At 37.2% G+C, this 60,948-nt stretch overlaps 3 protein-coding genes across 4 annotated transcripts; 2 read left to right on the forward strand and 1 right to left on the reverse strand.

Moving 5' to 3' along the window:
• Positions 1-40,323: 40,323 nt before the first annotated feature.
• LOC111990162 (disease resistance protein RUN1) lies at positions 40,324-44,602 on the forward strand. 2 transcript variants are annotated; one of them, XM_065775688.1, is made up of 5 exons: positions 40,324-41,081; positions 41,797-41,862; positions 42,308-43,397; positions 43,522-43,797; positions 43,892-44,602. In XM_065775688.1, exons 1-5 carry the CDS (start codon positions 40,582-40,584, stop codon positions 44,471-44,473), a joined length of 2,514 nt encoding a protein of 837 aa, XP_065631760.1. In that variant the 5' UTR covers positions 40,324-40,581; the 3' UTR covers positions 44,474-44,602. The 2 variants fall into 2 exon arrangements, with proteins under 2 accessions (XP_065631760.1, XP_023877725.1); XM_024021957.2 differs by lacking the exon at positions 41,797-41,862.
• Positions 44,603-46,014: 1,412 nt separating this feature from the next.
• On the forward strand, positions 46,015-47,399 carry LOC111990161 (AT-hook motif nuclear-localized protein 16). The gene has a single exon (XM_024021956.2). The coding sequence runs from the start codon at positions 46,336-46,338 to the stop codon at positions 47,137-47,139; it is 804 nt and encodes a 267-aa protein (XP_023877724.1). The 5' UTR covers positions 46,015-46,335; the 3' UTR covers positions 47,140-47,399.
• Positions 47,400-47,644: 245 nt separating this feature from the next.
• Positions 47,645-49,333, reverse strand: LOC111990124 (pentatricopeptide repeat-containing protein At2g42920, chloroplastic). Its single transcript, XM_024021915.2, has one exon. It carries the CDS (start codon positions 49,262-49,264, stop codon positions 47,645-47,647), a length of 1,620 nt encoding a protein of 539 aa, XP_023877683.1. The 5' UTR covers positions 49,265-49,333.
• Between the last annotated feature and the right edge of the window lie 11,615 nt (positions 49,334-60,948).

Here is a 60,948-nt window from a genome sequence, read left to right on the forward strand (position 1 = left end):
GCACTGTTTACGGACCCACAAATTTCATTTTTTATCAACTTTTTCATTAAAAATAGATCCCACGGTACTATTTACACGTTTAAAAATTATTTTGCTACAGTGTTTTCAGTTTTCAATTTTCAGTTTCAGCAACAATAAGTTCAATCCAAACGGACCCTCTGCCTGTGTTTGGATTCCACGGTAAGTTGCGGCACGTTTTGCATTTCACGTTTTCTCCAAAAAAAAAAAAAAAAAAAAAAGGCCGGTTTTTTTGACTTTGGGGGGGACAAAATTCACTGTGCATATACTGTGCATGTACTGTTCACGCACTGTTCATGCACTGTTCACTCAATATTTAATATTAAAAGTGGGTCCCACAACACTATTCACACATTTAAAAATTATTTTGCTACAGTGTTTTCAGCAACAATCAGTTTTTAGCAACTTTCAGCAACAATAAGTGCTATCCAAACGGACCCTCTATCTTCTTCTATATACAGTTATATCTTTGCAAATTATTTTCTAAGCCCAGCAAACTAATGAAAATAATCTGGACCAAGGAACTTGGACACGATGCCCTTTAATTGCTTTGACTACATCTGCTGCATTGCCTTTAAAAAATCACAAAATCAAGCGTTAGAAAGATAGCAGAATTTACTGCATGCCAACAAAGCTGGAATTGTTTTGCCCCCACAAAGAATCACCTAGGATGTCGCTTTTGGTTCAAACATGAGTCAAATTATCCGTATCATTACAGAAGAATGCAGTATCCATAAGGACCATATATAACACACTGGGATTTTATTGCAACATCAATTAAGGTAAGGTTTGGATAGCACTTCTTTCTACTTAAAGTTAAGTTGCGTTTTCTGCTTTTTTTTTTTTTTTTTTTGGCCGGCTTTTTTGACTTTGGAGACAAAATTTACTGTGCGTGTACTGTTTATATACTGTTCACGCAACATTTAATATTAAAAGTGGATCCCACGGTACTATTCACACATTTAAAAATTATTTTGCTACAGTATTTTCAGCAACAATCAATTTTTATCAACTTTCAGCAACAATAAGTGCTATCCAAACGGACCCTAAAATTGTTTCCAACGGGGAATAGGTGCGACCAACTCTACCAAGGATCGATCCCCAAACATTAATGTGAAGAAGGTAGGTTCTAGTTTCCTCTTTTGCTATCATTTTAAAGGACTTGGAGTTCTCTCGCGAATGCTAATATGTTCTGACGTTGCCACAACTTGTCGCACATGATAGCAAAGAATAGGGTGCAATTCTTTTCATCTTCCTTATCCAGACCAAGATATTGGATCGGCTACATAAACATTTTCACCTGGTTTTCCATAGGTTGAGTAAAAAAACTTTGCTGAAAGTCAGGTTGATAACCACCGTGGGGTGAAAGAGCGAAAGGTGCTCAGGATTTCAACATGGAAGTCACAATAGCGTGTGATAGGTCATTAAGATTTAATCTTCTAATAAAAAAACACTCTCCATTTGGCAACAGTTTCTGGGCAACCTTACACAAAATTTATTTCAACCTATTGAAGAGGGGGCCACCATGATAGAATCATTGTTGTTGATCAAGCAGGTATACTTTACACCGTGATTAAAGTTACAAATAATCACTGTAACATTAGGTTGAGTAAAAATCATTCCTAGAACGTTTTTTTTGATAACCGTATCTTCTTAGAACTTGCTTAGTCTTGCATCAATGTCAATACCTCGTTCCTTTTGGCCGGAATGTGCGACTTGGGTCCATTATTTCCAAGAACGCTATTGGCTTTACTCTCTCGCACTCTCTCCGCGTAAGATTCCATTGATGTTCTTCCTAGAACTTGCTAAGTCTTTGCTCACAGTCATTGCATCTATATCTCAAATCTGTAATTTCCGACTTTCATGCTTCTCTTTTATTTTTCCAGTTTTTAGTTCCCTATATCTATTTCAAGATAAAAGATCACTTCTCTCAATCTCAGCAACCCTACATCAACTTTTTTCTTTTTTACCTGTTTCTTTTTGTGACCCAACTCTAATTATAAGTGTATTCTCAATATCAATACCTGTTTTGTTCATTCAAGATTGGGAAGAGAACATCGTAGCAACTTTGCTAGTATACATGCCCGATGGCTCTTACAAACGACGGAAGCACCTTTTCCTTTCGTATTGGTAAATGGATTTTTGATGTCTTCCTTAATTTTAGAGGAGAGGACACCCGCCACAATTTTTTGCACCTTCTATATGCTGCTTTGGTTCAGAAAGGAATTTCCACGTTCAAGGATGATAAAGTACTCGAAAGAGGAAAACCCATTCCTTCAGAACTCTATAACGCAATTGAAAGATCAAGGTTTTCAGTTGTTATTTTTTCAAAAAACTATGCATCCTCTAGTTGGTGCTTAGATGAACTTACAAAGATTGTCGAATGCCGCCAGAAAATGAAGGGGCATACAATATTTCCAGTTTTCTTTGATGTTGAACCAACTGAGGTACGGAAGCAGGAAGGGAGTTTTGGAGAAGCATTCGCGAAGCATGAAGAAGCTTTTAAGGAGAATCTGGAGAAGGTGAAAATATGGAGGGATGCTTTAAAAGAAGTCGCCAATATCAGTGGTTGGGTTATACCCAAGGGGTAAGCCTTTTTAGATACCAACTTTAATTTTATAGGGCATAGCTTCTAAAGCTCAACCCACATATACCTAGTATTTTCTTTTTTAGAGGATAAAAAAAAAAAAGAGCAGGGGTCATGGCCTCCTAACCAATGTACAGCTCCGTCCTATGCGCTATTGCTGAATAATCTACATGCATCTCATCTATGAAATACATATCCATAACCACATACATACTAGAATTTGAAATTTTAATTAGAAAGAATTCAAATAAAACACCTTGGTGCAACAAACTTGATTCCAAATAAATTTTTAGTAAATTATCTTCTTGAAACTTACTTGATCTTCACCTCAATGACTAATATCTTATCCTAAATGATGGTTTATTTCTTGTTGAGACAAAAGCCCAAGAAGTATTGAAGAAAAATTTATTTCACCTTCTCTCAAACGGAAAAGACAGTTGCTCTGTTCTTATATACTGAAACAGAGTCTAACAGAGTTCGTTAGATAATTACTGTTCACTGGCCGTTGGGGGCCAGTTCCAACAACCTTATGATTGTTATTGTTAACGTATATAGTGTTGTGGGCTTTAGGCCCAAATTATGTTACTTGTATAACACACATATTTATTTGTACTACACACATATGCCTCCTATGTAAAGGCACCTATGTATATTCTTTTATCATGAAATACAATACAATACGACGATTTAGTATTTCTAACATGGTATCAGAGCCACATTCTTGTGGCCGTGGCCATGGTTTTCTGTCCTTGCGGTATATTTAAGAGCAATCTTTGTCTTTCTCAGTGTTTTTTTTTTTTTTTTTGGCTGCGTTCATCTTCTTTGGCTTCTTACTGCTGCCGTCAAAACTCTCCGATATAGTCAAGCCACTGTTAGAAGTCGCATCAACACTACAAGACCATTGCCTTACCGTCACAAAGCCAAATTTCATTCAAGGGACCTTCTCAATTTTATCAAATCTCAAGATTTCATCAAACTTCCATCTTGAGTTTGAGAGGGGGTGTTAGAGATATATTAGCCCATTAGCATAGGCCCAAGCCTAATTCTACTTTGTGTGCAAGCTAAGTCTCCTACTTGTACTAGAAGTCTATTAGTCTAGGGTTTAATCTACTATATATACACATGTTATGATTCATTGTAATACAGGATTTGTACTACACTATAATATATTATTGATGTAGCTTCCTCCGTGGATGTAGGCCGTTAGACTGAACCACGTAACCCTCGTGTTATTGTGTTCTATACTTTATACTTTCGCTTCCACGTCCATACTAGCACATTCAATATCGTATATCAATGCTAATATTTAACATGGTAGTGGTGCTGCTCACAACAACGGCTGCAGATGACACCCAAGAAGACAAGACTGCTTAAGAGCGACACACCATCGCTTTCGCCTCTCCGATCAGACCACAGATAGTACCATCGGAAAGCAATATCTCCGATCTACTTTTTTGTGAAATTTCATCTTCATCGGACTAAACACGCGCCCCCACGCGCCACTAGAATTCTCGGCATCACAGCCACGCGCCGCCTATATCCTTCATGCGCCACCACGCGCCTCTGCGCTCATACACGCGCCAGACACGCGTCGGACAGACGCCTCACGCTCCAGACATGGTTTGCTGACGTCATCATCTTGCCACGTCAGCCCTAGTGACGTCATCATTGCTTACGTCAGCAACATGTCAGCCTACTTACGTCAGCACTCAGCGTGATTACGTCATCATTCCAAACCGTTGACCGCGTTGACTTTGACCGGTCGTTGACTTTGACCGTTGACTCTTTGCTCGGGTTGACTTTTTCAATCCAGGGTCTCCTTACCCAGTTTTTCGCGTAGATTTCATTTTTGTAGTCCATTTTTGCAAATTTTGCTTCTAAATGAAGAATAAGGGCAGGTCTTCTTCTTATTGCAACAATCATCGCTGCCAATCCATCAAACGTTTTTGCAAACGTTTTGGCCACAATATTGAGACTTGTTATCATCGCAACAAATCAGCTGTTTCAATTTCTACTGCTACTGTTGCTAACATGAGAGTGTCCAACTAATGGCTCCTGTCTTTGTACAGTCTAAGTCTTTGGGATCCACTTTCTCCATTTTCAGAGATGACCTTATAAATATCATCGCCAATGTCATTCGTATGGTTAGTAATGCATCTTATTCCTCTTCTCTCTCAGCTTTATCTGGTATGTCTCCTACCTCTTGGCTTATGGATTCTGCTTGTTGCAATCACATGACACCTCACTTGTCCTTATTTTCTGACCTTAAACCTGCACTGCACCCTCTTAATATTCGCACAGCAAATGGTTCCACAATGTCTGGTCATAATATAGGTTTAATTTCAACTTCCAACCTCTCGGTTCCTGGAGTTTTTAATGTTCCTGACCTTTCTTATAATTTATTTTCTGTGGGACAATTAGTTGAGTTGGGTTATCGCATTACCTTTGATTATTCTGGGTGTATTATGCAGGATCCTAGGACGGGACAGGAGCTTGGGACCGGTCTCAAAGTTGGGCGTATGTTTCCTGTGGACAACTTTCGTCTTCCACTTGTTGCTACTGTTTCTATTGCTGCAGCTGCTGTAATTTCTTCCACTCCTTCCCTTGCACTTTGGCATGCTTGCCTTGGTCATGCATCTTCCTCTCGAGTACAACAATTGGCTTCTAGAGGTTTGTTAGGTTCAGTGTCTATAGAAAATTTTGATTGTGTTTTATGTCAGTTAGGAAAACAACCAGCTTTGCCTTTCAATACTAGTGAATCCATATCCACTGATATCTTTAACCTTATTCATTCCGATGTTTGGGGGCCTTCCTCTGTCTCTAGCATTGGTGGGTCTAGATATTTTGTTGTCTTTGTTGATGATTACTCTCGCTATAACTGGATTTTTAATATGAAACATCGTTCTGAATTATTGGAAGTATATTCTAATTTTGCAAAAATGGTTGAAACTCAGTTTTCCAGACGCATCAAATTTTTTCGATCTGATAATGCTCTTGAATATACTCAATATGCTTTCCAAGCTATTTTGCATTCCTATGGCACTGTTCATCAACTAACTTGTTCAGGTACCTCTCAGCAAAATGGTAGAGCCGAACGAAAACTTCGTCATATTCTTGACACTGTTCGTCCTCTACTTCTCTCTGCTAAAGTTCCTGCTCCTTTTTGGGGTGAAGCTGCTCTTCATGCTGTTCATACTATTAATCGCATTTCAAATCCTGTTATCCAAAATCAAACTCCATATGAGCGCCTTTTTGGGTCACCTCCAGACTATCACCACCTTTGCTCCTTCGGTTCTATTTGTTTCGTTCTTCTTCAGCCACATGAGCATAACAAACTTGAGCCTCGGTCTAGACTTTGTTGTTTTCTTGGCTATGGCGAAACTCAAAAGGGGTATAAGTGTTATGATCTTGTCTCTCATTGTCTTCGTATCTCCCGTAATGTTGTTTTTTGGGAACATCTCCTCTTTGTCGAGCTCTTCATTTCAGTGCTTCCTTGTCTTCCTCCTTTGTCTTAGATCTTTTTTCAGATGAGACACATATTCCTTCTGTAGCTACTCCTGATCCTCCTGTAGTTGCTCCTGATTCTGTTGCTGTAGACTTCTCTGTCCAACCACCAGAAATCACTGATCCCTTTCCTAGTTCACCCTTTAATGAACAGGTGAAAGATGAACAGGTTGAAGACGAGCTACCCAACCCCAGTCCTGAGCTTGGGTCTCCTGCTCCTGCTCCGCCTGAAGATCTTGCACAAGACATTCCACCTTGTCACTCAACTAGGGTAAGATCTATTCCTGCACATTTACTTGACTATCATTGTTACACTGCTCTTACTACATTACACAAGCCTCACACCTATCGTGAGGCTTCCACTGACCCTTTATGGCAGATTGCAATGAAAGAGGAACTTGATGCATTATCTAAAAACCATACTTGGGATTTGGTGACACTTCCTCCTGGAAAATCTGTAGTTGGTTGTAAGTGGATCTACAAGATTAAGACTCGCTCTGATAGGTCCATTGAGCGCTACAAAGCTCGTCTTGTTGCAAAAGGTTTTACACAAGAGTATGGAATTGATTATGAAGAGACCTTTGCTCCGGTTGCTCGTATCTCATCTGTTCGTGCCCTCTTAGCTGTTGCTGCTGCCAGTAAATGGGACATTTTTTAGATGGATGTCAAAAATACATTCCTTAATGGGGATTTAAGTGAAGAAGTGTATATGCAACCTCCTCCTGGTCTCTCTGTTGACTCCAACAAAGTTTGTCACATTCGACGTGCACTTTATGGCCTTAAACAAACTTCACGAGCTTGGTTTGCCAAATTCAGCTCTACCATCTCTCACTTGGGTTACATGGCCAGTCACTATGATTCTACCTTATTTCTTCGTCGCACTGACAAAGGCACTATTTTACTTCTCTTATATGTGGATGATATGATTATAACTGGTGATGACCTCAGTGGCATTCAAGAACTCAAGGCTTTTCTTAGTCAGCAGTTTGAGATGAAAGATCTTGGACATCTCAGCTACTTTTTGGGTCTTGAAATCACTCATTCTACAGATGGACTTTATATTACTCAAGCCAAGTATGCCTCTGAACTCTTGTCTCGTGCTGGACTCACTGATAGCAAGACTGTTGACACTCCAGTTGAGCTTAATGCGCATCTGACTCCCTCAGGGGGGAAACCATTGTCTAATCCCTTTCTTTATAGACGCTTGGTTGGCAGCTTAGTTTATCTCACTGTCACTCGTCCAGACATTTCTTATGCTGTTCACCAGGTAAGCCAGTATCTGTCTGCTCCACGATCGACTCACTATGCTGCTGTTCTGCGCATTCTTCGATACCTATAGGGCACTTTCTTCCATGGTCTTTTCTACTATGCTCAGTCTCCTCTTACTCTCCGTGCATTTTCTGATGCTGATTGGGCAGGAGACCACACTGATCGTAGGTCCACCACTGGTTATTGCTTTCTTCTTGGTTCTTCTCTGATTTCTTGGCGAAGCAAGAAACAAACTCAGGTGGCCTGCTCCAGTATTGAAGCAGAATATCGTGCCCTTGTTGATACCACATCTGAGCTTTTTTGGCTACGATGGCTTCTCAAAGACTTAGGTGTGTCTACATCCTCTGTTACTCCTCTTTATTGTGATAACTGGAGTGCTATTCATATTACCCACAACGATGTCTTCCATGAACGGACTAAACACATCAAGATCGATTGTCATTTTATCCGTTTTCATCTTGTTCATGGTGCTCTCAAGCTGATCTCAACCTCCTCTAAAGATCAACTTGCAGATATCTTCACCAAGTCACATCCTAAGGGACACCTTCGTACTTTGGTTGACAACCTCAAGTTGGTCTCACATCCACCTTGAGTTTGAGGGGGGCTGTTAACGTATATAGTGTTGTGGGCTTTAAGCCCAAATTAAGTTACTTGTATAGCACATATATTTACTTGTACTGCACACATATGCCTCCTATATAAAGGCACCTATGCACATTCTTTTATCGTAAAATACAATACAATACAATGATTTAGTATTTCTAACAGTTATAACTATCCCACTAAAATCTCAAGACTATCAAACTAACGATCCTGCTGATTGGAAAAAAAAATTAGAAAAAAAAAAAAAAAAAAAACACTAACAAAGCAAAATCAACTCAAACCAATTTCCCACCCAAACCCGACCTAAACCCTCCCAATTATTAGTTGGGTTAAATGGGTATTAATCTAATTAAACCCAATTAACATTAATATTTATTGGGTTTTAATTGGGTACCCAATTAGATCCAAGTATGATCCAAGTACCATTTCTACAAATCACCCAATCCCAAAACTTCTAAATTACCAAAATGCCCCCTCAACCTAAAAAATGACTAAAATAACCCTAAAACTTACAAAATGACCAAAATACCTCAAAACCTAAAAAATGATAAAAATACCTCTAAAACATAAAAAATGACAAAAATATCCTTGAAACAAAAAAAAAAAAAAAAAAAAAAAAAAAAAAAAAGAGACTAAAATACCTCCAAAACCTAAACATTACCAACTTACCCCAAAACCCAAAAAATAACCAAAACACCCCACACCCCAAAAATGACCAAAATACCATCGAAACCTAAAAAATGACCAAAAACCCCTGAAATCCAAAAATAACCAAAATACCCCTAAAACCTAAAAATTACCAAAATACCCATAAAAAATCCAAAATACCTCTAAAACCCAAAAATGCCCAAAATACCCCTAAAATCCAAAAAAAAGACCAAAATACCCCTAAAACCCAAAAATGAACAAAATACCCCCGAAACCTAAAAATGACCAAATTACCCCTGAAATTCAAAAAATAACCAAAATACCCCGAAACCTAAAAATGACCAAAATACCTCTAAAACCCAAAAAATGACCAAAATACCTATAAAACCCAAAAATGACTAAAATAGTCACGAAACCTAAAAATTACCAAAATACCTCAGAAACCTAAAAAATGGCCAAAGTAATCCCGAACCCTAAAAAATAACCAAAATAATTCTGAAACCTAAAAAATGACCAAAATATCCGTGAAGCCTACAAATTGATCAAAATAACCCTAGAACCTAAAAATGACCAAAATAACCCCGAAGTCTAAAATTGACAAAAATAACCCCAAAACCTAAAAATGAGCAAACCCCCCCCCCCTAAAACTATAAAATGATCAAAATACCCCATAAATCTAAAAAGTGACCAAAATACCCTTGAAACCTAAAAAATGACTAAAATACCCTCAAACCTTTAAAGTGACGAAAATACCCCAAAACCTTTGAAATGACCCAAATGAACCCAAAACCTCTAAAATGGCCACACACAAAAAAAATGTGAAACCTCTAAAATTACCAAAAATACCCTGAAACATCTAAAACGACCAAAATACCTCTAAACCTATAAAACGACCAAAATACCCCTCAAAATATCTAAAATGACCTACGTACAACTAATCCTGTAAGATGAAAAAAATACATCCGAAGCCTCTAAAATTACCAAAATAGGGGTTTGGGGTATCTTAGTCATTTTTTAGGTTTAGGGGGTATGTTGGTCATTTTTTTATGTTTAGGGAGTATTTTGGTCATTTTTTAGTTTTACGGGGGATTTTGGTAACTTTTTAGTTTTACGGGGAACTTATAGGTTTAAGGGGATTTTTTGTCATTTTATAGGTTTCAGGGTATTTTGGTCATTTATTAGGTTTTGAGGATATTTTGGTCATTTTAAGGTTTAGTGGTTATTTTGGTCATATTTAGGTTTCAGGAGTATTTTGATCATTTTTTAGGTTTCGGGGGGTATTTCAGTTTATTTTTAGGTTTCGAAGGTATATCGATAATTTTTTAGGTTTAGGGGGCATTTTGGTCATTTTTAGATTTAGGGGCTATTTTGGTCAATTTTAGGTTTCTGGGCTATTTTGGTCAATTTTTAGGCTTCGTGGTTATTTTGGCCATTTTAAAGGTTTTGTGGTTATTTTGGTCAATTTTTAGGCTTCGTGGTTATTTTGGTCATTTTTAAGATTTCGAGGGTATTTTGGTCATTTTCAGTTTTCGGGGTTATTTTGGTCATTTTATGGGTTTTGGGGTATTTTGGTAATTTTTAGGTTTCAGGTGTATTTTGGTCTTTTTGGGTTCCAAGGGTATTTTGGTCATTTTGTAGGTTCGAGATTATTTTGGTAATTTTTAAGTTTCGTGGGTATTTGGTCATTTTTTTTTAATGTTTCATGGTATTTTGGTAATTTTTAGGTTTCGGGATATTTTGGTCATTTTTTGGTTTTAGGGATATTTTGGTCATTTTTTGGGTTTTGGGGGTATTTTGGTAATTTTTAGGTTTCAGGGGTATTTTGCTCATTTTGTAGGTTTCAATATTATTTTGGTAATTTTTAGGTTTCAGGGGTATTTTGGTTATATTTTAGGTTTCAAGGGGTATTTTGGTCATTTTTTGGGTTTCAATGGTATTTTGGTCTTTTTTATTTGGGGTTTTGGGGGGGTATTTTGGTCATTTTATATGTTTCGGGGGTATTTTGGTAATTTTATATGTTTCGAGGGTATTTTGGTCATTTATTTGGGTTTCGAGGGTATTTTGGTCATTTTCTAAGTTTCGTGGTTATTTTGGTAATTTTGAGATTTTGGGGTATTTTGGTCATTTTTAAGATTATGGGGGTATTTTAGTCATTTTTGAAGATTTTAGAGTACTTTGGTCATTTACACTTTAGGGGCATTTTGGTAATTTTGATAATTGGGTAATTGGGTGGGTTGGAGTTTACCCATAATAATTGGGTTGGATTGGGTTTGAGTTAAAAGCAATTAGTTAAATGGGTTTTAATGGGTAAATGAGTTTTATATACCTAATCCAATTATACCCACCCCAAACCCACCCATTTGACACCCCTACTCAATAGTAACACCTAATGACCAAAGCATAATATTTCACAACGTGTAGATTAATATAAACGGCTCATAACAGGAAGAACTACACTTCGTTTGTGAGTGAAAGTTGAGAAGACGACTTGTCGTTTGGATCATACATCTCGTTTTGATTAGTAATGTTTACAGAATATTTGAAATGTATTGAGACATTGTTATTTTGTATCTTTTATTTAGTTTATATTTTGTTATTAGATGTTAATTTTATTTTCTATTTTAACCTACTCTTGAATTTTAGACCATTTTTAATTATTGAAATCCAAAAAATAAATTTGTTTATACTGGTCCCAAAAAATACATTCCTGTTGTTCACTCTTTTTGCAGGCAGGAGTCAGAATATATCGAACCAATTGTTGAGAAGATATTCAAAACACTGAGTTCCATAAAACTAAACGAGGGCTTGGTCGGAATAGATTCTCGTGTATTGAAAGTATATTCAGACTTAAAAATAGGTTTGACTGATGTTCGCATGATTGGGATACATGGGACAGGTGGTATCGGTAAGACAACCATTGCACGAGTGGTTTATGATAGCTTCTCTAATCAATTCGAAGCTAGTAGCTTTCTCCAAGATGTTAGAGAAACATATAAAAGACAGGGTTTATTTTATTTGCAGAAAAAACTTCTTTCTGACATCTGGATGGAAAGAAATATAAGATTTGAAAGTGAGTACGAAGGAGTCCACTTGATCAAGCACAGGCTATGTAATAAAAAGGTACTTCTCGTTTTTGATGACGTTGATGATTATTATTACTTACGGTCTTTGGTTGGCGAGCGTAGTTGGTATGGTCCAGGCAGTAGAATTATCATTGCATCGAGAGATAAACATTTGCTAATGAAACAAAGAGTTGATGAAATATATAGCCCTGCGGAAATGAGTAATGAAGAGGCTCTTCGTCTTTTCAGCTTGACATGTTTCGGCAGTAAACACACTCCTGAAGGTTATGAGGAGATGTCCAATCATGTTGTCAGTTATGCTCGCGGCCTTCCTTTAGCAATTAAGTTTTTGGGTTCTCATCTAGTCGACAGAAGCATCCCTGAATGGAAAAGCTGTTTAGATGGGCTCGAAAATAATATTCCAACAGAACTTTTACAAGTATTTCAAATAAGTTATGATGGTCTAATTGAATTCGAGAAAGAAATATTTCTACATATGGCATGTTTCTTCAATGGGGAGGACAAAACACGCACAGTAGATATACTACAAACTCTTGAACTTTTCCCAAAAATTGGATTAAGTAGTCTTATGAAAAGATCTCTCTTAAATTTATCTTTAGACAAGAACGGCTTGTGGATGCATCCTCTACTTCAACAAATGGGCCGGGAAATGGTTTGTAGAGAATGTCCTAAATGGCCTTCTAGACGAAGTAGATTATGGTTGCCAGAGGACATTGACGCTGTGCTTACAGAAAATATAGTAAGCAATTACGTAGAAATCTTCAACTTAAACATGGATCCCTTCTATTATTAAAGAAAGCAAACATTTATGTAATCTTGTATTCTTATTATACAATTCATTAATCCCTTTTTCATGATTGTTAGGGAACAGATGCTATTAAATGCATAGTTCTCAACTTGCCTGTACAAAAAAAGGTACAGTGGCATCCAGAAGCCTTTTCAAAGATTCCTAATCTTCAATTGCTCAAAATTCACAATGTGCAACTTCAACATGAACTCACTCATTTTCCTAACGGGTTAAGATTTGTTGAATGGAGTGGGTATTCTTTAAAATCTTTGCCACCAAATTTCAAGCCTAAGGAGCTTATTGAACTTACAATGTGTCATAGCAACATTGAACAACTTTGGAAGGGAGTAATGGTAACGTTGTTTCCTCAACTTCTCTATATTATTTATTTTATTAAAAATAAATTCTAATGAGCAATCATTCTACACTTTTTTATTTTGTTTTTTGAACAGCAATTGAAGAATTTAAAGTTTATCAAACTCAGTCACTCCCGAAATCTTATTAGGACCCCAAACTTCTCGGGAGCTCCATGTCTTAAGACAATAGATTTTGAAGGCTGTACAAATTTAGTTGAGGTTCACCCATCTGTTGGTGTACTTGGAACTTCTTACTTTGTTGAATCTAAAAGATTGCACAAGTCTTGAAAGTCTCCCGCGCAAGCTTGAAATGGAATATCTAGAAATTCTTATTCTTTCTGGTTGCTCCAAAGTCAAGGAGATTCCAGAATTTGCAAAAGACATGGAACGGTTACTGGAGCTTCATTTAAATGGTACTGCAATTAAATATCTACCTTTGTCAATTGAAAATTTAACTGGTCTAACTTTATTGAATTTAAGCCATTGCGAAAATCTGGTGGTTCTTCCACGTGCCGTTTTTAGAATGGAGTCCCTGAAAGAATTCTATGTATTTGGATGCTCAAAATTAGGTGAGGATGGTCAAAAAAGACTGGTATGGGTATGGGTAGAAAATATTTTCAGAGGTTTATTTTTTTTCAAGTTTTTCTTTTCATGAGAAGGAATTTTTCAAAGGTTCAAGATGATGGATCAAGGTTGTCCCCCTGATCAGTCAAACGGGCCATGCAAGATTTTTTTTAAGGATTATTTTATTAAAAATTTGTAATCTTTGAACTATATCATGGTTTTCACTTTATTGAGATTGAATAAATATTGCATTATTCAGGGAAAAAAAAAAATTTAATATTGCATTAAGCTTAGAAAAGAATTTTACAGCTCTGTTCATAATATAAAGTAACAGAGTTAGTGGAAAGAAAAGTAACAAACTAACTACTGCTACAACAGAACAGCTGACAATGACATGGCATAACAAACTCCAAGTCAGCTTCCGCGTGGACTAATCTATAACTAACTAACTCCACTATAAATACTTCTGAGCTACCTGCCGTTTGTATCTTCTATTTACAAAACTACATGTCGCACTAGCTTTCTTAACACACTTTTATTCCTCTAAATTTATTAATTTTAGATTCCTTCACATGTCGCTGCTTTCGCTAGTCACTACACCTTTGATTTTTCACATCTTACATTCTCTCCGTTATACGTTGAAATAGTAATGTTGGAATTCATATAAATGGGACTCTGGAATTAATACACGAGGAAGCCCATGTAATAAAAACATAACATTGTTTAATGTGGGAAAAAAAATATTAACGATAAGAAACCTTTTGGTTGCGTAACCAAAATGATTTGGAAATTGGATTGTATTGAATTAGCTTATCTGAAGGAGAGTTACAAGAGAATAATTCAGGCTTACAGTTACAGGGCCCCTCAAGCTAATTGAGGGAGAACTTAACCTGAGCTTGTCCGGTTGTCCCGAAGTGAAGTAAAGCAAATATAAAGAGGTGGTCTTTATTGCGTGCGTCTTCCTCTGAATAAGGACAAAAATATTTTGTTTATATATTTCTAAAAGGGTGTGATTGTTTGTTTAGGTAAAATAAGTTATTTAGGCTTAATTTTTTTAATTTTACTTTTGGCAATTTTTGTTGTTGCCTTAAAAAAAAATTTTTTCTGTGCTTGTATATTTTGTTTTATATTTTAGATTTATAAATTTATTGGTAAACTATGTACTTGGTCTCTATCTTTTACAACATATTTCAATTTGGTCCCAAAACTTTCAATTGTGTCAATTTTATCCTAACATTTCAGTGTGATGTCAATTTAGTCCATGTAATTATCTTTTGGATGAAAATTGTTGACGTGACAAATAGTCAAAATAAAAAATTAGTTTATTGCCACATCAACAAAAAACAAAAAAAAAAAAAAAAAAAGCCATTAGTCACGTCATTAATTTTTCATCCAAAAGATAATTGGAGGGACTAAATTGACACAATATTAAAAATTTATGGACCAAATTAATATAATTGAAAAGTTAATGATCAAATTAAAATATGGTGTAAATGATAGAGACCAAATACGTAGTTTACTCTAAATTTTTTATAGCCTTTAAATGGAAGAAAATGCTATATCTACAATTTTTTTTACAAACTACTGATGTGGCGAGTAATTATTGGTAAGTAAAAAAATGATGTAGTCAGTAGACTTAAATGCAAACCAATAAAAATTTGCTAACTCAACAATTTGAAAAAAAAAAATGTTGTAGAAAAATTTGTGGCTATAAGATTACTCTTAAAAAAAATCAATGTTATTGTTGAGGGAGGCAAAGTATAATTTTATAAAACAAAATTGCAAAATTAGTACCTATATATATATATATATATATCAATATTTTAAAAAAAATTCCATGTCCACACTTGTGGGTTTCATCCCATGTGAGAGGAGTGTGATTTATTGCGATTACACAAAATAAAAATTCAGAGAAAAGAGAGGCCCTTAGTAAAGATTTTAGCAACTTGAGCAATATTCTTCCAAACTACCTTTTTTGGAACAAAATTATAGATTAAGGAGTTGTTTGATTGGAGTGATTTGGGAAATAGTGAAAAAGGGGAGGAGAAGATAGGATCACCCATTTGATGGTGTACTTAAAAGGGTTTTTTTTTTTTTTTGGGGGGTGGGGGGGACTCTTAAAAGCCTTATTTTGTTGAACATAAAAGATTGCGCAAAGTTTTACAAGTCTTCCCAGCAAGCTTGAAATTCTATCTCTAGATATTGTTAATTTTTTTGGTTGCTCAAAAGTCAAGAAGATACACTTACATATTACATAACATAAATTGAAGAGCTACCTTATAAGCCATTGCAAAAGTCTGGCACGTCTTCTGTGCGCCGTTCTGGAGTCCCTAACAAATGTTTTTTTGTACTTAGATGCTCAAAATTAGCTAACTCCATGAGATTTTACCCGCTGGAAAGAGACCAAAGAATTTTTTATATGGTTCAAGACGAATCTAGCCCATAACGAGTGGCATTAGAGTCAAAATCTAAAGATGGCAGAAAATGACAACAGGCAACACATTTAGAAGTTTTTGGAACAAGAAATGGAAGGGTGGAGGATGCCCCAGGGTACCTCCTATGCTAGCTATCCAAGGATCTATCCAGTTATGAGTTTTAAATCTAAGTTTGGGGTCAAAATATAGTTTTTCAAAAAGTATAGGGGCTAAAATGTAGATTTGGTAAAGTTTCGGTGATATTTCTGTAATTTTGTATGGAGTGTTGGCTGGTGGGATTTGTTCAAGACGTCCAAGTATAGATTTGTTGGGCTTTTCTATTTCTTTATTTAGACGTGGGTTTTGATTTTATGTTGGGTTTGGATTGATGGTTTCTCTTGTTTGGAGATTTTAGCCATTGGAAAAAGACCTGTCCTTTTCCCTTTATTTATTTATTTATATATATTTTTTATAAGACTCTTATCATTTCTTAACATAAAAGGTTTATCTCAAAATAGGTTTGGAGGAAATTTCTTTCAATTCATTATGTGGAAGTCAAAAAAATCACGTGTACTTTTAGGTTATGTTTGGCTCAATGGAAAATATTTTCCAAAAATAATTTATAGGTGAAAATAATTTTTGGAAAATAAAATTTTTTCATGTGTTTCAAGTAATTATTTTTCAAATTTGAAGGTTTTTTTTTTTTTTTTTTTTTTTAACTATCACTCTATCAGATTTGCATTGTACCATAACACCGGGGGTATTTTGACAAATTTGACACTTGACAAGTGGGAAGGATTTTATTTTTATTTTTAAAGAAACGCTACTTAATATTTTGCCAATGCTGTTAATGAAATTTCAAAAACCTTATTTTTTATTTTTATAATTATTTTTGCACACACTGAGTTATACATTGCCGTACACACTCAATTTGAAATCATATCTTGAAAATACTACTTCAATTATAATTGTAAAATAATGAAATTTTAACAAAAATTATGGTTTTAAAACACGGTTTTAATTGTCTCGTATACACAATGTGTAACTATTACTATTTTTCTCCCTTATTGTTTAAAGAAATTTATTGAGAAAGAGAACATTTTTTTCCCTCTTGTTTAAAGAAATTTACTGAGACGAAAGATAACAAAAGCCACAAGATGGGCCAGGCTCATCTCTTGGCTCTTGGACCAAAATACAAGGAGGGAGAACAGATATGGGTATAGGCCCATTAGCATTATAATTAACAGCCCATCCAGCTGGGTCTGAAAATTCTCACTTCAACTTAAGAAAGAGAAGTCTCAAGCTGCAAACTTTTTTCATCAGCAACTTGATGTCATGTTTGTCATAAGTTACTGGTTAATGTACAATTTTTTAAATTCTATCTTTTTCCAGATACAGTTATATCATTGAACAAATTATTTTCTAAGCCCAGCAAGCTAATGAAAATAAGCTAGACCAAGGAACTTGGACACGATGCCCTTTAATTGCTTTGACTACATCTGCTGCATTGCCTTTAAAAAATCACAAAATTAAGCGTTAGAATGAGAGGAGAATTTACCGCATGCCAACAAAGCTGGAATTGTTTTTCCCCCCACAAAGAATCACCTAGGATGTCGCTTTTGGTTCAAACATGAGTCAAATTATCCGTATCATTACAGAAGAATGCAGTATCCGTAAGGACCATATATAACACATTAGGATTTTATTGCAACATCAATTAAAATTGTTTCCAACGAGGAATAGGTGTGACCAACTCTACCAAGGATCGATCCCCAAGCATTAATGTGAAGAAGGCAGGTTCTAGTTTCCTCTTTTGCTATCATTTTAAAGGACTTGGAGTTCTCTCGCAAATGCTACTATGTTCTGACATTGCCACAACTTGTCGCACATGATAACAAAGAATAGGGTGCAATTCTACTCATCTTCCTTATCCAAACCAAGAGACTGGATCGGCTGAAGTAGAGAAGTCAGGTTGATAACCACCGTAGGGTGAGAGCAGAAAGTGCTCAGTATTTCAACATGGAAGTCACAATATAGCGTGTGATAGGTCATTAAAAATTAAGGTCTATTTGGATCTACTTATATTTTGTTGAAAGTACTGTAGATAAATGTTAAAATTAGCTGAAATAGTACAATAAAATCTATTAATAGTACCAAAAAGTGCAATGAGACCTATAAATAGTAGGGAAAAAAAAAAAAAACCTAAATAGTAAATGTGGGGGTAAAAGCCCAACATTATGTATTGAGCCTAAAGCCCTATTTGAAGATTACGGTATGTCCTAAGAGAAGAAAATGATTGAGAAGGATTCTATGTGGGAGAGATATACCTAGAAATGATCGAAGAATATAGTCCGAAGAGATTATCAGTAGTCCGAAGAGTGTATTATCCTCGAATATAAAGAGTGTCGATTAAGCCAATACCTGGGAGGTTCGAGCGATCTTCCTAGCGATTCCAATGATAAAGATAAGCTTCAGGCATGTAAGGAGATGATAAGAATGAAGAAATATCTAAAAGAAAAGTTGCTACCATCGCATTAAATGCACTGCAGCAACTTCTCTGGCTGCATTAATGTGGAAAAGACCCCTGAACAGTATAATCTCAGCTACCACCACTAATGGAGAGCTAAAGAAAATACCTGACGTGACATGTACTCAAGTGGATGCTTAGATGAAGAACAAGTGGACGATGAAGATGATGGAGGAGGAACTATATAAGAGAAGAGACGCTTCATGAAGAGGGGGGGGGGGGGATCAAGAGGAAAAAAGAAAAAGAAGGAGAAAGTCTACTGTAGCTCCAAAAGCAACCTTAGTCACTCTATGTACAGTTTGCCTCCTCGGACTTAAATAAATTCAAGTTCGGAGTGTTTTCATACTTATTCTTTTGACAAAACATGGATTAACTGTTGTAGACTTCACAAACAGCCAAGCTCTTTTACTCACTCTCTACAAATTTTATTGTATTGGACTTATTGAATCCACCTCCCATCTCTTTTGGGTTTGGGCCGCAAATCTTGACCCTACAGTAAAATAAGCTGGAATTTTAATTTAGAGCCAAACGCACACTTCTTCTAGTATGTATTTGGCAAAAATTATTTTTGCCAACTTATTTTACTATTCAGCTTATTTTTGTTACTATTCATGAGTCTCACTACATTTTTTGGTGCTATTAATAAGTCCCATTGTACTATTTCAGTTAACTTTTACCTTTATTTACGGTAATTTCAATCAAAAAATTTCAATTTTAACAAAATAAACGGATTCCAAAAAGATACCCGTAAAGGAAAAAAAAAAAATCTCTCCAAGTTGGAACAATTTTTGGGCAACTTTACCCAAAATGTATTTCAACCTATTGAAGAGGGGGCCACCATGATAGAATCATTGTTGTTGATCAAGCAGGTATACTTTACAGCATTATTAAAGTTACAAATAATCAACATTCCTAGAACTTTTTTTTTTTTTTTTAATAACAGTATCTTCCTAGAACTTGCTTAGTCTTTCCTATGTTATTGCATTGATGTCAATATTTAGTTCCTTTTGCATCGAAGGCTATTGGTTTTACTCTCTTTGTCATGCCTGAACCTAAAAGGGTCCAAAGTATAAGAAAAACATCTCAAAGGTACCTGTAGATTTTGTTCATTTTGACAATTCAATCCAAGTAAAATCATATTAAGTACCAACATAAAAAATTATCATAATAATTCCATTAAATATACTCCCAAAGTAAGTTAGAGCTTTATGCAATAAATATAATGACTATTGGTCACAAAAGAATGAAAGTCTCAATAAATAATTACATATTATTAACTTGTCTCATTAGTGGAAATAAAAGCACAACCACTATTAGATATAAAAGAATTGAGTCATGCCTACTCTAAGTTATACATCATCAATTATCTCCATTACAAAAGTCAGTCTCCATCAGCAGTTAGTTTAACTACTGCTAGCTACCAAAAAGCTATCTCAAAACGATAGTTGCCTATTCTGAAAAAGTTTGTAAAATAATGGAAAGAGACAGAACCAGTAAGGAACATAATTAATGAGAGTGAGGGAAATACAAGTTTCATGATGATAACAATTTACAAATCATGTTTTAATTTGGGAATTTCCAAATAATTTCTACAAAACTATTTCAAAATTATAATATGACAAAATGAATAAAACGACATGGCACAAAGCTTCTCAAAATGCTCTCATAAAACTACATACTATAATTTGTGAGCAATAACAATACAATTCCAAACCCAAGGCCACATGATAATGCTACCACCAAGATGGAACTAATCTGCCGTCACAAATACGGAATTCATTACTGACACACAGTTGGAACTAAATATGCTGTCATAAAGACAGAACTCATCGTCGTCACAAAGACAGAACTCAGTAACCATCACAAAGACGATTGCTAAGATACCAATGTCACACAGACTATAGTATCTAGCTAGGTAATCACTGGGTAATCACATGTCACAGCACATGGATAGAACATAAAGAGCTCACAAATTACCTTTAATTCAAAATACATAATTCACTTCCAAGTAGTTTCATAAAACATTTGAATGCCCAAGATATTCACAAGGTTCTCAAAGCACTTAACTCATTTCTTGTCAAAATGATTTTGTATTAACTTCCCAAATAACATAGGTCAAGATAAAGCATCTTTATATTTTGCAAATAATGCAATAAATCCATAAAATTCATTCTCAAGAATTTAATCAAGATGCTAGTCTTTTTCATGCTAACAAATCATGCAATTTCCCATATGCAATAAGAATATGCACTTTCATATATAATCATAAATAGTAGGGTCACAACACAATACTTTTTAGAAAAACATAGTTCCACCATTAATTTTCAAAATGTATTTGACCCAAAAATAATGTTTATGCATATGGTTATTTTTCAAAAATCTCATTAAAAAGCTACATATCTCGCAACCCGCAAAAACCTAATTTCCAAGTTCCAAATGAAATTAGCTAGAACCTAAACAATATCAAGCAAACTATCACAATAAGCATAAATCCTGAAATTGTATCAAGCTACATATTAGAAATTGCTAACTAAGAAATTAATTAGGCAAGCCTAGCATTTAACCTCATAAATAATGTAGTCCACTTCCAAAGTTTCTCAACAATTTCATTACAAGGCATAGATTCCAACTTATCATCATGTCATTCCAACCTTCACCTTTACCATAAAAGATCCTAACACTTTATGAATTTCTTTCTCNTGTTTTTCTTTTCATGAAGGAAAATTTTCAAGGTTCAAGATGATGGATCAAGGTTGTCCCTGATTGTCAAACGGCCATGCAAGATTTTTTTAAGAATTTTTATAAAAAATTGTAAACTTTGAACTATATCATGGTTTTCACTTTATTGAGATTGAATAAATATTGCATTATTCAGAGAAAAAAAAATTAATATTGCATTAAGCTTAGAAAAGAATTTTACAGCTCTGTTCATAATATAAAGTACAGAGTTAGGGAAAGAAAAGTAACAAACTAACTACTGCTAAACAGAACAGCTGACAATTACATGGCATACAAACTCCAAGTCAGCTTCCCGTGGACTAATCTATAACTAACTAACTCCACTATAAAAAACTTCTAGCTACCTGCCGTTTGTATCTTCTATTACAAAACTACATGTCCACTAGCTTTCTCAACACACTTTTATTCCTCTAAATTTATTTATTTTAGATCCTTCACATGTCGCGCTTCGCTAGTCACTACACTTTGATTTTTCACATCTTACATTCTCTCCGTTATACGTTGAAATAGTAATGTGGAATTCATAAAATGGATCTGGAATTAATACACGAGAAGCCCATGTAATAAAAACTAACATTGTTTAATGTGGGAAAAAAATTTAACGATAAGAAACCTTTTGGTTGCGTAACCAAAATGATTTGGAAATTGGATTGTATTGAATTAGCTTATCTGAAGGAGAGTTACAAGAGAATAATTCAGGCTATAGTTACAGGCCCTCAAGCTAATGAGGGAGAACTTAACCTGAGCTTGTCCGGTTGTCCCGAAGTGAAGTAAAGCAAATATAAAGAGGTGGTCTTCATTTAAATGGAACGGTTATGGGAGCTTAATTTAAATGGTACTACAATTTAATATCTACCTTCGTCAATTGAACATTTAACTGGTCTGACTATATTGAATATAAGCCATTGCAAAAATCTGGCGGGTCTTCCCTTTGCCGTTTTATAGAATGGAGTCCCTAAAAGAATATTGTATTTGGAATGCTCAAGATTAGCTAACGATGAATCGTTCTGCAAAAAATCTAACGATGATCGAAGAAGACCGATATGGGTATGGGTAGAAAATATTTTCAGAGGTTTATTTTTTTTGTTTATTTATTTTCATGTGAAGGAATTTTTCAATGGTTCAAGATGATGGATCAAGGTTGTCCTCTTGATTGGTCAAACAGGCCATGCAAGAATTTTTATTTTTTTTTTTAAAGAATTCTTTCATTAAGAAATTGTAAACTTTGAATTGATATCTAGTTTTCACTTTATTAAGATTGAATGAATATTGCATTATTCAGAAATTTTTTTTGAATATTACATTAAGCTTAGAAAAGAATTATAAAGTTTTGTTCATATATATAGTACAAAGTTAGAGGAAACAAAAGTAACAAACTAACTACTGCTACAGTGGGTTCTAGTTAAGTTAAACTGGTAAAGTGGTTTAATATTTGTATAAGAGATTTGGGGTTCAATCCCCGCCTACACAAAAACTGATTGGTGTCTTGGTCTGATAATAAAGAGCTATTATCAGGAGCGAACGCCATAGGTTGAAACTCTCTCTAAAAAAAAACTACTGCTATAACAGAACAGCTGACAGTGACATGGCATAACAAACTCCAAGTCAGCTTCCACGTGGACTAATTTATAACTAACTAACTCCATTATAAATACTTTTAAGCTACCTGCCGTTTGTATCTTCTATTTACAAAACTCCATATCGCACTAGCTCTCTTAAGTCTTAACACACTTTTATTCCTTTAAATTTATTATGGAAAATTACAACTTACCCACTTGTAATTTGGGGTCAAAATAGGATAAATTGCAAAGTACACCCCTGAAATATGAGATTGTTTGGATTTTACATCTCAAGTCAAGAAGGTACCAAAATTTACATATTACATGTATCAGTGTATCACTTACGGGAGCTTCATTTAAATGGGACATAAATTGAAGAGTTGCCTTCGTCAATTGAACATGTTTGCTTATCTTACTTTATTAATACAAGCCATTGCAAATATTTGCCATGTCTTCCTTACACCGTTTTGTAGTCCCTAACAAATTTTTTTTTGGATGCTCAAAATTAGCTAACTCTAATGATGACCATGAGAATTTACCCACTAGAAAACAGACCGAAGAATTTTTTATATGGTTCAAGATGAATCTAGCCCATAGCAAGGGCAATGGAGTCAAAATCTAAAGATGGCAAAGAATGCCAACGGGCAACACATTTAGAAAATTTTGGAGCAAGAAATGGAAAGGGTGGATGCCTTAGGGTACCTCCTATGCCAGCTATCCAAGGATCTATCCAGTTATGAGTTTTAAATCTAAGTTTGGGTCAAAATAGAATAAATTGCAAGTACACCCATGAAATTTGAGATTATTTGGATTTTACATCTCAAAGTTTCAGAAAGTTGATTTTACACCTTAAAGTTTGGTTTCGTTAGCAATTCTCCCTGCTATTAGTTTTTGCCGTTAAGTGACATATTATTGTGCTAACGAGTTTTCTCTCTCTCTCTCTCTCTCTCTCTCGCCAAATCAACCCTAAATGATGCCATTTCAGTGAGTACAAAGAGAATTGCCTACAGAGTACATCCACCTAAAATCACAGAGCCCATCCACATGAAAACCATCGGCTCATAACGAACCCATTAGCCTGACCAAATTAGGTCTAAGCCAATGGCCCAACTACATGGAGTTATCTTTTTCTTCTTTGCAACTCTCTTTCTCTTTCACATTTGGCTTTTAAATTCATAGGTTTCATGGGTTAATTTTGTTGGGTTTTGGTTCCAATTTGGGTTAGGGTGGTGGTGGTTAATGGTTCCAATCTAGCTTTGGCTTATGGTTTGTACTTTGGTTCGTGATTTGTAAGTGGGTTTGGTCACAATGTTTGTCACTAGTTCATGGCTTGCTTTAGGTGTGGTGGTTGATAGGTTTGGTGTATTAGGATTATTGTGGCTGGTGGGTGTGATTTTAGGTGTGTGGCAGTGGTTCTTGGGTGGCTGGCAGTGGTTTTGGGTGTAGTTTGCTATTGTTGGGTGGTGGTTGCGGTGGTTGTTGATTTAATATTAATGTGTTTTGGTGGTGTTTGTTGAGTTTGGCATGGTGGTAGTGTGTTGGTGTTTATTATTGCTGTTGTGGTTGGTGGTGTGGCTAGTTGTGGTGGTGGTTTCAGTTTTGGATGGTGGTTGGCTAAGTTTTGTTGGTTGGGTTGATATGGGATTGAGTGGTGGGTAGTGATTATGGGTTGTTGAGAGGTAGAGAGATAGAGGGGAAGAGAGAGAAACAATTGGAGAGGAAGAAAGACGCAACTAAATTGGTGTCGTATAATTAAGCTTGAATTTAGTGTTTTCATTTTTGGCAAAACGACATCGTTTGACTCTGCCAGCTTTTTTTTTTTTTTTTTTTTTTTTTAATACTAAAATGGTCTCGTTTGAGGCTACTTGGCCAAAAAAAAAAAAACACGTTAGCACGATGATGTGTCACTTAACAACAAAAACTAACTGCGGGGTATTTGCTAATGGAACCAAACTTCAAGGTGTAAAATCAAAATTTTGAAACTTTAGGATGTAAAATCCAAGCAACCCCAAACTTCAAGAATGTACTTTGCAATTTACCAATCAAAATATAGTTTTTCAAAAGGTTTAGGAGTTAAAATGTAGATTTGGTGAAGTTCAGTGACATTTCCGTAATTTTGTATGGAGTGTTGACCGATTAGATTTATTCAACACTTCCAAGTATAGATTTATTGGGCTTTTCTATTTGTTTTATTTAGATGTGGGTTTTTGATTTTATGTTGGGTTTGGAGTGATGGGTTCTACTTGTTTGGAGATTTTACCCATTGGAAAATGACCCTTGTTCTTTCCTAACATAAAAGGTTTACCTCAAAATAGGTTTGGAGGAAACTTCTTCCAACCCATTACATGGTGGTTAAAAAAGCCACGTGTACTTTTAGGTTATGTTTGGCTCAACAGAAAATATTTTTCAATTGCAAAATATTTTTTAGGTGAAAATAATTTTTCAAAAATAAAATATTTTCAACTTTTTTATTGCATTTCAAAAAATGCTATGGAAACAATATTTTCTACTACTTTCTCAATTTTCTCATCTTCTAAGCACATACATATATAATAATAAAAAAAGGAGAATTCTAGATCAAAATAATTGTAATCGACAACCAGTAGTGGCAGCGACTTGCAGTAGTTGGCAACCAGAGACTGAGAATGTTAATGGTGGTGGTGGTTGGATCACTGACAATGGGGGGTGGAGGTTTGGTTGGTGATTTTTGGGTGAAGTGCCTTTATTTTATGCTTAACTGGAAAGAAATTTTTTCATTGAACAACACTTTCATCAAAACAAAAATGGCCTAGAGGAACTTGTTTGCTACCAATCAAGAGATTTAAAATTGGTTGATAGTCTTAAAAAATTCCTTGAATCTTAATGTTTGGTAGTGCTTATTTGCTTAATTGTAAGATAAAAACTGGTTTTAAGCAAATTAGTTGGCTTATTTTAGGGTTGTAAACGAGCTGAAATTTGTCAAGTATTGAATATTCAAGCTCGGCTTGACAAGAAATGTAAAATGTTCAAGCTCGGTTTGAGCTTGAGCTTCTTAGATAGTCCAAAAGCCTAAACTTGGCTTGACATGATTCATTAGGCAAGCTAAGCTTGAGCTAAATATCAAGCTTAAACTCGAGTACAATACCAAGCTTTTGAGCTCAAGAACCAATACAAGTACATTAGCATGCCTATATTAGGCATTTTATCAAGCCCATTTGCTTTAGACATGTGGTATGAACTCCCAATTAATTAAAAGCTTAAGAAGATTGTTGAGGTCCAAAATTTCACAACAAAGCCCATTCCATAAAATATAAAGAAGGCCCAATTCGTGCAGCAAGAAGAATCAACATCAAGGCCCTATGTATGTTCAGATTTCCAGCAAAAAGGACCATTAAAAAGTCCACCAAATTCCAGTGAAAGAACTAGGCCGGGATCCCCAGAGGTTGCCAAAGGCTCGGGATCCTCGGGATGTGTAGCACAGCTAAAGTGGGATTGAAGTAGGTTTAAAAGAGGGATAAAAGATGTGAGAGTGACTTTTTCTTCTCACCTTAGTGGCCCAAGGATCCTAGGCCAAATAAATATTTTTTGGTGGACTGGGCTCGGTTCACCGTAGCTAAAAGGGCTGTTTAAGAACCGAGTGGTGCACAAAACAAACTTCCTACAATACAAATAACTAACAAGCAAAAATATCTGTATTGAATGACTTTTTAACAGCAAAGGAATGCACAGCAAAATGAAATACAATGTAAGAAAAGGTTAGGGATCCTCGAAGTAGTGAGGTGCATTTTATTAATTTTCTTTAGTTATGATTACAGTACTCACTAAGACGTGATGCAAGGTTCAACTAAGTTCAAAAATTATAGACTTTGATAGCTATTTAAGCTTCCAAGACTTGCAAAGTTTGAATTTGTTGAATCCGAGCATGTGCTATAGTGGCTGTCTCTAGGATACCGAGAACGGTTCCTCTGTTTTCTTTCAATTTTACAGAGCTCTTTTTATAGTTCTATAAGACTCTAGAAAATGGCCATGAATGCCTGAATGATCTAATCAAAGATGAATCTCTCTCTCAATCTAAATGTCGTTTCAGCATGGACTCCCTCCTCCTTTTATAGCACAGCTCGGGCTCTGGGGTACTAGTGATTTCTCCCTTTTGCCCCTTAGAGTTTGTGCCGTGCCAGGTTGCTCAGGGTTATGTTGTTTCCCTTTTCTCTCATAGTTTCTTGCTTTTGGTGCGACCAAACGAAAGTCCCTTAGCTAGTTTTCTATTTCCAGACTTCTCCGTTGGCTGGTCTTCAGCTTATTTGGCTTTTTTCTTCTCAGTACTCAAGCTTTTTCAGTTGTACTCTTCCTTGTCACTTTCTCCAAATGGTCGAAATCACGGCTCTTGCATTTTGCTTCGTACCTCCTGGCTCCACTGCATGTCTGGATCATGAGATCTACATGCTCTTTGTCCTTTATCCCTTTTTGAATTTGTTTCAGTCTTGCTTTGCGCGTTCAGGGATCCCCGGACTCTGGGGACTTCTGGGATCCCAGTCCACCCCTTTTTACTGGTTTTTTCTTTGGTTTGTCGGTTTTGTCTGGTTTGGGCCTTTTTTGTTCTTTTGTGGGTCTCTGGATCCCAATCCTCTGGGCCTCTTGCCCTCTTTTTCTTTCTTTTCTCTTTTCTTTATTGTGTGAGCCCGGTCTTCCCCTTTTTTTCTTTTTCTTTTTTTCTCTTAGCTCTTGTTATTTATTTATTTTTATTTTTTTGTGAAATGAGCCCACTGAGTTTTTTTTCTTTGGGTCTTAGTTTGTGCCCAATTTTGAACCTCAACATTTAGCCCCCCGAGCTTATGTGTTACCTACAGCCCATGCGTGAGTGTCCGCAGGATCTCTTCCCTTTTGATCTTTATTCGGGGATCTCTTCCTAGACCCTTCGCTTCTTCCTTTTTTGTAACTCCTCCTTTTTACATGGGACGCGACAGGTTGAGTCTCGAAAAGGAACTTCCACCATCTACTTTTACGTTTCCCATAACTCTCATTAATAACTACTGATAACTTTTCCCTCTTTAAATTTAATTTCTGGCAACTGACGCGTCTTTCCACACATTGTCTTCTCTAACTACTCTTATTTCTTCATTCTAATCTTTTCACATTACCCTTTTTTCTTTGTCTACCTGAATCTTCTGTTCCTAGCCTCTTTTTCTTTTCTTTTGATCATTCTCGCTGCTACCTGCTTTCTTCCTTCCAAGATACCCATTGCTTCAATGGCTTCTTGCTCTTCTCGAAAAAGAAAGGAGTGTACTCCTAGTCCCTTTGAAGGTGAGGGTTCCTCTAGTTCTATAGATGAGTCCTAGGAAGTTATCGAGCGTCTTGCTTTTCCTTTACGAGACCCCTGGTACTCCCTTAGCTTGTTCTTCCCACAGGTGTCCCATGGTGAGGCCCCTTCATCTACTCATGCCTGGGTGTTCTTTGGTCAGGAAAGTTTTGTTGGATCTGCTCAAGTCCCAGACCCCAGGGAGATTCTTGATCTCTAGATTAGGCAGGGACTTCGAGAAGTGGTCCCCATCTTTTTCGATTTCGTCGCCGGGAAGATCTAGGGCTGGCCCATCTGGATGGACAAGGAACTTTTTGACGAGGAATTTGTGGGCCGCTTAGAGCGTGCTGGTGTCCTAAAAGCAGTGGCTATTTCCATGAATCTTGAGGGTTTCAGAGATGCCAAAAGCCTTAGGCACTTGGTAAGTTGTTGGTGTCTTGCTCTGCACACTTTCTCTTTCTCTGTTGGTGAACTGACTGTCACCTTGGAGGACGTGGTCAACAATTTTCTTCATCCGGTTCTTGGGGATGAAAACCCTTTTGATATTGATCTTTCTAATGAGGATCTCAGGGTGGAAGAAAAGTTATTCACTCACTTTGGTGGACGTACTGCTTCTTCTGGTGGGAAACCGACCAGGATGGGCAGGTGGGTTATGAATCTTTCGCGCGAGAAGGATAAGGAAGTTAGGCAAGCCGGGTTCCTCACATTCTAGCTTAGCAAGTTTCTGTTCAGCGAGTTCCCTGGGTATGGAATCAAGTCCACTCCTTTTCCCTTGGCGATTAAGTTGGCTCAGGGCGCTCAATATCCTTTAGCCCCCATGTTTATTCTCAATTGGATCAGCTTCATGGAGATGAAGCCGAAGGTGATTCTTGTTATGTTATTACTTCCTCTCTTCATTGCGCCATTCTCCAGGTATTTATGTGGGAACGTTCTTCGGTTACTTTAGCAAGATGTAGGAATTTAAAGTTTGTAAAAGATAAGTTTTAGGGATCCCCAGATGTGGTTAAAGGGCTTTGTGACAGCTCAACTGACAGCCACCCTATTTTTTTCCATTGGCTGAGTCTGAAAGGTGACAACCTTAACTTGGTTGAATTATTTGATCAAGTAGGCCATTTGCATTAGCGCTCTCCCCGGGAGTTTGGCCCCGGTTTTGTTTGTGATTCTGCGTTATCTCCTTTTTTGACTTCTACAGGGAATACTTTTGATTTGCGTCGTGGTGACGAGGGTAGCTTAGCCTACCTTGCTTGCATTAATCCTTCCTGGCTTCTTGTGCTTTCCTCCAGTGGTCCCTGGTATACTCATTATTCGGCGCACCGAGTACTTTGACAGTTTGGCTTTGACCAGAATATTTCCCTAGTGTTCAATGATGTAGTACCATCTCTTCCTTCCTTTGATCCTTTCATGAAACTCCAGGCTTTCTCCTACTGGTCACGAAGGAGTCCTCAGTTTGTAGTGCCGAACTTTCAAAGAGGGGTTTTTGCTTCTAGTGGCTATGCTGATTACTGGAGGAGGGTGCAAAAATCTTTTGTTGATTATGCTGGTACTAGGATAATAGAGAGAGTTCCCAACCCCGACATTTCTTCTGTTCCAACATCCAACAAGCGTTTATCCCTACCTACTGCTGGTATTGTTTCTTCGACTATGAGTAGTAAAACAAGCTTCGTAGAGTGGCATGCTTCCAGGAAAGGTTGGGTTACTTATGCTTAGGATATTTCCAGAAACTTGGCTAGGATGTGATCTTGTAATTGGTTCTTCTGCTGGGGTACCAATTAAAAAGGGGTGATAGAGGCCATAAGTGCTAGTACTCCCATTGGCATGAGTAAGGGAAAAACAATTAAGCAGGAGAAATTGAAGAAGGCTGCAGTTGAAGAGAGTGTAGGGAGTATTGGCCCTAAGTCAAAAAAGAAGAAAACTGGAAAATCTCAGAAACAGTTGGTGCTTGCTGAGGAAAAAGAAGTTGAGCAACCGTTAGTCATAAAAGGCCAGGTGAAGACTAAGGTAGAGTTTTCTTTTCCCCAGGTTCCTGTGAGTTCTTTGGACCATGGTTCTCTGGGACCCTTTGGACGTACCCGTAGTAAACAACAGAGACCCGGAGACACTGTTGAGAGAGAAAGAAGGGCAAGGCTTCTTTACTCTTTTTTTTTTTTTTTTTTTTTTTTTTTTTTTTTTTTTTNGTAGTAATACCCACTATCATGGGCCTCCCTAATGATGTAGGGTCCTTCCCACTTTGGGGCAAATTTGGAAGGTCCCGGTAGGTTTCTTCTCACATGCTCTAATGTCCTTAGTATTAGCTGCCCTTTAGTGAAAGTTCTTGGGCGTACTGCTTATGCATATGCTCTAGTCATTCTTTGCTAGTACCTCTGGCTTCTTCTCTTGGCTAGCTCTCTTTCTTCCTCTACCCCTTCTAGGTCTGCTAATCTCCTTTTATTTTTTGTGTCCTCGGTGTCCTCCTGACTTTCTTCAAGTATTACTCTTGGTGTGGGAACAATTAATTCTACTGGGCTGATGGCTTCTGTCCCATAGACCAGGGAGAATGGTGAGAATCCCATGGCTATCTTCACAGAGCTCCTGCATGCCCAAAGTACATTTGCCAGGTGGTCACTCCATTTTCCTCCATACTCTTGCTTCATTTTTTTAAGGATCTTCAATATCACCCTATTAGTGGCCTCTACCTGGCCATTTCCTTATGGGTAGTACGGTGTAGACCTTCCATGCTTGATGTAGTAAGCCTCAATCAACCCCTTCATGTCTTTGTTTATGAATGAGGTTCTGTTGTCACTGATCAACCTCCTGAGAATCCCAAACCTTGTAATGATATGGCCTCGAATGAAGTTTGCTACAGCTGCTCCAGTGGCCTTTTTCAAGGGGATGGCCTCTACCCATTTTGTAAAGTACTCAGTAGCTGCCAAGATCCATATGTAACCACTGGATGGGAGATTTATAGGCCCTATGAGATTAAACCCCCAAGTGTGGAAAGGCCATAGGGTTGTCATATCCTGCAACATATTTGAGTGAGTATGGATTGCATCTCCAAGGACTTGACATGCGTGGCTGGTTTTGACTAACTCCTTGGAGTCCTTTTTCATTGTTGGCCAGTAGTACCCCAACAGTAGTAACTGTTTATAGAGCCTCCTTTTTCCTGGGTGACTTCCACAATCACTGGAATGGACTTCCCTGACTACTTCCTTGACTTCCCTTGGCCCCAGGCATCTTAGGGGATCCCCGCTGTATCTCTTTCTGAATAGGATCCCATTTTACAAGAAGTATCTGACTGCGAGCCTTTTGAGCTGGTGGACCAATGCCTTGTTAGTCAGTAGGATCCCTTGAGCCAAGTATTCCATGAAGGGAGTCCTTCAATCTTCTGTAATAAATACAGCGTAGCTTTCTTCCTTGTCCACTGAGGATTGGCATTCTTGACATTTCTCCTGTATAGTTGCTGCCTCTTTGTTCATATTGGGCCAGTAGTATCCCATGCGCTGCACTCTCCTATATAGGCTAATCTTTTCTAAGGTCCCGCAGACTTGAGTATGTAACTTTTCCAACCTTACTTTCCCCTCTTTCTCATTGATGCATCTGGATAAGATCCCTTCGGGCAATTTCCTGTATAATTCTCCTTCTATTAGAGCGTAGTCCTTCAGCTCCTTGACACTCCCTCCGGATCCTGTTTCTTTCATTTTTTTTTCTTTCACTTCGCTCCTCTAATCCCATTGCATGGACTCTCCAAGGGATATCCTTTAGAGGATTTTTAAGATGGAATGCTCCTGTCTTCTTATTCTGACCAGAGTGTCTTTTCCCTTGAATGGTACCTGGGATCCCAGGGTGGCAAGTGCATCTGCGAACCTGTTTTCACTTCTCTGGGTGTACTCTATGCTAAAGGTCAGGAATTCCTACTCCAGCCTCTGCACCCAAGTTCTGTAGGCTGCTAAACTTTGTTCCCTTAGGGCAAAGTCACCTTTCACCTGAGAGACTACAAGATTGGAATCTCCTAGCACTCTCATATGTTTTACCCCTATACTGAGTGCTATAGTTAGTCCGGTCAAATATGCCTCATACTCAGCTGCATTATTGGAACAAGAGAACCCAAGCTTGAAAGACAGAGGTATGGTGTCCCCATCCTCGCAACTTAGTACAACTCCTACTCCATTTGAGGTTGCTGTAGCTGACCCATCAAATCTCATTATCCATTTCTTTCTTGGGATTTCTACTACTGCTACCTCACTTGGGATCTCTTCACTTAGTGAGGTTTCCTCCTTCCCTGGGAACTGTGCCAAGAGGTCAGCTATGGCTTGACGTTTGATAGCCTTGAGGGTCTTGAGACTTATGTCATATTAAGAAAGCAGGACCAGCCACTGTGCTATTCTTCCTGTTAGGAGAGGCTGATCCAGGAGTGCTTTTATGGGGTGTGACTTAGTCACTAAAAGGATTTGGTGAGCTGAGAAATACCTCTTCAGCCTTTAGGATGCGTAAATGACCACTAGGCAAGTCTTTTCTATCCTGGGATACCTGGTCTCGGCATCCTTGAGTGTCTTACTTACTTAGTAAATAGGTTGCTTATTCCCATCATCATCTTCTTGTGCCAGCAGGACTCCTATTGCTTGGGCATTTGATGCCAAGTACAATAACAGGGGTCGTCCACGTACTGGTGCCTGGAGAGTGGGCAGATGATTTATAATCTGTTGGATTCTTTAGAAGGCTTCCTGTTGCTCTACTCCCCAGGTGAACTCAGTTCCTTTATTTAATAGCTTGGATAAGCCTCCTGTGACTGAAGCCAGTCTTGGCACAAATCTCCTGATGTAGGAAACCCTTCCTAGGAAGCTTTTGAGCTCCTTAACTGTTGTTGGTCTTTTTATAGTGGCAATGGCTGCAGCTTTGGTTGGATCCACACTTATGCCTCTGTGATGTAACAAGAACCTGAGGAACTTTCTCGCAGATACTCCAAAGGCACATTTCATGGGGTTCATGCGTAGTTTGTATTCTCTACATCTTTTGAAAACTTACTCAAGTGCCTAGAGGTGTCATGTCCTAGTTTTTGACTTGACCACAATATCATCCACATAATCTTCCATTTCCTTATGCATCATATTGTGGAAGATGGTTGTCATGGTTCGTTGGTACGTGGCTCCTACATTTTTGAGGTCGAAAGGCATCACAGTATAATAAAAATTCCCAATTGGGGTCCTGAATGCTGTTTTCTCAACGTCCTTGGCAGCCATGCGAATCTGGTTGTACCCATTATACTCATCCATGAATGAGAACATAAAACTTCCCACAGCTGAGTCCACAAGGAGGTCAATATTAGGCAGGGGGAACTCATCTTTTGGACATGCCTTATTTAGATTGCGGAAGTCCACATAGCAACAATTTTGGCCGTTCTTTTTCTTCACAGATACTATGTTGGAAAGCCATTTGGGACGTTGAATGGGCTTGATAAAACCAGCTGCTAACAGTTTCTTGACCTCTTGGGTTATCTGGGCTTCTACATCAGTGTGAAAGACCCTAGCTGGTTGGACTACTGGTTTGACTCCTGGGTCTACGTTGAGAGCATGGGCCACGAGCCCAGGATCTAGGCCGGGCATCTCATCGTAGGTCCATGCGAACACATCCATGTATTCTTTGAGTAAGGCTACCAGTGGCTCCCTTTCTTGTGCTGTCAACTGGCTACTGATGGAAACAGGCTTCTGTGTTTCTTTGATTAGTTCCTCTGGGACTTCCTCTTGAGTTACCATACATTCTGGTGGTCTAGGACCCTCCTGTACGATGCACTCAGGCCTCGCGCACCTTCACAAGCGGTAAATTAATCTTCCCCCGAGTTCTCACACTACTACACATTCCCAGGATCCTGAGGTGCTGGGCTCTTTCTTTTGCCTTTTTCTCTTCAAGAGGTCTCTTAAGTCATGGGTACCTCCTCCCTCTTCTTTCTCCAAGATAAGTGCTCCCAGGGTCCTTTGCATGGGACTTTCACTGTCAGGTTCTAACTCGTCATAGAACATTGTTTCTACAAAGTTTACTTCTCCTTGGCTGAAAGGGTTATAGTTGGCAGGGATCCTTACAGGCCTCCCGTTCAATCTCCCCTTGACATACTGATGGTATATGGATGGTATAAGGCGGTGCTTATGGAGCCATAGCCGTCCCAATAGTACATGGTAGGACACCTCTGAGTTGATTATATGAAATCTGGTCAAGGCTACTATTGGCCCTACTCTTAAGTCCAGCTGTATGTATCCCTCGGTTGATTCTGCTGGTCCTCCAAATTCGATTATCTTTATGGGAGCCCCTAGGATCCTTCTTCCTGCTAGGCCTACGGCCTCTAAGGTGCTCAGGGTTATGAGGTTGAGTGATGCCCTTGTGTCCACCAGTACTCTTCTGATTTGGACACCGTTTATGATGGCCATTAGATAAAGGGGTCTGCGGTGGTCTGGATTCTCAACCTCCATGTCTTCATCAGTGAAAGTTATGGCATTGGTTGTCTCTAGGAAAGCTCGACTAGCGTGTGATTCTACTGTGAAACACTCCATTCCTAAATCTGCTGCTATAGTCATGAGAGACTCTGTGGCCACCCTTCTTACTTCTGGTCCAAATCTCAGCTGGTTGAATAGTGATCTGAACTTGGGATTCTTCTGAAGGGTCTTGACTGTGTTCGGGTGGAAGAATCCTCTAAGCTCTTCTACTTCTGCTGGGTTCCCATGGATTACTACAGCCACCACCCCTTTTCCTTTGTGGTTGGGAAAGGGGTTCCTTTGTACTTCTAGCTCCTTCTGGGTGAGTTCCAAGGTTCCTTCTCTTAGCTTCCTGTGAAAGAGCCTGCGGAGAGTCCAACAATCCTTGGTGGAATGCTTAACATAATTATGAATCCTGCAAAACAAATGATTTTTCCTTTCTTCCTCGGTTGGTGGTCTGGACACAGTGAATGGCCTAACCACTCCATCCCCGATCCATTTGTCCAGGACATGGTTTAACTCTTCTACGGTATGTGGGATCACCGGTGGTTCCTCGAACATTTTTCTATCAGGCCTCTTCCTTTTTCTCCCACCGATGCTGTCATGGCTTGGGACGCTGGCATCCTCTTTGCCCTCATAGTTTGTGCTGTCCTTCTTGTTCTCTGTAACAGGTCAGCGAACTATGTAATACATAAATTTTCAAGGTTGAGTTTGTAATCAAAAAGCATGTTAGATATGCAAGTCTCTACGAGCTCTTTTTCTTTATAGTCCCCATAACAATCTAGGGACACATCTTCAAATCTTTTGATGAACTGGACGGGATCCTTTCCAGGCTTCTGTCGTACCATCTAAAGGCTTTGGAAAGTGACCTTGTCCTCACCAGGGTAATATTTTGCACAAAATCTCTCCATCATCTCGTCCCAGGTCTTAATGGACCCAGGTCTCAGTGTGGTGTACCAAGTGTATTCCCTGTCCACTAAGGACTTAGCAAACTCTCTTAGGCACAGCTCTCGGTTTCCTGCATAGGGGCCCATAGTGTGGACGAACCTACTCACGTGTTCTACTGCGCTTCTATTCCTTCCATCAAAAGGATGGAACTTTGGTGGCTCATATCCCTTAGGATATGGCTTGCCAAGGAGTTCTGGTAGGAATGGGGGATCCCGAGAAAATTGCTTAGGGATCCCGGAAAGTTTTTCCCTTTCTTGGTCCAGGAGGGCACTGACATCTGTCAGTGTTAGGTACTAGGGGTTAGTTCCTCCTCCCACTGCTGACCCTCCCTCTGGCTAGGTTCTATCTTGGTTGCACACATGGGGGGCATTGTCTCTGACTTCCTGTGTCTTGCCTTCTTTGAGAAGGCGAACTTCCTGTTGCAAGTCTTTCAACATTGCAATCATCTAAGCCATGGGGTCTAGCTCCTGCCTTGCGTTTCTTTGTTCTGACATGACCTTTTATTCTGTTAGGGGCACCTCGCCTCTTTGTCTAGAGGCCATTTCATTTTCTCCCATGGGCTCAGAGGCCATGAGTGGCACATTAGCATCTTTACTGTTCCTTGGTCTTGGAGGCATGCTCTGCGAAGGGATTGCTTCTTCCCTTTTCTTTACCCAGTCTCCAGCAGAGTCGCCAAAATGTGAGAGTGACTTTTTCTTCTCACCTTAGTGGCCCAAGGATCCTTGGCTAAATAAATATTTTTTGATGGACTGGGCTCGGTTCACCGTAGCTAAAAAGGCTATTTAAGAACTGAGTGGTGCACAAAACAAACTTGCTACAATACAAATAACTAACAAGCAAAAATATCTGTATTGAATGACTTTTTAACAGCAAAGGAATGCATAGCAAAATGAAATACAATGTAAGAAAAGGTTACGGATTCTCGAAGTAGTGAGGTGCATTTTATTAATTTTCTTTAGTTATGATTATAGTACTCACTAAGACCTGATGCAAGGTTCAACTAAATTCAAAAATTACAAACTTTGATAGCTATTTAAGCTTCCAAGACTTACAAAGTTTGAATTTGTTGAATCAGAGCATGTGCTATAGTGGCTGTCTCTGGGATACCGGGAGCGGTTCCTCTGTTTTCTTTCAATTTTACAGAGCTCTTTTTATAGTTCTATGAGACTCCAGAAAATGGCCATGAATGCCTGAATGGTCTAATCAAAGATGAATCTCTCTCTCAATCTGAATGCCGTTTCAGCATGGACCCCTCCTCCTTTTATAGCACAGCTCGGGTTTCGAGGTACTAGTGATTTCTCCCTTTTGCCCCTTAGAGTTCGTGTCGTGCCAGGTTGCTCAGGGTTATGTCGTTTCCCTTTTCTCTCATAGTTTCTTGCTTTTGGTGCGACCAAACGAAAGTCCCTTAGCTAGTTTTCTATTTCCAGACTTCTCTGTTGGTTGGTCTTCAGCTTATTTGGCTTTTTTCTTCTCAGCACTCCAGCTTTTTCAGTTGTACTCTTCCTTGTCACTTTCTCCAAATGGTCGAAATCACGGCTCTTGCATTTTGCTTCGTACCTCCTGGCTCCACTGCATGTCTGGATCATGAGATCTACATGCTCTTTGTCCTTTATCCCTTTTTGAATTTGTTTCAGTCTTGCTTTGCGCGTTCAGGGATCCCGGACTCTGGGGACTTCTGGGATCCCGGTCCACCCCTTTTTACTGGTTTTTTCTTTGGTTTGCCGGTTCTGCCTAGTTTGTGCCTTTTTTGTTCTTTCATGGGTCTCCAGATCCCAATCCTCTGGGCCTCTTGCCCCCATCTTCTTTCTTTTCTCTTTTCTTTATTGTGTAAGCCCGGTCTTCCCCTTTTTTTTTTTTTTTTTTCCTCTTAGCTCTTGTTATTTATTTATTTATTTATTTGTGAAATGAGCCCACTGCGTTTTTTTTCTTTGGGCCTTAGTTTGTGCCCAATTTTGAACCTCAACAAAAGACAAAGAGCATGCGGGTCTCATGCACCTAGACATATAGTGGGATTAGAAAGTACGAAGCAAAACGCGGGAGCTGTGCCTCAAGGAACCAACAATGAGAAAACCATAAAAAAAGATGTAACTGGAAGGAGCTTTCAACCCAGTAGTAAAAGATTCCAACTATTTGAGGAAAATGACAAGGATGGAGTGCAACCAAAAGCTGGAAAAGTGGAAGAAAGGCCAAATAGCTGAAGATCAGCGAACAGAGGGAACCTTGAAATGGAAAACCAGCTAGGGGCTTTCCGCTTGGTCGCACCAAAAGGAAGAAATTATAAGAAAAAAAGGAAACAACCAGCCCCTGAGTAAACTGACACACCACGAGCTCTGAGGGGCAAAAGAGAGAAATCACTAGTACCTCAGAGCCCTAGAGTTGCACTATAAAAAGAGGGAAGTAGCCAACATTAAGGGGCATGATGCAGAATAGAAAAACCATAAGAGAATCGTTAAGATAACTCTGTAAAACTCAAGAAAAACAGAGGAATATTTCCCAGTATCCCCGAGAATAGCCACTATAGCACATACTCGGATTCAAAAGGATTCAAATTTTGTAAGTCTTAGATAGCCGTCTAAGTCTGTAATTTTTGAGCTTATTTGGACCTTGTATCACGTCTTAGTGAGCATATTGTAATCCACAATTAAGAAAATAATGAAATACCTCATATTGATTTGAGGATCTCTAACAATTATTTCATGTATTTCTTTATTACATTGTCTTCCTTATCTGTTTCTTGCTAAAATCCTTCTCACCTAACTATCTTGGAAGGCAAAGCCCAGGCAAAGCCACTCGGACTTAAGTTCCAAATCCCACAAGTCTTGTGCAAAAGCACTAAGTCTATGAGAATTGGGGCCAGGATCCTCGTGGCTGAATCATTCTCATGAAACTCATTTACATATATGTATATGTATTAAAATGTATATCCTAATCTAAGAAACTAACAATTATTTGAAGATATATGTATTGTGTGTTTTTATGTAGCACTCATAGAGGTAAAGGGAAAGGACAAAGCTTTATTGCATAATAAACATGGAAAAAGATCATATAGTTCAGAGTACCAGCGTTCTGGGTTCTTACAGGCCTAATACGCCCCGGGATCCCATGACAGTACGCATCGGGGTACCAAGTGAAGGAACTCTTTTAAATGTTTATACAATAAAAGATAAGCCTTAAATACTCTACTTCAATCTCCTTCTCATTATGAATATTATGAACACTTATGTTACTTATTTCGCAAGAGTAAATGGTCATTTTACGAGACTAAAACACTTATAATGATATTTTATTGCTTAAGAGGAATTGCATTTTTCATCTTGAGGAGCTTTATGTGACTTGCGCACAACTTGGTTCATAATCGGCCCTATTTAGCTGCAGTGAACCAAGCCCAGTTCACCAAAACAACAAATATTTGGGCCCAGGATCCTTGTCTCTACTTGGGCCTATGTGCTAAGAAAAAAAAAGCACTCTCACAAAGATATGATTTTTTTTTTCAAACCTATATCAAATTTATTACTGAACCCATAAATTATCCTAAGCTATTTGTGTTTTTTATTGAGACCTACATTGTTGCCAAAACTAAATTTTTTAACAACTTGCTAAAGTAATCTGCAACTAGTAGTAGGTTACTATAACAAGTTGCTACTCATTTTGTAAATAATTTCTCTCTTCTTTCTCTTACACTTTCATTGTCTCTCACATTCTCTTCTCTCTCCAATCTTCTCTCTTCATACTCCTGAGCTTCAAGTGACCAATGATGTATATGGGTCAAAATGGATTTTCGGGCTTGTGGTTGGGTTGATTTTGGATTGGGTTTAGATTTTTGAAGTGCTAAATGCTAAATTTTTTAGCACCCCGAATTTGAATGCGAGCATTCACATTGGTAGTGCTAAAAAAATTAGTTTTTAACACTTCAAAAACCTACTTTATTTATTTTATCATCCCATTTAACAATACACCTTGCATTCATTTATTACTTTAGCACATTTTCCATTAAAATAATATAAACACCCATTAAAATAGTATAGAACATCCACCTACAAAACTCCATAGCAACCAACCACAACAAGCTACCACAACCACTCAAACTACATCCAGCTACCACAAACACTCAGCCCATTGCAACTTTTTTTTTTTTAAGGAAAGCCACAACAAATAGCCATAAAACCTAGCAACCCACCATCACCGCCACAAACATCCATAGCCTACCCATTGCTGCTACAACCGAAACCAACCAAATCAATTAAAATCCATTAGATCAAGCAAACCTAACAAAAATTGAAAAATCAAATCTAACCCAGTTGCAAACCCACGATCTATGAGGAGAGAGAGGGAAGAGAGTTCTGAGTAGAGAGGAAAGAGAGTGAGGTAAGAGATGAGAAAAGGGAGGAAGAGAGAGAGAGAGAGGCAAAAATGAGAGAAATTAAAAAAAAAAAAAAAAAAAAAACTAGTAGCAGTTCATTATAGCAAGTTGTTAAATTTTTTTTTTTTTAACTTAGTAGCTCTAATATAGCATGCATTTTGGTGTTTGTAGTACTAAAAATAGTTTTTTTTTTTTTTTTTGGGGGGGGCTATTTTAACACCTCCAATATGAATGCTAAGACTACTACAAAGAAGCCAAAATCATATTTATATTACTATGAAAGTGTGAATCAGTTTAAGTGAAAGATTTGGTAGCAAATTGTATCATTGGGATGTGCTCATTGAACAATTTTAAAACTATATTAATTAATGAAATCAAAAATTTATCTCTCTTTAAATTATATATAAACTATTTTTTTATAGGTTTTACTAATCTATGCCTTTAGAACATGTATTAGCAAAACCATTTTAGAAAATTTTTTTATGATGTAATTATAAAGTTGCTGTTTTTTTTTTTTTTTTTTTATTACAACTTTTTTATTTTTTTATTTTTTTTATATAAATAATTCCTTAAAGGTAATGGTCTTCCGCGGGGGGTGGGTCCGAAGGGAGAAAAGGACCTCATCCCTTTTGCCCGAAAGTTTCTACTTGGGGCCTTTCCCAAGCAAGCGTATTGCCTTTACTTTCCCACTCTCTCTACGCGAAAAAAACCCATTGATGTTCTTCCTAGAACTAGCTGAGTCTTCGCTCAGTCTTTGCATCTCCATGTCTCAAATCTGTAATTTAATTTCCACTTTTCACACGCACACCCCTCTCTTTTATTTCTCCAATTCTTGACACTACGTAGTTCCATTTCAAGAAAAAATTCACTCCTTTACGAACCTTGCAAGCACAAGCATACCCAATGGCTCTTATAAACGACGGAAGCACCTTTTCGTTGCGTACCGGTAAATGGGTTTTCGAGGTCTTCCTTAATTTCAGAGGCGAGGACACCCGCCACAGTTTTTTGCGTCTTCTATATGACGCTTTGGTTGAGAAAAAAATCTCCACGTTCAGAGATGATAAAGTACTCGAGAGGGGAAAACCCATTCCATCGGAACTCTTGAAAGCAATTGAAGAGTCAAGGTTTTCAGTTGTAATTTTTTCAAAAAACTATGCAACTTCCAGTTGGTGCTTGGATGAACTTGCAAAGATTGTCGAATGCCGCCAGAAAATGAAGGGGCATACAATATTTCCAGTTTTCTATGATGTTGAACCAACTGAGGTACGGAAGCAGAAAGGGAGTTTTGGTGAAGCATTCGCAAAGCATGAAGAAGTCTTTAAGCAGAATTTGGAGAGGGTGAAAAGATGGAAGGATGCTTTAACAGAAGTCGCCAATATCAGTGGTTGGGTTATACCCAGGGGGTAAGCCTTTTTCTTCTTATTCAATTCACAGCTTTTTCTTTTCTTTTTCTTTTTTTTTTTTTTTTTTTTGACATACAAGCATGTTGGCCAAATATACTACCTTTTGAATATTGACTTGTAACGTAAGGCTTAGATTCAGTATCTTCATTCGATTTTGTTTTGAAAACTTGTGATGGGGTGGGGTCTTAAAACACCATAAGCAATTCTATATCAATTATTCTAACCCACATTGTTGCCGACTCACTTGGCCACTCGTCACTACCAACAAGCACTACAAACCATTTTGCTTTTGGATTGGTTTTGTAATTGTGCTAATTGGTTTGTTTATTTTTTGGGTTCAAGGGCACCGAGGATATTGATTTAGGGGGAAGTTTATAGCGTATAGCTTCTAAAACTCAACCCACATATGCCAATGTACAGCTCTGCCCTATACATCATTGTTGAATTATCTACATGCATCTCATCCATGAAATACGAAGCTTAATTAAAATCAAGATCATGTGATGCATAGCATCATACTTGCTAGAATTTGATAATTCAATTAGAAAGAATTCAAATAAAATACCTTGATGCAACAACAAACTTGATTTCAAATATTTTTTTTTTTTTTTTTGGCAAATAATCTTCTTGAAACCTCCTTAATTTTCAACTTAATAGCTAATATCTTGGCCAAGAATGTGAGTTTTTCTTGTTGAGACAAGTTCTACCCGTGTAGCCCAAGAAGTAGCGAAGAGAATTTGATCTTCACCTTCTACCAAAGGGGAAATATACACTTGCTCTGGTAATACACTTCCCCTGTTCTTATATAATGAAAACACAGTCTTAACACATTTTAATTCTGCAATTGTCTAACTAACACATGCTGACCAAAGCATAAATATTGCACAACATGTAGTTTAATACAAACCGCACACATACTATTTCAACAGGAAGAACTACACATCAATTGTGAGTGGAAGCTGTGAAGAGGACTTGTCATTTGGATCATACATGTCATTTTGATTAGTAATGTTAGCACTTAATATATTTAAAATGTATTGAAAGATTACGATTTTTTAATCTTTTTTTTAGTTTATATTTTGTTAACACTAAATATATGTTAGTTTTATTTCCCTATATTAATTTAGTATTGAATTTTAGAATATTTTTCATCCTTGAATTCCAAAATTCTTTTGGTTTATACTTTGGGCCCAAAAATAAACTCTGGCTGTTCACTCTTTTTGCAGGCAGGAATCAGAATATATTGAATCAATTGTCGAGAAGATATTCAAAACACTGAGTTCCATAAAACTAAATGAGGGCTTGGTCGGAATAGATTCTCGTGTATGGGAAGTATATTCATGCTTAAAAATAGGTTTGACTGATGTTCGCATGATTGGAATATATGGGACAGGTGGTATCGGTAAGACAACCATTGCACGAGTGGTTTATGATAGCTTTTCTAATCAATTTGAAGCTAGTAGCTTTCTCCATAATGTTAGAGAAACAGCTGAAAGAGAGGGTTTAGCTTATTTGCAAGAACAACTTCTTTCTGACATCTTTATGGAAAGAAACATTAGGATATCTGATGTTGACAATGGAGTCCGATTGATCAGGCATAGGCTATGTAATAAAAAGGTACTTCTTGTTCTCGATGATGTTGATTGTTTGGACCAATTATATAAGTTGGCTTGCAAGCGTGATTGGTTTCGTCCAGGCAGTAGAATTGTCATTACAACAAGAGATGAACATTTGCTTAAGACACTAGAAGTTGATGAAATACATAGGCCAAAGGTATTGAGTAGTGAAGAGGCTTTTCGTCTTTTGAGCTTGACATGTTTCAGCAGTGAACATCCTCCTGAAGGTTATATGGAGATGTCCAATCGTGTCATCAGTTATGCTCATGGCCTTCCTTTAGCAATTAAGTTTTTGGGTTCTTTTCTAGACGACAGAAGCATCCCTGCTTGGAAAAGCTGCTTAGATAGGCTGGAAAATAATTTTCCAACAGAAATTTTACAAGTATTTCAAATAAGTTTTGATAGTCTACAAGAAGTAGAAAAAGAAACATTTCTACATATTGCATGTTTCTTTAATGGGGAGGACCAAGATCGCGTAGTAGAAATACTAGATTATCTTGAACTTTACCCGAAAATTGCAATAAGTATTCTTATTGATAAATCTCTCTTAAGTGTTTCTTCAGACAAGCACTTGTGGATGCATCCACTGGTACAACAAATGGGCCGGGAAATCATTTTTAGAGAGTCCCCTAAATTTCCTTGGGAGAGAAGTAGATTGTGGTTGCCGAAGGACATTGATCTTGTGCTTACAGACAATATGGTAAGAGGCTATATAGATATCTTCGACTTAAATATAGATCCCTTCTATTATTCATGAAAATAAACATTAAAGTATCTTGCACTCTTATTATGCAATTCACCAATCCCTCATTTTTTATTATTAGGGAACAGAAGCTATTCAAAGCATAGTCCTCAACTTGCCTGCACAAAAAGAGGTACATTGGCATCCAGAAGCCTTTTCAAAGATGCATTGTCTTGTATTGCTCAAAATTCATAATGTGCAACTTCAGCATGAACTCACTCATTTTCCTAATGGGTTAAGATTTGTTGAATGGAGTGGGTATTCTTTAAAATCTTTGCCACCAAATTTTGAACCTAAGATGCTTGTTGAACTTAGAATGTGTCATAGCAACATTGAACTACTTTGGAAGGGAGTAAAGGTAATGTTGTTTCCTCAACTTCTCTATATTATTTATTTTACTAAAATAAATTCTAATGAGTAATCATTCCAAACCTTATTCTTTTTTTGAACAGCAATTGGACAGTTTAAGATTCATCAAACTCAGTCACTCTCGAAATCTTATTAGGACTCCAGACTTTTCGGAGGCACGAGAGCTTGAGAGAATAGATTTTGAAGGCTGTACAAATTTAATTGAGGTTCACCCATCCGTTGGTTTACTTAAACGCCTTATTTTTTTGAATTTGAAAGATTGCACGAGTCTTGTTAGTCTTCCCAGTAAGCTTGAAATGGAATCTCTTGAAATTTTTACCCTTTCTGGTTGCTCTAAAGTCAAGAAGATTCCAGAATTTACAAAAAACATGGAACGGTTGCGGGAGCTTCATCTAAATGGGACTGCAATTGTAGACCTACCTTCATCAATTGAACATTTGACTAGTCTTTCCTTATTGAATATAAGCCATTGCAAAAATCTTGTGCATCTTCCCTGCGCCATTCTTCGATTAGAGTTACTAAGAGACTTCATTGTATTGGGATGCTCAAGATTAGCTACATTTGATGATCATGAGAATTTTCCCACTCGAAAAAGATCGATATGGTTATGGGTAGAAGAATTTTTTAAAGGTTCATGTCGACGGGTCAAATCAAAGTTGTCCTGACCATCAAACGGATCTTGCAAGAGAAATTTTTTAGAATTCTTTCACTTTTGTTAACAAAAAATGTAAATTTGAACTCTATCATAGTTTTCACTTTTATTCCTTTAAATTTACTTATTTTATATTCCGTCACATGCTGCTTTCTCCTACCTCGCACTACATCCTGATTTTTCACATTCGTTGCATTCTTACATTGAAATAATGTTGGAATTCATATAAATGGGATTCTGGAATTAATAAATGAATAATGTTGCAGGCTTACAGCTCAAAGGATTTGTGTTCCTTGAAGTGGCGAAATTGGAAACCGGTGTACTAAAAATCTTGATTATTTACATTAATTACCCCCTAATAAAAACATTGTCTAATGAAAAAAAAAAAAATATATATATATATATATATATCTTAGTGTTAAGAAGGTTATTATTTACATTAATTACCCCCTAATAAAAACATTGTCTAATGAAAAAAAAAAATATATATATATATATATATATATCTTAGTGTTAAGAAGGTTAATTATTATTACATTGTTGCATGCACTCTATACACACTTCTTTGAAATCATGTTTTGAAAATAGAATTTAAATTATAATTGTGAAATCAACTGGTCAAAACACAATTTCACAATTTTAACTGAAATTGTGTTTTCAAAACATGATTTCAGCTGACGTTATGGTTGTCAAAATCCTGATTTGGATCCTATAATTTTGCGATCTCACCTGTCCAAAACGATCTAAATCTTTCAAGGATTTCAGTGATCGTTCAGAATCGTACGATTCTGACGATTCTAAACAATTTTGGTTTCTTGTAATCTTGTTTAACTCAACAGAATGTTCAGTTGGACCCAAATGAAAAATAATATTCCAATAGATCAAGTTTTGCTATTCTAATGTAGCGAGATAGAGTGTTAGTTGAAACCAAACAAAAAATAACATCCTAATAGAGTGTTACGTTTTGAAATTTTTGACATCTTAAATGATGCTTACAAATGGATGTAATGATGCATGGTAATTATATCAAATAGATGCAAATTTTTTTATTTTTTATGAATGTATAATTTATGTGATTATTTAACATATCCATTTGTTTTTTTTTTTTTCTTAAATAATGTAGGATCTTACAATTCACGATCCGATCCTACGATCCACGATCCTACCTATCTCCCACGATCTTACGTAGGATCTCGATTTTGACAAACATGGTTGACATGGCATTGTGTGTCTCATACACACTGTGTAATTATCACCGCTCCATTAAGAAATCTTTTGGTTGTATAACCCAAATGTTTTAAACTATTTCAAATTGGCTTATCCAGATATGAAGTCTTTGGCTAATCTGAACAAGAGTTACTCAAAGAGTGACTCATATTTCACTCATCAAAAAAGATAGAATGCAAAAAGAGTTCATAGTTCACTGGGACGCTGAATCAGATATTGTGGTAGGCATTTATCTGACTCCCCATTTTTGTTGTAGCACTGATTTGTTATTTGTGCCTGTTACCTAACATGATTACTTGAATAATAAAAGAGGTCACGCAACCTCAATTTAATAACTTAATCACATGATTTTGCCAAAGTGGAATATTTATATGTGATTTGAGCATCTGTTGGGGAAGACAATTGACATGAGGAACAGTCAGTTGGGAATTAGGCACTGCAAGTAGCACAAAACCTCAGTTAATTACAGGGTTGGTATTGCATAACTGTATCTACTTAACCATCTCCTAATCCACTGTCATTCTTTTGGGTTGGTAGGATAAAATTATTGGCAAAATGGACTACTTAAACTCACATCTTGATCACAGTTTTGGTGAATTTCCACTCATTTGTCAGCAAAGGGAGTGTGCTTTAAGCAGTGTATGAAGAATGGCTGGAGGTGCAGATCTAAAAGTCCCTTCTGTTGGATCAAAAAATGCCATGGATAGAAACCAAGAACCTGAAAAGGGGAATAATAACAACAGGCCTGCCATTGATGTGCTCATGTCTCCCAAAGTGCCAAAGGCAGTATCACCAGTTTCTTCGATAGCTGATGGGGAGACCATTAGGCGACCTCGTGGAAGGCCAGCTGGTTCCAAGAACAAGCCAAAGCCACCAATTATTGTTACCCGAGACAGTGCAAATGCACTTCGTGCACATGCTATGGAAGTGAGCTCTGGCTGTGATGTGAGTGAAAGTTTAGCTAATTTTGCAAGGAGGAAGCAGCGCGGCATTTGCATACTTAGTGGGAGTGGATGTGTAACAAATGTCACGCTGAGACAACCAGCCTCCTCTGGGGCAATTGTGACCCTTCACGGGCGGTTTGAGATTCTTTCATTGCTTGGATCAATCTTGCCTCCACCTGCTCCACCAGGCATCACTGGCCTGACTATCTACTTAGCTGGGGCTCAAGGGCAGGTAGTGGGTGGGGTTGTGGCTGGTGCTCTTATTGCATCTGGTCCTGTTGTGATCATGGCTGCATCATTCATGAACGCAACTTTTGATCGCCTGCCGTTAGATGATGATGAAATTGCTGCTGCCATGCAGAATCAACATTACCAAAATGGTCGGAATCATCACCTTGATATTTCAGATTTATATGGGATGCCAAAGAACTTGCTTACCAATGGTACTATGTCTATGCCCCCTGAGATATACTCTTGGGTTCCAGGACGAAACATGTCAAAAACCTAGCCTTTTTCGCAGCAACTGCAGCAATTCATTAGTTTGTCGTAGCCATATACAGAAGTTCTCTTAAACCGTTGTGTCGCTTCTATGTTATTGTTGAAGTTCATTGTAACTTTGTAGCATCACTAATAGATATTCTATATGGCTTTGCCTGTTTTTCCATATCAATATAGCGCTAATTATTTAGAAAAATCATGTAGTTACTGCTAGAGTAAAGATTTCAAATCAGGGTATGCTATAAACATATACTGATCCCCATTCATAAATCCATAATGACCACCTATTTTCTTCTGACTTCTAAATTATATAAATTTCCAACTTTCACAAAAATAAAATGGAATGTTGAAGTTCAAATTGGTAACTCAGATATTGGGAATTGAATCATGATGACAAAAAAAATTGTTAATAGTACTTCTCATTATGATTATGCACCAAAAGGAGTCCAATTTAATTGTGGTTTTTCTTCTGTCACAAAATTGCTTGAAAAACTGGATTGGATATGTTATTTGTTTCAGACATATTCCATCTCATGTAACACCAGTCCCAGCTCATTCAACAAAGAGTAGATCTCTGGTGCTCTATAGTGCAGCCTGCTGCCAGCAACAAACTCATGCACTTCTCCATCCACTTCAATCAAACTACATCCTGGTTCTTTCTCTATATGCTTCTCCTTCATGGAAAGCCTTTCCTCTATTGCTTCTTCAAAATGACTGGAGGCAGCATAAACATTAGACATAAGCACATAACCACAGCTATCACTTGGATCCAACTCGATCACACGCTTTGCTGCCTCCTTGGCCATCTCAATGTTTCCATGCTTTCTACAAGCTGAGAGCAAAGATCCCCATATAATAGCATCTGGGTTTACTGGCATACTTCTTATCAGCTCCTCTGCCTCTTCAAGGAGCCCGGCTCGTCCTAGTACATCAACCATGCAACTATAGTGCTTTATTGATGGCTTAATCTTGTATGTGTTTGTCATTAATGAGAAATAATACCTTGCTTCATCCACCATGCCCGAGTGATTACAAGCCGTGAGAACACCAATAAAACTGACAGAATCTGGTTTCAAATTCATAGACTGAAGCTTAGAGAATAAATGAATTGCTTCTTCCTCACAACCATTCATGGCTAGGCCAAAGATCATAGAGTTCCAGCATGGTAATCCTTTCTTTGGGGCAGCCTCAAACGTTTGAAGAGCCTTTTCAATGGTGCCACACTTGCAATACATGTCAATTATTGCTGTGCTAACAATGACATTCAACTCAAAATCATTCTTCCTAATAAAGTCATGAATCCACTCTCCTTGTCTAAGTGCTCCTAAGCGAGCACATGCATTTAACAAACTGACCATTGTAAACTCGCTTGGCTTAATTCTCTTCTCCTGCATCTTGCCAAAAAGCTCCAATGCCTCCATCAATTTCCCATTCCTAACATATCCACTAATCATGGAATTCCATGAAACCGCATTTCTGAATTGCATTCTTTCAAATAATCTCCTAGACTCATGAATTTCTCCATATTTAGCAAGACCAATAATCATTGAATTCCATGCAACAACATCAAATTCCTTATCTTTATCAAACATTTGACGTGCCTCACTCAAAAAACCGCAGTTCATGTACATATATAAGATAGTGTTTCGTATAAATGGATCACTCTCAAGACCCTCTTTTATAATCCTCCCATGAAGCTGAGCTCCATCATGGGCTAGTCCAAGTTGAGTATAAGCTTTGAAAACTGAAGGATAAGTCAATCTTTGAGGTTCAATAGGTGAAGATATTAACATGTCAATGAAAAGAGATATTGCATTATGTGGAGTTGAGCTTTGAGAGAAGCCTCTAATGATGGTGTTCCATGCAAAAAGGTTTGGATTTTGGATATGAGTAAAGAGCAAGTAAGCATAGTTCATGTCACCAGCTGGGGAGGCGCAAAAGGCCAAGATGCGGCTAGCAGCAATAGTGTCCTTGGCTAAGCCAGTTTTGATGAGGTTGGCATGAATCTTCTGAAGGTCTTTCATGTTGGTGCATTGTTTTTCTAGCATGGTGAGGTAAGGTTGGTCTGAGATGAATTTGGATATGGAGGTTGATGATGATAATGAGGTGAGTGAGCAGCAACAAGATGGTATCATTTGTTGTGGTTCTTGTTTTCAGTTGCTGAAGATATTATCCAATCCTCCTATCACCTGTGGCTGTGAGCAATGGATGAGAGTTGAAATACTGAAAAGGAAGGAACATGGGGTTTCACCCAGATTCTAATGGACTACAATTACCATGTTAGGCTTGGGCAGGGAGTTTTGATGTGATAATATTGGGCTGGGAGTGCTTGTGGTCACAGCTCAATTATTCTCATGGACTAGAAATGTACTACACAACAAGATTGGTCAATTGCAATGTCTGGCGTTCATAATCCCCACTGGGCTTCCTTTTGTTCAGTATCTATGCTCTAGAATTATTCATGGACCCTTTAATGACTGTTGTGTCAGAAATATTTCTTTAAGAGTAACTCTACTATAGAGTTCATAAAATTCTATCTATCCCGTTTGAAATAATTAAGTTGTTTGGATTTTGCCATGTTATCAGTAATTTAAATATGTATTAAAATAGTAATAACCAATATTTATTTAAATACTAGCTTGTAACCCCATGCACATGTATGGATACACTTAAACATATACAATAAGATGCATAATATAATTCCTATATATATAATTTAAATACTATTGATAGTCATTTTTATATTTTGTTAACTCTTTAAAAAAAAATTGTAAGGATATTATTAGGTATAAAATGTAAATTGTCATTTTTTAAAAAAATTATTGTGAAGCTCTTTTTTTTTTTTTTTTTTTGCAAAATTCATGTTTTATTTTTTATTTTTTATTCTTCAATGATTAGATTTAAATTTTAATTCTCTTTGTACAAAGATCAAGCAATATCACTGAGCTCTTGACTTTACGAAATTCATGATAAATGAATCAAATGCAATGATCTGCTCTAAGATATAGGCTAATGAGTCTTTCCCCATTATAGGATGGCATAAAAGCGTTGTCTTGAATTTGAGTCACGATAAATTTGCCTTGGATTTGATAATCAATAATTTCTCATACCCATTTTCATAATTACTATGTATAGTTGTAAGGCACCGGTTAATGTATATCCTTAGGGCACTCATTAATCAACATTTTTTTTTAAAAAAATTAGGAAATTGAAAAAGTTGATAAAAAAGTATATCACTTATTCATTTTCCCATAAAAAGTTGCTTAAAATAGTTTACTAATGTATGCCCTAAAAGCACACATTAGTAAAACCCTAATAGTAAATAGATTTGTTTTCTCTCACTTTAAGACTGAAGCTTAGAAGCATAAGAAACCCAACATAGGTAGCAAGATCTATTGTGTAAAGAATTCACCATCTTTCGGAGCTAATCTTGTTGTTTGTTTTCTTTCCACTTGGAAAAACATTTGTGGGTGATGCCCAAACTTTTCAAAAAAAATTTAAGATAAAATAGAATTTCAATCTGTAGTGTACTGTTCACTCCAAGATGATTGTCGGGGCTGTTTTTGCAACAAAGGCCAAAAATGCTAGAACAAGCCCAAAACTCCCATCAGGTTCCTTAAAGTGTGATTAAATGGAGATATTCAAGCTCAAAATTCCAATATTCAACGAATAGAAGCTAGTAGCGCATGTCAATAACAAAATCAATGTGCAAAACAATAAAGAGATGCAAAATTTGCATAATACACTAGGTCTGAAATAGTTTTTCACATACAACAAGAAGAGAAATTAGAGAGAGGTGGTGAGGGAGAAAGAAAAGACTTCTTGCTACCACTAATTTTACCCCTAGGGCTCAGAATCATGTTGCTCTTTCATGGTTGTATGGGCTTTTGTTTTAAAATTAAGGTTTTTGAGGTAAAATGTGGCTTGTGATTTTTAGCTGATCAAGGAGTTTCATAGTTAGTCTTGGGTGTGATTAGTCACTGGTTTTTGGCTAATGGCTGACACTTTGAACCACCAAGATGTTGAATAAATGTAATTTCTCAATTAGCCTTTGCTTGGGTAAAGCCATAACTTGCTTTAAGCATAATTGGAGAAATATTTTGACTAATTTTGATTGGATGTTCTTCTCTAACCATTTCAGCTCATTGGGAAGTTGTTCTTAGTAGTGTCCAGCAACCATGGGTGTTAGCCAAGCTCTAGGGGCTAAAAAGGGCTACTCATAAAACTTCAATCACATACAGCAGGAGTCGTATATTTATGTTGGGGTGAAATTTTTGGGAACTAAACCTTTTCATTGAGCTCCAGGCAGCATGCTGCAAGGGTCCCTAACTCCCTTTACAACATGCATGGCCTAGGCTCATGCAAAAGGCATATAAAAAAAGTCTGCTTATACCCTCTAAACCACACGTTCAAACTCCTCGTGTTAAATGGGTTGGTCATGTTTAAAAGAATAAAATAAATTACAGTACATGTATTGGGCCCACAAGAAAGTCAGGCTCCGCCAAATTAGGCTTATAGAAAATATGCCACAAAAACAACTATCAACAATTATTATTATTTATCATCAAACCAAGAGGTGTAAGCGAGATTCTAACCTCATCTCTTTTTTGATAACAACAAGAGAAACTAGAACGAGGTAACAACTAAAACTTCTAAAAACATATATGTCCAATTGAAATTCTTGAGAATATAGGTCCCTTATTCTACATTTCTTCAAGTTCAAATTATCCATCAATTGTCATTTTTTTTATCAGATACAATTATTGATATAAAAAAAAATATTGTTGTATGTTGCTAAGGGTCTCTTTAGATACCACTTATTTTGCTGAAACTAAAATTTTTTTGCAGAAAGTACTGTAAATAAAGGTAAAAATTAGTTAAAATAGTATAGTGAGACCCATAAATAGTACCAAAAATTGCAGTAGAGCCCATGAATAGTAGCAAAAATAAGCTAAATAGTGAAATAATTTATAATTTTCATTACTTCTCAAACAGCAGCACACTTAGTATGATATTAACTTTTTCTAAATGCAATTTCACCAACGGGCTTTGTAGCCCAATGGCACCTACACCCTTTCATCTCCTGTGTTCACGGGTTTAATTCGGCCTCTTCCTTCTCCTCTCAATAAATCAAAGATTATGTATATATGAATTATGTAATAAGTTTTTCTTGTTCATCATTGGTGGACCCGTTTATCCAAGTCAGTGCAACTCAGCGAATTGTCAACTTTTCTATAAGTGCAACTCTACTTGAAAAGCTTTCCTGTCAGTGCAAGAGTGTGATGCACAGAATGATAGCCCAAACAGATGGAAACAGAATGTCAATATCTTCATTCTACAACCCTGGGGGTGATGCTAAGATATGGCCAGCACCAACACTAGTGGAGAAAGAGACAACTGAGAACAAGTACCCAGAATTTGTGTTTGAAGACTACATGAAGTATTATGCTGACCACAAGTTCCAGGCCAAGGAGCTCAGATTTGAAGTTGTATCTTTAATGTAACAGCTTAATACCACATTTTAATTTCTAGAATAAGAAAGTGTGTTGTCTGTTAAGGCCTTAGGGAAGTGTGACACTTCTACGAGCTTTAAGTAGATATTATATAATTTATACATGTGATGAGCTCTTTAAAAAGCCAATTACTTGGGAGGGTCTCTATTTGTTATTTGTAGAAAGCAACCGAAATTACCACCTTCTAATATTATTTAATGAGAATGATGTTTTATTGTTTGTTACTCTCTCTCTCTCTCTCTCTCTCTCTCTCTCTCGTGTGGTGATGGATGGATCACAAAGAAAAAAATTTTAAAAATTGATGATTTCCTTCGGAAACAAACTAAATTGTAGTTCACTTCTCTAGGGAAGTCAGTGTTAGGTGTTTTGTATTTCATATTGACTGTTTTTTAAGTTTGTTACACAAGAGAATTAACTGCTGGTGTGGTGTGAGATGTAATTGCAATTAAATATGAGATATAATTTTTTTTTTTTTTTGTATGAAATGTAAAATAGTATTGTACAATACTTCATAACTCAATATATGCTATAAACAAAAGTGTATTTAATTAAAATTAAACAATAATGAGACAAGATTGACAAAACAATTTAATATCTTTAATAAACTATAAAATGGGCAAAGTCACAAAACATACAATAACATAAAAGTTAAACATCTTTTTTCAAAACTGTAACCTACACTCCTTAAGAGATCTAAAGTCATCAAGTATTGAGTCAGTAGTGAAGTTCTTAGCAATTTCATTTTCAATGTAGACAGCTAATTACATTTATAATTTATAATGCCATTTGGTATATAATATATTGATTATTATAATAAAAAATAATATATTATAAGGCATAAAAATAAAATAAAAAAAGTAATGAAAAGTAATGTAAAAAAAACAAAACAAAACAAATGCAAAGTACCTGGGAAAGAGTTAAAAACAAGGGGTCAGTCAGTCAGTAGAGCACTGCATAGTCAGGGGATGAGGGGCCCACGGCACAAAAGTTTCAATCTTTCACTCTTTCTTGTCTAGTTTAGTCATACAATACAAAACTTTTACTTTTAAACAAACTACAGTGCCAGTGGGAGGGAGGAAAAGGAAAGAGCTGAAAAGAAGAAAAAAAGAAGAAGAAGAAGAAGAAGAAAAAAAAAAAAAAAAAAAAAAAAAAAAAGGGCAAACGCCAAGTTGTCAACAGGGAGAGAGAGAGAGAGAGAGAGTGAGAGTCATCTGTGTGAGGAAAAATGTTTCTGCAACTATGTGGGGGACTTGGTGGTGTGGCACATCAACAATGTTTTTGACTTTTCAATTTTTCTACTACTGTGTACAAGTAAGTCCTAGATGTGTTGGGATGAAAATTAGAAATTTTTTTTCCCTTTTATTTATTGAGGTAATTGTTAAAATACTTATGTGTTAATTTTAAAGATGCTAAATGTTTAATTATTGTAAGTTGCTGACATATGTATTTATGAATTGTATTTTATTTAAATGAAAATTATGTTCATTTTTAGACTTTCTTAAATATATATGTATATTATCAGGAATGGGGGGCCAAAATGATAAAGTTATTTAAAAATTTTCAAATTATATATTTAGGATATTTCCAAAAAATAAATAAATAAATTTTTTTCAAAATTTTTGGGGGGTGCCAAGGCCCCCCTCAGTCCTCAAGTGGCTCCGCCATTGTTCCTATTGTTGCAACTAAATTTGTAGCTGAATTTTATTTTATTTTATTTTATTTTTGTTTTTATATATTATATGAGGAAAAATAAATTACATTTTGTCTATCAGTGTTTTAGGTTACTGTTAATTTGGTTTTTGAAGTTTGAATTTTTTCAATATTATCCTTAATGTTTGATGCCATTATCTATAAAGTCATTCCATCAAATTCCATGACAAACATGGTCGTTAACTAGCATCACTATAGGTCGGTTCTATTTCTTTTGCTTTGCTGAGATTTAAGCGAACGAATTACAGCTTTTGTTTTGACCTAGCCGGCTTTGTTTGGGTTTGAGTGTGAGTGCAGTAGCTAGCATTTTAGTAAATAGAGAGATCCTTATGTGTGGTGTTGCAGAAATTGCATTTGGTTTGATTATTGGATCTCTAACATAGTGTGCCACAATTAGTTTATGGAAAAGCCTTTTGTTCTTTGGTCTTTGTGAGAGAGAATTTTATACGTATTGGGCTTTTGGGTCTTAGTGGAGTGCGGAGTGCCTCTACATCATCTTTGTATTTTTTTTTAATATTTGTTAGTGAAATTTTTTTCACATTGTTGTTAGTAGACATAGGCCAAAGACTAGACTATGTAAATCTTTGATGTTATTTTTTGTGTGTGATTGTGTCTATTTTAGTTGTGAGTTTTCTTTGTTCATTAATTGTTTTGAAGATTTTCCTAAAACCCATAATATTTTCATAATCAATTGTGTGGGAGACCAATTTGAAAGTTTTTTCTCACATCAAATTAATATTAAAGCTTCTACTATTACAACACTAAGCATGCGGTAGACACACAAATTTTTGCTCTTGTTAACACAAATATATTTATGTTATGTTTTATTTTTTATTTTTTTTGGTTACAATGAGAGAGAAGGAATTTGAACTTTTGATGTCTTTATTGGAAACACTAAGAGGTATCAATCAATTGAGCTACAAAGATTTTGGCTCAAGTTTTGATTTTGAATTTAAGACTTGCCATTTTACTGTCAAGTGTTTGTAACTATTGAACATAAATATCAGCTCAGTTTTCTAATCAACAATATGTGTCACAAACTTACAGATCAGTAGAATTAACAATTTAATGATGATTGTTGTAAGGAAATTCACATATCATGTTCTCCACATTATAATTTCCTATGAAACGAAACAGAGAGTAGAGAGAGAGAGAGAGAGAGAGAGAGAGAGAGAGAGAGAGAGAGAGAGAGCAATTTCAAGGCCTAAAAAGAGATTCGAAACGAAATGTCCAACCCACCACATGGAGATCACATGTTGCTCATAAATTTTGAGGTCACTCAATGATGCATGGAATTGATATTACCAAGGGCATATTTGGTAGACTATAATGAACACTGTAATGTAGTGATAATTATTCCTATAATTTAGTCATTCTTTAAAATGATAAATAATTATTCCTCTTTAAAAATGTTGTAGTAATTTTTTAAATTAATATATTTTCAAATATACAAAATTTCCATATGCACATAACAATAATAAAAATTAAAAATCATACAAAAATAACATCTTTTTCAAATTTGAAAAATATTACTTTTTAAGAAATATAATTGTATAATAAGTAAGATATTTCCTAAATATGAATTTCAAGTTTTATTCTAATATTACAATTTACAACTAAACGTATGAATATGTTTAGTTATTCTATTACAATACATTTTATTCTTAATAATAAAGATTATTATTCATGCCATAATCTCCATTAATTCAGTGTATCAACTGTTGATGAAATTGAACTATTAAATTCTTTTTTTGATAGATAAGATTGAACTTTTAATTATTAGGCTCAAGATACCAATTGATTTTTTTATGTAAACGAGATTTGAACCTAAATATTTTATTTAATAATAAGATATTTTACTAATTAAATTAATTAGAACCCACATTTTATTGAAATTCAAACTCCTTTAAACGTGTGTTTTGACTTTGTGTCATGGAAAAACAAAAGACTATCCTCAAATAATAATAGTTGTAGGGACTCAAATTGGATTGACCCTGAGTGATGGGTTTACAGCCCAATAAGCCCAAACAATAAATTTTTAGAGTATGGGTCTAAGAACTAGTACTGTTTTTCAGAAAGGGTTCTACTCATCAATCAATAAGGGTTACTTTCGGTTTGCTCTATGAGGATTATTATCCTCGGCTCTCTTTCAACTGGTCTCTCTCTTTCTTTTTCTTTTTCCTTTCCTTTTTTCTTTCTTTTTTCTCTCTCCCCCCCCCCCCCTCTTTTTGTTTTCTTCATTCTTATGTTATATACTCCGTTCTCCCCCTGTTTCCATCGTACACGTGTAGTTCTTATCCTGGGAACTCCTTTCTGTCCCATCCAGTACCTACCGGAACCTTCAACTTAGTGGCCATAAAGCTGCTTAGCTACTGTTCAGGTATCACCTCCACATTAATGCGGCCAGACTGTTAGCTAGAAAGCATTTAATGTGGAGGTGATGGCCTCAAAAAGATATTTGCTAGCTTCCCCGACGCCTCCTAAGCTATATCCGATTTCCAGTTCAGATACAACTTGGTGGGGTCTTTCCGCTAGCACGAAAGTTACCTTGACCTCGGACTTTGTTGTCCTCAGACGTATGTCATGCCATGGTATATAATATCTACTCGTTTCTTCCATACCACCCATATGATAAGAATAAAACTTTTTAGGCTGTCTTCGGATTACTACATGTTCTCGGATTGGGCCTTTGGGCCCTGAGCCTATTTCTGAGGATTACTATACCTTTTTTACCTAACAGGCCCCACAATAGCCCTCAAAATCTCGTTTTTTGCCACCTCAAAAAAAAGGAGATTTTGATATCCAACCCCCATTTACTTCGTAGGTTTCCCCCGATTTCAGAATGTCTTTTTGTTTGCCCAAGGCACGCTCCTGACGCTTTGGCGTCATGGGCACGCCATTATTAAATGGTAACTGCTCTGCTGTCCCACACGTTCAACGACCTGATGTAAATCTAACGGTGGGGGATCCTTTGCATTTATGGGCGGGGTTTTTCCCGCCCCTACTTTCTGTGCTCTTGTAAAGTGCCTTTCAAATCAAATCTTTCTTCAGTTACGAATCGCTCTCTCTCTCAATACGTATTCATTGAATCTGTCTTTCTCTCATTACTCCACGCTCTCATAAATACCAGGAGTCCGTCCGAGGAGCTTGTTTTCCACATTTGTAAGTTTCCTTAACCCTCCCTAGTTTTCCATCTTCTGTATCAATTCGTTCTCTGCTATTGTTAGAAAATGGGTAGATTTAAGCATCTAGTTGATTCCGAGGAGCAAATGGAATCATTTAGGATTAAGTATAGGATTCCCTCAACAGTGGGTATGAGGTACGCTTCCTCCCAAACCTGGTCGCATGACAGAAAAACGGGGGAGGTAGTCATTCCCATGGTAGCCTTTGTCGAGGGAGGGATGACTATCCCAATGGGTAATTTGACGAGAAATTTCCTTAGGTTTTTCACGTTATCCCCCACGCAGTGCGCCTCGAATATGTTCAGGGTGCTTGGGAGTATAGAGGCTTTAAACGCCTCATACAACTTAGGTTTGACGCATCACGATGTAAATTGGGTATATAACCTCAATCGTTTGGGGGATCAGGGATATTACCTTAAGTCGAGGTATCCTGCAGTAAGACTAATTCAGTGCCTCCCTACCTCGAACAAGGGTTTCAAAGATGATTTCCTTTTTTTTTTCCGGGGAGTGGCACGACGGTTCGCCTTGCCCAATTGAAGAGGGACAACCAGGTGGGGTTCCCAAGATACATGTCCCTGATAAGCCAGAAAAAAAAAATTTTTATTTTATTTTATTTTATTTATTTTTTTATTTACTTTGTTTATACTATTATATATATATATATATATATTTTTTTTTTAGTAGTTTTTATTCCTAATGGAACTCTCTTTTTATGTTTTAATTACTTTGCAGACAAACGCGCCACTAGGCGTCGTCTCAGGCTGATCAACATAGAGAGCCTAGATAGAATTCTCCGGTCCGAGATATATGTGAATCCCTCCGACGGCCAACTACGAGCCGCACACTTAATACTCAAGTATAAGCCCGCGTCCACAGCCTTTCAGGCTCCCCAGTACGTGATAAAGGCAAAAGATCCTCGGATCCGCCGTATCAGTGTAATCTTTGAGGGATTCGTCGTTCCTGAGGGCGAACTTATCCCTGAAGGTGAGCCCTTTACTGAACCATTGCCGGAGGCTAGCCTTTCTACCGGAGCTTCATCATCACGCTCCACTCCCCAAAAAGTGGAGAAGAAGAAGAAGAAGAAGAAGAAGGTGAAGCCGAGGAAGAGGACGAAGAGGAGAAGAAGAAGAAGAAGAAGAAGAAATCCCCGGAGGACCTGCAGAGTTGCCCGATTCTGTCGACGAACTTGAAGTTTTTGATCACCCCCAGTCTCCTGAAGCGACTTCTAAGAATATGGTCATTCAAAGGAGAAGCCAGAGGAGCTTGAAAGAGGTAATTGAGGGTCAGCCTGGCAGGGTGGTGGAAAAGCAAATTCAGGTCCAAGCACCGTCTCCCCCCCTCCACCTCCTCAGTCATCCCAACTGACCGTGAATGAGCCCAGTGATCCGAAGAGGAGAAGGGAACCGAAGGGCAAAGGAGTGATGGACGCTGGGCGGACTCCTACTACCACCGAGGGTGAAGACCAAAGGGCTGCTAAGCAGCAGAAAACGAGTCATAGGACACAGCGAGAGGTAGATAAAACAACCACTCGGTCCTCGGATCCTGAGGTTTGGCTTCCAACCCCTATGCTGATAAACGGCCTATAAAAGGGGATGCTTCAATTAGGGACTTCAGTGGCGGGCTTGGGTGCCGAGTTGCCTCAGCATTAGAAGAAACACTTCTTCTTCCTAAGGACATGGCTGAGCTGAGAGCGATTAAGAGGGACGAGGTTTTTCAAAACACCAAAAGATACTTGGGCATGGTACGATGCTACAACCGTTACATTATTCCTTTTATTTGACTCTTATTGTGCTTATAGATACATTTCTCATTGCTGCATACTTCTAATTTTTTCTAGGCCGTTCAAGCCACCTTTAGGCTAGAGGAGATAGCCAAATCCTATTATGATCAAATAGACGATGAGAAGAAGAAAAGGATATCGGCTGTACGCACTCTGAATGCTTCCGAGCAAAACATCGCGCAGCTAAAGAAGAAGTTAGCAGCCGAAGAGGAGGCTCGAAAAAGTACTGATTCGGCCCTAGAGGGGTTCTAAAGACAGGCCGAGGACCAGGGGCGGCTTCTACGTGATGCCAATGCCCAGCTGGCAACCTCAAGGAACAGGTGCTGACCCTGCAGAAACAGCTGGAAGAAGTTCAGAGGCTTAGAGATCAGGCTGAAAAAGCCAAAGCCGAGGCTGAAAGAGGAAGAGATGCCGCTGAGCAGCAGGTTATAATATGGAATGGCCGACACAGAGGATAATTTCCGAGCTGAGGTTCCCGCCGTGTGCCGAGAATACTGTGCCCGACTTGGCAGGAAGCCCTCAACCGAGCTGGAGTTGAATCCTCTTCAGAGTTAAGGAGACCTGAAAACATTTACTTCCCCCAGCTATTCGGGCCTCCACTCCCTCTACCGCAGTAGGGAGGTACCTATTGTTGCTGAGCCTTCTGAGAGAGTTCAGACTCAGGCTCTACCCCCACTCACTCAGCAGAACACACTATTAGCGCCTGACAAAGAGAAGGACCCCCCTCGGCCAAAGAAACAACAGGGTTTAAAGACGGAGCAGCCTCCCAAACTTTTGAACAAGCCTTAGCCTTGACTACTCGGCCTGCTGAAGATGCTCCTGTGGTGCAAGAAAAAGATGCTCCCCAAGAGGTAGCTGGTAGAGCCCCTCCCAAGCTCCAAATAAAATTAACCAATTAGTTGCTTGTAGTTACCTTTCTTATTCTTCTAGTGTCCTTTGTATCTCTTTTCTTTTGGCAAGTTATAAGAGACATCTAAAGTTTTCGTCGTTATCTATATAAGTTCATGCATGGTTACGCTTTATTTCTTTGGTTCGTTTCGGCTCTATAAAGTCTCCTTGTGTATTTATTAGAAAATTATGCTTCCTAGGATAGTACCTTTACGATTCATCCAGAGGGTACACTCCCTTGAAATGTTTTAGATGATGCTCATAGCATATACTTCGACATGTATCTTTAGTCACGCGGACCTCTTTTCAGAAGGCCTTGACTACAAGCAAGCTCAATACCTGAATAGTTTACTATGGCTTAGTTTCGATTTCATACTTACATTCGTAGCATAAAATTCCACAAGCTGTGATCCGAGGACCTAACATAACTTAGTTTTTGTTTAATACTTCCATTCGTAGTGTACTTAATTTCCACTAAGTTGTGGTCCGAGGACCTGACATGACTTAGTTTCTGTTTAATACTTCCATTCGTAGTGTACTTAATTTCCACTAAGCTGTGGTCCGAGGACCTGACATGACTTAGTTTCTGTTTAATACTTCCATTCGTAGTGTACTTAATTTCCACTAAGCTGTGGTCCGAGGACCTGACAGACTTAGTTTCTGTTTAATACTTCATTCGTAGTGTACTTAATTTCCACTAAGCTGTGGTCCGAGGACTGACATGACTTAGTTTCTGTTTAATACTT

This window comes from Quercus suber, unplaced genomic scaffold (assembly GCF_002906115.3).
Source record: "Quercus suber isolate HL8 unplaced genomic scaffold, Cork oak 2.0 scaffold_117, whole genome shotgun sequence".
In the NCBI taxonomy this organism is placed as follows: domain Eukaryota; kingdom Viridiplantae; phylum Streptophyta; class Magnoliopsida; order Fagales; family Fagaceae; genus Quercus; species Quercus suber.

Bases quoted from the DNA above. Each gene is read 5' to 3' on its own strand.
- LOC111990162 (XM_065775688.1), top strand. From the start codon at position 40,582: ATGGCTCTTATAAACGACGGAAGCACCTTTTCGTTGCGTACCGGTAAA. The intron at 41,863-42,307 runs GTAATACACTTC...CTCTTTTTGCAG, and splicing joins GGAAATATACACTTGCTCTG to GCAGGAATCAGAATATATTG. The intron at 43,398-43,521 runs GTAAGAGGCTAT...TTTTATTATTAG, and splicing joins TTGTGCTTACAGACAATATG to GGAACAGAAGCTATTCAAAG.
- LOC111990124 (XM_024021915.2), bottom strand. From the start codon at position 49,264: ATGATACCATCTTGTTGCTGCTCACTCACCTCATTATCATCATCAACC.
- LOC111990161 (XM_024021956.2), top strand. From the start codon at position 46,336: ATGGCTGGAGGTGCAGATCTAAAAGTCCCTTCTGTTGGATCAAAAAAT.